The sequence below is a fragment of the Rattus rattus genome, chromosome 12 (assembly GCF_011064425.1).
Source record: "Rattus rattus isolate New Zealand chromosome 12, Rrattus_CSIRO_v1, whole genome shotgun sequence".
Lineage (NCBI taxonomy): Eukaryota > Metazoa > Chordata > Mammalia > Rodentia > Muridae > Rattus > Rattus rattus.
Window position 1 is genome coordinate 78,694,340 of NC_046165.1, and position 70,562 is coordinate 78,764,901.

At 49.0% G+C, this 70,562-nt stretch overlaps 2 protein-coding genes across 4 annotated transcripts in view; both read right to left on the reverse strand.

Annotated features, from left to right (window-relative positions):
• Positions 1-6,934: 6,934 nt before the first annotated feature.
• On the reverse strand, positions 6,935-27,977 carry Fam107a (family with sequence similarity 107 member A). Of its 3 annotated transcripts, none has more exons than XM_032917922.1 (4): positions 27,782-27,977; positions 9,555-9,729; positions 7,986-8,142; positions 6,935-7,300 (listed from the first exon to the last, which is right to left on the reverse strand). In XM_032917922.1, exons 1-4 carry the CDS (start codon positions 27,858-27,860, stop codon positions 7,193-7,195), a joined length of 519 nt encoding a protein of 172 aa, XP_032773813.1. In that variant the 5' UTR covers positions 27,861-27,977; the 3' UTR covers positions 6,935-7,192. The 3 variants fall into 3 exon arrangements, with proteins under 3 accessions (XP_032773813.1, XP_032773814.1, XP_032773815.1); XM_032917923.1 differs by lacking the exon at positions 27,782-27,977 and adding an exon at positions 19,870-20,103; XM_032917924.1 differs by lacking the exon at positions 27,782-27,977 and adding an exon at positions 19,746-19,842.
• A 36,236-nt stretch (positions 27,978-64,213) lies between these two features.
• The window catches only part of Fam3d (FAM3 metabolism regulating signaling molecule D), a 34,378-nt gene continuing 28,029 nt past the window's right edge, over positions 64,214-70,562 (reverse strand). Inside the window, exons 7-10 of the mRNA XM_032917567.1 lie at positions 70,455-70,505; positions 68,806-68,890; positions 67,013-67,139; positions 64,214-64,655 (exon numbers count right to left, since the gene is read on the reverse strand). Coding sequence (XP_032773458.1) covers positions 64,566-64,655; positions 67,013-67,139; positions 68,806-68,890; positions 70,455-70,505 — 353 coding nt within the window. The 3' untranslated portion in view covers positions 64,214-64,565. The remainder of the gene's footprint in view (positions 64,656-67,012; positions 67,140-68,805; positions 68,891-70,454; positions 70,506-70,562) is intronic.

Consider the following 70,562-nt stretch of genomic DNA (forward strand, 5'->3'; position numbering starts at 1 on the left):
CCTGGGGGAAAAGTAAAGGCAGAGAAAAAGCCATGAGGGAAGGGAGGGAGAGAGGGGGACGGGGAGGAGAGAGAGAGAGAGAGAGAGAGAGAGAGAGAGAGAGAGAGAGAGAGAGAGAGAGACTATGGGAGATGACAGTGGGCAGTCCTTTTATAAGCAGCCCACACCTGGTGCACCTCTTGCCCCTGGTGTTGGCAGCAGGTGATGTGATGGTGGCAGATGATGACATAAGCTGTTGCTAGGGCCCTGGGAGGAGCCTAATGGACTCACCTATAAGCTAACACTGCAGCCATGCTGTGTCACAGTAGAATGTGAGTCTTTAAGTCCCATCGTTGATCCATTTTCAGGAGACATCCATAGCTGGCCCAAGGCTGGGAGGAGAGGAGAGAAGAAAAATTTCCCACAGGCTAAAATGAAGACCGTCCTCTTCTCTTGAGAGATCCTGCTCAGTGACAGAGTGTTTACTTACAGGAAAGGGATGCCTTTACAGATCCTCTGGAGGAGGATTGACAGTATGATCCTGAGAAACTGTACCTGGCACTGGGGCTTTCCAGGTGTTCTTGATGGACCATCAGAGAGAAATGCTTCCAGAGGAGGGGAGAAAGTTGCAAAACTCACCTAGAGTTGAGTCAGTCAGTGGTGCTTGGTGGAGAGCAACACTAATGATGCTGTTTCTCAGAGTCACTCAAACCGGGGCAGACATACAAGAATTGGGAGGGAAATAGAGCAGAAGGAAACTCCCATTGGATAGCCCCCATCTCTGCTTCCTGTGTGGACCAGATGTCCGGTTGGTAAGAGGAGAACAGACACAGGGGTGAGTGGTCTGCCAACGTTACATCTGTATCAGGGAGGAAAACCCGCAGAAGGAGCCTGGTGTGAGATCGGAGCCCACGGTCTTGTCTGTTTACAGGATGGCTATCTGCAGGGCAGAGACCATGTGAAGTGTGCGTGGGCTGGGGGTTGCGGATTAAGGAACACGGGTAATGGATTGTGCCCTTTGCAGGCGCAGGATTTAACTAGGGTGGAGAGGGAAGGACCAAGAACCCAGGAAAATGTCTTAGTTTCAGAAATGCAAAATTATTGTGATTTTTAGTTCCCATCATCATGTAAATAAAATGAAGGAGCTTCACTAAGTGGCATGGATTGTTGTAAAATTATAAAAAATAAAAGGCTGCTAGGTCCAACACTGAAGCTCTCTCTGCGGCTTCTCTGCCTTCCGGTTCCTCCAGTCTCCTCCCATTCCAGTCTCCTCCTCCCTCAAACTTTTCTCCTGCTCATCCTTCCTTCTCGTCCAATGACAGGCCTTGTTCTATCTTGTACCTGCCTCACCCGTATGACGTCATCCTACAGCCTGGCACCAGCTAATGTAAAGGAATATTATCTCTGTATAGGCTACTTTCAGAGCAGATCCTGTTAATGGCGTTGGGATCCCTACTTCACAGCTGCCGAGAGGTTTCAGACAGGTTCTGGGCTGAGGGGCTTCCTCCTTTTCCCATGTCCTCACAGTTTTCCCTTTCAGTTCTACCTCAGAAAGCTGGGTCAACAGGAACTACCGGGGAGCGAGGATGCTGGGGACTGGGAAGATGATAACGTCACTACCTTTGTGATCACAGCTAGTGCCCGACAAGCCAGGCTAGGTCACTTATTTTTGAGCAAATTAAAAGAACCAGATCAATATTGAAAAGCACAAAAAGATCTTCTCAATGTGGCTTCACTGGGAAGACGGAGAAAGAGTTGCAGTTTTCCATTCCTGACCCAGAGTCCCAATGTGAGGTTTCAGTTGTAGTGGAAGGCCAGAGCTACGAGTATCTTAGCGGTTCTGGTCAAGTGTGGTCCTGCCCATCACTGGCTCATCACCATTTTGACTGTGCTCCTACAAGATGGTCTGAGAAGCCGAAAGTCCCCTTCTGGGAGAAAAGTTTCCAATCTGGTTAGTCAAGAGTTTAGGATTTCTGTCTCTTCAGGATGAGATTCTTGAGGGAAATTCAAATTCCTTGTGGTCCATGATTGAACAATCTGATGGCCCACGAGAGTCTCTTTGGGGTCTCTTCATTACTTCCAGGTCTGTTACATTTCTGTTTTAGCATCTAAATCTTGAGTTGGATGGGAAATGTTTATGTCTGGAACAAATATAAGCAGAATACACTGTGTCAACTATTGGTATGAGTTTCCAGTAACCACTTAACTTTCAGTGACCTTTGGAAGGCTGGCACAAGGGATTCCATTTTGGTGGTTTAAGGCATGGTCTAGCCATCAAGACTAGGTTGGCCTCAGAATTGAAACCCTCCATCTCCACCTTCCCAAGTGTGGGAATTACAGGCAACTTCTACCATGCTCACTGATTTCATTTCAATCCCGACTCTCTCCCATCCTGAACAATATTTTCTAAAGACGTTGCAGAGTAACCATCTAGTGGATCATTCTCGGTTGTATTTGCTAAGGAGAGCAGTCATATAAACACAAAGCCAGGAAAAGGTTAGTAAATATTGGAGGGCATCATTTCAGTCAAGTGGTTTCAAAAATCTTTATATCTCAGATATACATATATAAAAGAGCCAGGGACAACTAGTATTACTGCATAGAAAAATTATACACGTGTGTGTGTGTGTGTGTGTGTGTGTGTGTGTGTGTGAGAGAGAGAGAGAGAGAGAGAGAGAGAGAGAGAGAGAGAGAGAGAATAAACTCAGCTTTCCTAAGTTTAGGATCTTTGACTCAGTATGGTAAAAAGGCCATATTGTTGGCAAACCCCCAAATTTTAGATCTCTTACAAGTCTAGGAAACAGTGTTAGTTATTACAAACATGATGCATTAATGTATCTCACATACAATAGCAAAACACTTATTTTGTCACAGCAACAGAAACCCTGACTAAGATAGTAGGGGATGATAACAATGAAAGATCAAAGTGGGACAAAATATTTAGAGATGGGGGGTCTTGATTTGTATCCTTGGCCAAAAGCCAAAAATGCCCTTTGTCCTGTCTTGAAATGCCAAAAATATTTGGAGGCCCTTGTTCCAAACCTTTAGGTTTGTTTCTTAAATAATTTTAGGATCTTGACTTTTGAAGTTGGGAAACAGGGATTTGCAACCTTGGGAGTAAACTCAATAATAGCAGAAAGGCAAATATCAACTTTGCCACTCACTCCTTGTGATCTAAATTGCTGTATAATAAAGTGGAGATATCTGGGCTTTGATTAGGCCCATTAAGGCAAAGCTACTTCCTTCTGCTTAAAAGAATCTGTTTCAGGGGTTGGGGATTTAGCTCAGTGGTAGAGCACTTGCCTAGGAAGCGCAAGGCCCTGGGTTCGGTCCCCAGCTCCGGGGGCGAAGGGGGGGGGGGGAAAGAACCAAAAAAAAAAAAAAAAAGAATCTGTTTCTCTGGAGTACTCAGGTATGGGGGTAACCTGAATCTGTGCTCCTGGCCTTAGTCACTCATAGTTCAAAATCCCCAGATACCTGTAGCTACAACACATGGCCAACTGATTGGAATTTCAGAGAGAGCAGAGAGGTTGAAGTTAATACAAGAGCTGACTAAGAAGAGAACTTATCTTTACACGAACATGAGGATTTTCACGAGAAAGCAAAGTGTGGAGACACGACCAAAGCAAGATGTTTTTAGAGCTTTTACACAAAGCACAGTATCCTGTAAAGCCTGGTGCGACACAGATCTCTGGACTAGGGGTAGTAAATTCTAGAGATGCCAATGGAAGGTATCTAGAAACCCAAAAAAGCAAGTGGAAAAGAAGTTCTTTATTCAGGCTCGGGACAGCTTAGGTGCTGGTGTCTTGTGACAAGGCTGTTTGGTGTTGTGTGGAGAAAACACTCCTTCCTATGGGACCTCTATGGCTTGCTGCGTTGGCCCTTTCTGAAGCTGTCAGGGAAGCCCAACTTTTGGACCTTGTGCCATGATGCTACCACCCGCAGTTTACGGTGGAGAAACCATAGCTTAGTAGAAAATAAATGTCACATGAGAAAAATCTCATGTTTTAAGTAAGTTTATGGTTCTGTGCTGGGCTGCTTTCATAGTGGCCCTGAGACCGTGAGCGTGGGCACACGCCTGCGACTCATTCCTGCAGGGATTCCTAGTGACCAGTATGCGGTTTTTGTGCATTTTGAGATGGCCCATGCTCACCTCCTTTAGTAGGATATAGATGCCAACAACTTAGCTGGGGCATCTTTGAGAGAGAGAAAGAGAGAGGTGGGGAGGGAGAGAGGGAGAAAGGGGGGGGAGAGAGAGAGAGAGAGAGAGAGAGAGAGAGAGAGAGAGAGAGGAGACTTCGAAGAGAATGTGTGCTGGGTAGCGCCTGAGGAAAACCTATTTTTGGTCAGCAACAGCCGTGCAGCAAGCGGAGAAGTGAGGCTTGCTAGGTTGGCTGTCACAGTGGAAGGTCAAGGTAAAGAGGGAGCTGGGCACATAGAACCTTCCAGATTGCTTGAAGGACTCCCCTGTGAGCCAGCAGAAGGCCCTGTGAGGGATGGCAAGGTCTACTTAAAACTGTCACGGAACAGTCTGGGCAGCTTCACTAAGGAAGCACATGGGCAAAGGCAGCGATGAGGATGGAGCCTTTGCAGTGACCCAGGAAAAGGCAGCACCTTTCCAGGCAACACGTGACATGCTTCCTGGCACCAGGGAATGCATTCAGTGACACCAGTGACGAGTTCCAGTTCCCAGGCTGGAATCAGGAAGACAGTGCAGGCCCTGAAGTAAGGAACTTACCCCGACAGATTTTTGTTGGAAAACAGGGGTTGGAAAACAGCTCATTGGCCTCACTTACAGGGATTTCTGGCCAGGTAGGCAAGGCTGGCCTTTCTCGCCAGTTGGGAACTGTAAGAAACAGACTTACAATGGCTTTACCAAACAGGGATTTATTTTTATTTACATGGAGTTTGGAGCCGGGGAAGCTGTTGGCACTTGCTTGGTCAGACGATCAGATCACAGGGTTTGTGGATCTTTTGGCCTTCCCTCAGGTAAAACATGGTTGCTAATGGTCCAGGCATGACATCCTCAATCAAGAAGGGAGAGGCCAAGCGAGGCTTTCAGAAAAGGCATGGTTCTTCTAGTAGCTTCTGTAGACTTCCACTTCAATTTCATTGGCCATGCCTGGTCACATTCTCAGCCAAACCTGCAGAGTTGGCTAGGAGAATGAGAATCTAGATTTATAGTCACAAAGGCAGCGAGAGAGATGGAATTGGGACTAACAGATTCACAGAGTATCAAGGTCGCTACTATGGTTCCCCTGGAAGACCTGCCTTGAGGCCTCTTGTACTTTGGGGGTGTCTCTTTCATCCCTTGCCATTTCTCCTGGGACTGCCAAGTCCCTTGGGCGGTCCTACTCTATCCCAGAGGCCCCGCCTGTTCCTCTTTACATGTCAGAACAGCAATGGACCTGTAAGGAGAGAGCCCCCAACCCTCTATTTAGGAAATACACATCTTCAGCATAATACCTCACCAGCAGATACTTAAGACAGCTTCACTGCATTTAAACCATCGTTTCTCAACCTGTGGGGCATGACCCTTTCATGGGAGGGGGGTCACACATTAGATATCCTGCATATCAGATATTTACATTATGATTTTAATAGTAGTAAGATTACAGTTATGAAAAAGCAATGAAAATAATTTACTGTTGGGAGGGGGTTCACCGCAACATGAGAAACTGCATTAAAGGGTCCACAGCATTAGAAAGGTTGAGAACCACTCATTTAGACCTTCAGAGTGAGAAAAACACAGAGAGTCTATTTACACATCTCCATTCACTGTCAGACCCTGTGCTCATTCCACCATCATTTCCTGGAGGCAGATCCACTGGCGCCCCAGCAGGGAAATCCGAGGGTCTGTGGCATGAGAACTTGTGCTTGTCTGGCCATGTTGTTCCCACCAGCAAAGGGCTTAAAAGCTGAGTCATGGATTTCATTCTTCAGGGGAAAGGATTCAGGCCTGGCTTACTCTGTAGATCTTTTAAAAAATGGCATAGGAGCAAAAGATTCAAGTATCTGGGTGTTGTGGAGGAAGGGGACTTTAAGGAAGAAGAATGGGTGGGGAAGACCCAGATTGGGGGGAGGGGCAGGGTCTGAGGTGACAGTGCTGGCAATATTGACCTAAGAGTCTACTCCATCACCATGGCAGTGGGGTCTTCGAACTAATATATATATCTTTGCAGAGGAAATCATTGTGTAGTTGCTTTCCAAAACACTGTAGAAAGCTAAGGTTATTTTTGGCTAGAATTGTATGATAGTGTGGTTACACTAGTAAGAAATAAAAATTGGCAGTTACAGTCCCCTGACCAGGCTAGGGGTTCCTGTGTGTGTGTGTGTGTGTGTGTGTGTGTGTGTGTGTGTGTGTGTGTGTTGAGAATACTATGGATAGTGAGTAAAGAGTTTGGGTGGCTTTAGAGGAGGCTCTGGGAAACTCCTGGTCAGGGAGCCAAGAGAGTTGGATATTTCTAATAAACCACTCTTGGCTGCTTCAGCCTAGCTATGTGTTCAAACCCATGTCCTGGACCACCTCTGGGAGTATGTTATACATGTAGCTTCCAGGGACTGATCACAGGACTCTCTGATTTGTATTTACAGTAAACTTGGCAACATGCTGTTCTAGGCTAGAAATCGGAGCTCTGAGGCGAAGTGTAGTTAGTAATTTAGGGAGGGCAGTGGGGAGGAGAAATAAAAGCCAAACTATGAGGCAAGCGGGCAAGGCCTAAAAGGGCGTGGCTTGGGTCCCTTCCCACCTGGTCACAGCCTGCTGTGACCTCCCAGGCCCTTCCTTGCTACAGACATCTGGTGCTTTCTTTGCTCGTTCTGTGATTTCTCAAACAGGTGGCCTTAGGTTAAGCAGGAGTTGAGCTGTTTCCAACGCTAGGAGCTGAGCTGTTCCAAGAAGTAGGCCTTATTGGGCAACTGAAGCAAAATGGAGGGACACCTGGCTCTCTTCCTCTTCTGCGGGGAAGTCTCAGTGAGTCAGATCAGGAATGGCACCTCTGGAGGTCTTTCCTGGTAGTGGCTTCCTCTTGGTGCAGGAATGCTAGGTGCTCAGAAAAGTCCAGACACTTTTCCTGTGGGGTGCGGGGGGGGGGTTTCAGTTTCCCAGGGATAGCTTTCAGGCGTGCCTTGCTGGCATCATTGTGGGCTAGGGTCCTCAGGTTCAGGAGGGCTGGGCCAGAGTGAGTGCAGGAGCTGCTGAGTGGATGAAACTCTACAGTGCTCTCTCTTCGCTGGCCAGGGTGGTGATTCTGCGCAGGTTTTCCCGGACTTTGATGAACTCAGGGGCATGGTCCTCTTCTCTCTGTGGTGGGTTTTCCAGCTGGAGCAGAGAAACACAAGGAGTGAATTTGCAAAGTTGGTTGGGGGTTGGGGTTCCTAAACCCCATGCCATGGTGGGACCCAGGGTCCTGTCAATGGAGAAAGCCTGGGGTGGGTTTTACAAACCATTCCAAAGTTGGGATGTGTATCAGGAGAGTAGACACTTGAAAGAGAGTCAAAAAGATAAACCTAAAGAAACAAACAAACAAACAAACAAACAGATCTACCCTCACGTCAGGAAACATTATCAAAACAGTACGCATGAGGAAATCCCACCATCTCTGAATGTGGGGGTAGGGTGATGTGCAAAAGAATCCTCAAGGGCCAGCCTGGGGTTTTGAGCTTGAGCCTGTTCCTGCTCTGTAACCCGTATCATTCTGGAGAGTGCTCTCCTCTCCCTTAAGTCCCCAGCCAGCCCTCCCAGGACACAAGAACCCAGGACTCTCAGTTTACCCACATGGGGACAGTAAGAGCCTCCCACCTATAGAATAGAAATGCCACCTGCTCTCAGAGCAGGGGTGATCAGCAGAACTAACGTCCAGGATGTGGATCTTATAGGAGGCAGAGGGTCCGAGAAGTGATGCCACTGGAATAGAGTCACACGGCGGGCAGAGGTAGATTCTTGATCCTATGCTGGCCTTCCTCTTGGAGGAGGCTCAGACTGGAGCCGTGTGCCTCCTACCCACCTGGTTCAGTCTCTGCTGCCTTCTCAGCAGCTCCTGCTCGAAGGGGCACTGCATCCGCTTGGCCTCCAGCTCCTCCTCCTTCTTTTTGATCAGCTGATTCCTGCGACGGTGCTCCAGGACCCGCTGCAGTTCTGGCTTGCGGTCCATACCCAGGCCCCTGGGGGTGGGGGTGGGGGGAACAGTCAGAATTTTTTTCCCAGCCTGGCCCTGACTTTTCCTGTGATACCAATCCCGGGCCGGAAGGGGACGCTCTCACCGGCCCATGCTATAGAGAAAGTCAGAGATCCCCCCCCCTCCACACACACACACAGCAGGGCAGGCGCAGGTACAACCAACCGGTGAGTGAGAATTTCAGAGCAGGCTGCAGAAACTAGGTGGTTGCTGGATATTTTATTAGAGCTTCTGATGACGGAAATGCTAGTCTTCGTTCTCTTAAAATTTCATGGGAATTAATTTCCTTACAAAGATATCAATTTATTCCCATTTTACATGCCAACTTTTTTAAGTCCAGGAGACAAAAAGCAATGCCTGTTTCTCATTTTTCCTTGATTATCAGTCACACTAACGGCCTTTAAAGTGTTTCTAACGTTCACATTCTCCTATTTGCATATTAATCCCACTCGTTTTGTTTATCCTTTCCTTGTAGACTATAGTACAGGAATATATGAATATTTCATACTGTATCTCTTCGATATAATTTATTTATATTGCAAATATTTCAGTTTGCTTGAAGCTGTTTTTCATCGTGGTGGTATTTTTGATACTAAAATGAATGACTATTGCCGAAACAACTGAGAACGTGAAAATGTTACAGTATTAATTGGAAACAAACCCACCAAGAGCCTCATGTGCAACGGGTATCTGTGGCATGACTTAGAACAGAAATCACACCAGCTCCAATATAACAACCAGACGGCAGAGGGCGCCATGACGGCACCACCAGCTTCCGCCAAGCCAGGAGATCAGGATCCTCACAACGGAGGATCTTACGCTGGCCATCCCGTGATTACTGATCACAGACGAGCCATAACCCAGTTTCCCCCTTAGCCCTTCTGTTTTACAGCCATGGTGTTCCCCAATAAATGGCTAAGAAAGGGTCATCACTATCCGATACCTTCTTTGCAATATTTGTGTGGTCTCTAGTTTTCTCTGCCAATATAACCCATCTACCCCCGGGGTTGACTCTTGCCCCTGCTTTAGTCTTTCTAGATATCATCTCTTCCATGAAGTCATATAGATAGTCCCCCTATCCCAGAAGCCCCTCTGGGGTCCCACATTTATTTAAAGCATCCAGCAACTTTCAATCCCCCTGGGGAGAGCAGAAACTGGGTCCCTGTTTTTCTGTATCTGATGCCCTGCATGCAATAAGTATTTAGTAAATTTATGCTGCATCTAAGCACACAGAAAGTAGACAGAGCTTCCAGGTTCACACAGTTTCTTCTGGGGACCCTGTTGGGGCTCCAGGCAATGGGTTTGGGCCACCCCTCCCCCCCAAGAAGCATCTTTCTAAGACCAGACGGCCTGTGCAGGCAGGGTATTGCTGGGCCAGCCATCTGGGTGCCATCCTACCTTTTGTGGTTCATAAGCAGCTCACGGTGCAGCTCCTGATGGCTTCGAGAGGCCTTCACAGGGTTTAGCAGCTTCTTGGGTTTGATGAGCTCTGAATTCCACTCTCTGTACTCTGGCCTGGCCATGAGTCCCTCGATGTCAGCCCGCTCCCTCTGGATCTCTGAGTACATGGCGGCTGTAGCGATGGGAAGTAATGTTACTTCAAATATGTCCACATCCCCTTTGGAGCACAGAGTTCCCACACAGACAGTGGCTTCTGAGCAACTTGGGTAAGCTCCTGACCATCACTGTCTTGCTTTCTGCCTCTCTGTTGCGGGACACAGCCATTCCACCAAGGTAAAAAGCTTGTTGTGATTATTGGAGATGATGTTCGTCTGGGACGTGGGGTACTGAGGTGCAAGGAGACCTAGGCTCACCGTAGAGGCTGTCATGGGACTGGGGAAATGGTTCATTCAGGACAGAGCTTGCAACCTGAGTTGGATTCCCAGCAACCTGGGGAAATGCCTGGCACGATGCTGTGTGCTGGGAATTCTAGCACCGTGAGGTAGACGCATGGGGAGCTCACAACCAAAGTGCAGATATATGGTCTCTGGCGGTGCTTGGTAGTTTTGTGTCAACATGACATAGCAGCTAGAGTCATCTGGCAAGGGTGGAGGGAAGGGTGGGGTGGGGCAGACCTCGATTGAGAAAATGCCTCCCTAGGAACAGGCTGGTGGCAGGCCTGCAGGGCATTTTCTTAATTAGTGTTTAATGTGGAAGGTTTTAGCACATGTGGGCAGTACCATCCCTGGGCTGGTGTTCTTGGGTGCTATAAGAGTGCTAGCCTCAGGGTTGGGGATTTAGCTCAGTGGTAGAGCGCTGCCTAGCAAGTGCAAGGCCCTGTTCTGGTCCCCAGCTCCGAAAAAAAAAAAAAAAAAAAAAAAAAAAGAGTGCTAGCCTCCTGTGAGTAAGCCCACCGGTGTGCTGCACTTCTCCACAGCCTCTGTATCAGCTTCTGCCTCCAGGTTCCTGCTTGGTTGGAGTTCCTGTTCTGGTTTCTTTTATGATAACTAGTGATGTTCAAAGTGTCAGGCAAATAAACTTTATCCTCCTCAAGTTGCTTTTGATCATGGTGTTGCATCGAAGAAAGAGTAACCCTGACTAAGACACTGACAGAAGAAAAAAAAAATCTCAACAGCAAAAGGGACTATGAGTTTCTGCTTTCAACAAATTTGCATAAGAAAAGGAAAAGGTGTGAAGTGTGTGTGTGTGTGTATGCATGCACTGCATGCATGCGTGTGTGAACTCACACGCTTGTGTATAATCTGTAGCAGTTAAAGACAATTTGGATAAATGCTATGGTAAAAGGAAATATCATCCTTTACTGTTCAACTTTCTAGCCATAGTTCTGAAGTTGCGGCAGAGACACAGTTCTCTATTCTCCACACCAGGGAGTAGTCTGTGATATGCTGTGTCCCTTTAACAAACTGTTGTCTTGTCTGTCACACTCGTGGGTTCCACTTCTACCAAGTACCTGGATATTTGTCAATGGACTTTAGATTTAGGCAGAAAGCCTTCTCTGCCATAGACAGCTCCTGACACTTGAAATGCTTTAGAGAGAGGGAAGGGGACAGAAGAGGAGAGGAGAAGAAGGGGGGAGGGGAGCAGAGGGGAGGGGAGAGGAGAGTTCTATAAAAACAAGTCCTGGGAGGACAGCCGCTACCTGGCTGTTAGCGATGATTAGCGGTTCAGAATGATTACACTGAATATTAGGTGTCTCCCTTGTAGGTGGGGCTTTCAGAAGCACCCTGACCTCTTTTCTGAGAAAGGTCTTTCTGCAAAGCCTCGGCTGGTGCTGGCCCTGTAGCTTTCTGTCTACCTCCACAGTGCTAGCAGGACTAACCAGTGTATGTGTTGGCCGACCTGGCTGGTAGGGTCGAGTCTTTTCTGTGTGGTGAACATAGGCAGTGTCTGGTGTAATACGCAGTGAGCACTCAGTAACGTTTGTTGGTAATTTGTGTTAGGTGATTGATGAGAAAACTTTTGAGGTTTTGACCTTGGGGAACCAGAGCCCTAAGTTGGTTTCCATGTGACAATGGAGGTAGCAAGTCCCCACCCCACACCCTGAGATTCCACATTCTCTGTCTCTCTCTCAGCCTAGGTGGGCCTTGAACTTTATATAATTGAAGATGACATTGAATTTGTAGTCCTTGTGCCTCAGCCTCCAATCCCAGCAATGGAAAACTATTAATCATTCAAAGGTATTTTGGCGGTAGCCAGGTGAAGTGTAAGAGTATCTATCTGCCTTTTTTGTAAAAATCAAAAACATTTTTCCATACAATATATTCCGATCACAGTTTCCCTCTCTGCCACTCTTCCCCACCTTCCCATCCACCCACCTCCACGCCTTCTTCTCTCTAAAAACACAAATGGGCAAATTAAAAAAAAAAAAAACAAAAAAAAACAAGGAGCCCAACCGAATCAGAATAAAAACAAAGAAAACAAGCACAGCAGACACATACGCTCACAGACATGCATACACACACATAGAAACCCATAAAAACACGGAATTGGAAACCACAATACAGGAGCCAAAGACCAGTGACAGACAGACAGACAGGCAGACACACACACACACACACACACACACACACACACACACACACACACACAGAGCAATCAATAAGAGATAAAAACTCATTTTGTTTCCCTCAGCCTTCAGTTGGACGTCTACACCAGCTTCCCTTAAGTGTGCTTCGTATGCCCAGGAGATCCCGCTGCAGAATACTAATTTTTCTTTGGCAAGCAGCTGTCAATTGGAGCTGGCCTTCTGATTAGGGATGAGAGTTTGTATCCATTTCCCCTCTCACACTGGAACACCATCTAGCTTGGACCTGTGCATATATATATATATATATATATATATATATATATATATATATATATATGTATGTATGCTGGCATCTGCTTTATATTGAATTTAGCACTCTTAGACGCACTTTGGAAATGAGAATTTTAATCATTTCCTTTCTTCCTCATGAGGCGGTTTCTTTTCAGGTTTTATCGTAATTGTTTTGATTCTTAAGAAAACGATTGTGAGGCACCCTGGTTATTTATTTGCTTTTGAGATAGGATCTCTGTAACCTGAGCTAGCCTCAACATTGTGCTATAGCTAAGGATGACCTTGAACTTGTTATCCAAGGTTTAGGCCTATGCCACTGTGCTTGGAATCAAACCCAGGGCTTCATGCATCCCGGACAAGCACTCTATTAACTGAACTACACCCCCAGACCTCTAGTAAATGGGAACACTTGAAAATTACCATCTTCCTCCCTGCCCATCGAGAGAGCATAGTTTTTTAGTTGATGGGGGTCCTGTCTTCTGGGAGCCAATATATCAGAATGCCTTGATGCAAATTGTATTTTTGAGATCCCTATTTGGTATCTACTGTTATCGAGTTCTCTGATCTTTATTTGAACTCTCTGTAGTACTTCCCATGTCCTCAGCTCCTGTCCTGTCCAAGCTGTCAACACACCACACTCCATATCTCCTTGACTGGCCATTGGCTGTGTCCTCACCCTCTTTGGGCCCCAAGCCTCCCAGTTCGGACAGAGTACTTCTCATCAGCCACACCACCTTTAGAAGAACTCATCGTATGTTGCTAACATGCTAAGACTGCAAACAGAAACAAGCTACATAACTTTTGGAGAGTTATAAAAAATAATATTAAAATGTAGTATTATAGTTATCTAATAGTATTTTTAAGAAGACATACCTATATATCCAGTGAAACAATAGGAGGGAGATTCAGTTGTGTGGTCAGAATAAATGCACAGAATTAAGAGCTACTACGTATAGGAACGACCACTGAGAAAGTATAATTAATGTATGTCATGCATTCTGCAGATGCTTATATTCCTGTCATTCGCCAAGTATTGTGGTAACACTAGGTACCCAGAGCCCTGCTCTGAAGATTACGAATGGCTGAGAAAAAGGATCAAGTTCAGCCAGGTGCTGGGGAGGGTCTCTCTGAGGAGTGGGGCCCAGTATCTGGGCATTGGGAGGGAAGAGGAGGCTGCTCCAGGCCTGGGGAACAGCTGTCTGACTCCCGCACCTTGAACAAGCTGGGTCTGTTCTGGAACCACAAAGGCACATTGTGCCCAGAGTGGCAAGCTCTGGTGGTGGAGTGTTCCCTGTGAGGGTGGACAGTTGGCTTCAGGTCCGGGAAAGGGCGAGGCAGATTGGATTTCTAAAAGGTCATGCCGGCCGGCAGCCACGTAGGGGAAACGGTCCGCAGGCCTCAGGAATTTTTATTTCCTTCACTTCCAGTATGCTGCTTCTGTTTGCCTCTTAGTCTCCTGTTACATTCCAGAGAAACCTCAGGTTGACCTGGCTGACCTCCTTCGCCCGCAGGCCACCCCCTTGGGAAGTTGTGATTTCCAGGGTGACTCTGAGACTACTTGTCTGGTTTAAACCTTCTGTTGCCACTGTCTTGAAATATCTCATACACATTGGAGAGGAGCCCCTCATTTTGTCCTGGGCCCTGAATGAGGAAGAAAGGGCTCATGGGAACCCTTAGGGTTTAAGAACTGCAAAGTGAGCCTTCCAGCCTTTAATTATGATAGACAAAACTGTGTGAAAGGCTCTTGAGGAGGCCCTGCCATGAAGATACTGTTTAAGGGAAGATTTGGAGCTCTGTGGTCACAAGCTGCCTTACTGCAGGTGCAGCCCTGGTTGCCAATAGGAACCCTCTAATCTTGGGCATCGGACCAGGCACTGCATAACTTCAAAGCAGAAAAAAAAAATCTGGATTATCCTGGAGGTCAGGCGGGGCTTCCTGAGGTAGAAATCTGGAGTTACTCCCAAGGCTGCTGGGGTTCTGAGCAACCTAACACTACTCAGGGTGTGGTCGCGATGAGGCGACACCCTGGTCAGAAAGAACAGCACTGAAAGAAAACAGGCTGGCAGGGGCCAGGAAGGGCCAATAAAGGAAGAGTCACGTGGCTTATGGCTTTAAGGGGAGCTTAGAAGTATTTGACATTCACATCTGGATTTGGATTTTAGCTCCGTCCTCAAACCATTGAAGGTTTCTGTACAGACTCGCAGGAGTCTGATGCCTGCCCACACCATTGAAGGCTTCTATACTGGAATCTGATGATGCTTGCCCACACCACTGAAGGTTTCTGTACAGGAGTCTGATGCTTGCCCACATCATTGAAAGTTTCTGTACTGGAGTCTGATGCTTGCCCACACCATTGAAGGTTTCTGTACTGGAGTCTGATGCTTGCCCACACCATTGAAGGTTTCTGTACTGGAGTCTGATGCTTGCCCACACCATTGAAGGTTTCTGTACTGGAGTCTGATGCTTGCCCACATCATTGAAAGTTTCTGTACAGAGTCTGATGCTTGCCCACACCATTGAAGGTTTCTGTACTGGAGTCTGATGCTTGCCCACACCATTGAAGGTTTCTGTACTGGAGTCTGATGCTTGCCCACACCATTGAAGGTTTCTGTACTGGAGTCTGATGCTTGCCCACACCATTGAAGGTTGAAGGTTTCTATACTGAATCCCATTGAAGGTTTCTGATGTTTGCCCACACCATTGAAGGTTTCTGTACTGGAGTCTGATGCTTGCCCCACACCATTGAAGGTTTCTATACTGGAATCTGATGATGTTTGCCCACACCACTGAAGGTTTCTGTACTGGAGTCTGATGCTTGCCCACACCATTGAAGGTTTCTGTACTGGAGTCTGATGCTTGCCCACACCATTGAAGGTTTCTGTACTGGAGTCTGATGCTTGCCCACACCATTGAAGGTTTCTGTACTGGAGTCTGATGATGCTTGCCCACACCATTGAAGGTTTCTGTACTGGAGTCTGATGCTTGCCCACACCATTGAAGGTTTCTGTACTGGAGTCTGATGCTTGCCCACACCATTGAAGGTTTCTGTACTGGAGTCTGATGCTTGCCCACACCATTGAAGGTTTCTGTACTGGAGTCTGATGATGCTTGCCCACACCATTGAAAGTTTCTGTACTGGAGTCTGATGATGTTTGCAAGGCTCTTGGCAAATGTCTAGTGCTACGTTTTGTGCTGGTTCCCAAGGCTGCTACAGACGGCAATGCAGCTTGTGAGTTGCACTCTCAGGCCTCACCTCCCGTAGATTAAATTATGAATAATGGCCTAGAGTTGCAGTGTGGCCATCTCATTAGCTGCTGTTGCCCTTAAATATATCCTGATCCTACTCTCTTACTTTCCTTGAAAAAGGAAATTAGTTAAGTCATTAGACATTAACCTTGGCTCCATGTTGGGGTCCTCGGGGCATCGAATCCTACCTTAAGAATTCCAATTCAGTTGGCTTAGGAGTGCAGTCTTTGAGAGGGTTGCAAACTCCTGGGTGATTCACTCCTGGGTGTCTTCGTAAAGCAGGAAGAAGGAGGGAAGAAAGGAGGGGGCAGGAAGCATTCAAGCCTCTTTGCTCTGACTGAGTAACTCTAGCTGGCTGTGGCTGGCCAGTCACTACAAGCAGGTCTGGTTGAAGGCATTCTTCTTAGGTCTTTAACCCAGACATCCTCCTCTGGAGAACTGTGGGACAGTGAAAGACACCCTGGTTCTCAGTTGAGGAGGTTTGAACCCTGGAGACCCTGAAAGGGCTGATAGGCGCTTTGCCTGACTCCCAAGGAAACCGGGCTGGTCACTGGCCCACAGCCCTCCATAGATCTGTGACCATCTGTCACATAAGGGAAACACCCCAAGCTCCTTCACAGGTAGAGGACATGACCGTAGGTCAAGTAGGCTCAAGACAGATCTCCATTATAATGAGATACCTAAAGGTCTGGAGACTTAGCCAATGAACTTTCCTTCCAGAAACTCCTCCCTGCAAAAGATATTTAATCCCAGGCCCACTCTGAGAAGTGAAGTACAATTTTTCTCATTCCCTATCCACCATCACAGTAAATGCCTTGAAACCATGAACTACCTCTTCTTATGGGATCCACAGTGGCGAGCCATTGAGAATCCCTTTGCCTACAGAGCCAGTCACCTAATCTTCCATAGAAGACCTCCCTGCCCTCCCAGCTTCGGCCCTCCACCAAGCCCAAGACTGACAGCCAAAGACTTCCCAGCAGGACCAGTTGGAGCATCCCCCCTCCTTTTTCCCCTCTGCCCCTGGCTAGATCGGCCCCCACTCTGTTTCTGCAGCATCCCAGCAGTGCCTGGATGCCCAAGAGCCTAAGAACTGAAGGCCACAGCCTCCTTGCAGGCCTCGGGACCCCCGAGCCAGCTCGGGCTGTGTCCTGCCCTCAGACGGTGCTTCCCTACCCCAGAGCAGTGTCCCGCAGCTTCCCACAGTCAAACGGGTCAAACTTCCTGAATCCTGCCTCCCAGAGCAGCCTGAGCCCTGTGACAGAGCGGAAGGACAGAAGTGGGCCCCCTACTCAATCTTACAGAGAATCATGGCGACCGAGGAGGTTCTGTTGGGCACGGAGCTCTGGGGCCAGAAGGTATTGGCTAAATGAGTGGTCTGTATGTCTCTAAGAGGGTCGAAGGGTCACAGGGATAAGAATACAGAAGAGAGACTGGGGCCTCTCATTCTTCACAGGTTCTGCTGGTAACCCAAAAGGTCCCACAGTTCCTTCCTAAAGACTCAGTCTGGTTCTGGGTGTGCACAGACTGGTGGGAACAGTAGCTTCGATAGCAATCCCTGGTCTTTCCTGGGCAGTGAGGAGAGAGCTGGAGGAAAATGATACTCTTGCTACAGGGTGAAGTTTACACTGAGAACAGCTATAGGAACCTGGTTACTGCACAAGATCCTTTCATCCCCCTCCCCCCCTTTTTTTTCCTTTTTTTTGGAGCTGGGGACCGAACCCAGGGCCTTGCGCCTGCTAGGCAAGCGCTCTACCACTGAGCTAAATCCCCAACCCCCCCACCCCTTTTTAAGAGGGTTTCACATATCCCCAGTTGGCCTCAAACTTGTTACATAGCCAAGGGTGACCTTGAACTCTTGTTGCCCTGCTTCTACCTCCCAAGGGCTAACACTATAGGCATAGCCACCATGTCCCATTTATGGGGTATCATCGCTCCATCTCAGGGCTTTGTGCATGCTGGGTAAGTTCTTGACCAACTGGACTGAATCCTTATGGTCTTCTTGTCCCTTTCTGACTATGCATTCCCTCTATCTTCAATGTTCTTATTGTGTTTCTGGTCTATCAGTTACAACACATGACACTGGGTTCACAGAGTGTTCAGGGATTAAAGCAAAAGAAACAATATCACACATGATCTTAGCTTGTGTGACCTCAAGCAAACAGCTCCCGCTCTCTCAGCCTCTGACCAGTGGAGATCATGGCCACCTCCCGTCCCCTCAGGTCATTAGAATGTGAGACCTTGTGGTGTGCACACTGCAGTTTGTAGACTACCTGGCTGAGTAGGCAGACTGTGAACCTCTTTCTTGTCCTGCATGTTTTGGAGTGAGCATGGGACTTGGTCTGAATCTCTTGATTATCTTGGAGGCAACTCATTTTGTAGTTGAAGAAATCAGGGCTTATCAAGCTAAGGTACACCCCAAGTACTTAGCAAAGCCAGGATTGTTGGACTCCAAACCTAGTACTCTTTCTACCATAGAACTGTCTCCCAGGAACGACATGTTTTTGACTCAACAGAACCAATTTACAGCCCTTTGCGCTCTCTCTCTGTCTCTCTCTCTGTCTCTCTGTCTCTCTCTGTCTCTCTGTCTCTGTCTCTCTGTCTCTGTCTCTCTGTCTCTCTCTCTGTCTCTCTCTCTCTCTCTCTCTCTGTCTCTGTCTCTCTCTGTCTCTCTCTGTCTCTCTCTGTCTCTCTCTCTCTCTCTCTCTCTCTCTCTCTCTCTCTCTCTCTCTCTCTCTCTCTCTCTCTCTATACTCAATAAACCCCCGTGAAGAGGAAGGCTGAGAACATGACGGCATGACGGCCAGAGAACCAGCCAATGAGAAACGCAAACACTGCCCTGCTGCTTGAAGCAGCTTTTTCCTGTCAGGCCTGTGGCCAGGTTTCAACCCCCTGTTCCTCTAAACCTTTCTGGTTCAGCATCAGCAGGGAGGCTTTGAGAAGCACTGGCAAGAGAAGGAGAAACATTCAGAAAAATGACAAGCTGGCTGCCACATGTCCTGCTTGCTCTCTCCTCCCTGTGGGTGGTATGCATTTGTAACTCAATGGCTGGCCAGTAACCTAAGAACGCATTTGGCAACAGCTCTAGGTCTCCCTGCAGACTCAGGTCAATCTTCTTCGCCTTGGAGCCACCTATCCATTTAGGCAAGAGGGCTCCAGACTACTCCAGGTCTTGGTCCCCTGGATCCGTTTCACCAGAGAAAAGAAAGGTTGGATTTGAAGGGTGAGGCCTATAGGGTCCATAGCAAGGCTGGGGATTGTGCCCTGTTGTAGAGCAGGAACCAGTGTGAGCGGATGTCCCATGCTGCTATCCTTGTGATCTGATGACAGCGGTTCTACCTGGCAGCTGGCTCAGGGAAAAATCACAGCAGGGGTTGCCACGCTCCACAGTGAGGAAGCCATCAGGATCCAAGCGCCCAGAAACCCATGTGTGGGGGAGGACTGTTTCAAATTTAGAGCCCATCCCACTAATAGCAGCTTCCTAGTGACAGGCAATCCCCCGATCCCTGGATCCCTGATTTCTCTAGGCCCAGACTGGCCGTGTACCACGTGATGAAGCCAAGTCCATGGGCAAGGCAGGAATCACCCATAGCCTGCATTCTCAGTACAGGCTGAGTAATGAGCTATGCATCTAGTTCCCGACTCAAAACTCTCAATAAACTGAGAAGGTGGGCAACCCCTTCTTAGGAACAGACCTCAGAGACGTCGCCTGATTTCTCCCGATCACATAGCCAGTGTGTGAGGGAGCGAGAATCCGAGCTGGGCTTTGGTACCCAAATCCAAGTTCTGTGCTTTTCTCATTGCATACAGAACCTGGACTATCTGCTGATTGTGTCTATCTGTCCGCTATTAAGTGAACCCTCCTTGCTGACCCTACGTACCCCTACTGTGTGATGATGGATTTAAGAGAGGCTGTAGCAGATGTTAAATTCCTCTCAGTGTTTAGAAGTAAAAGGTCAACCAGACTGCCGGGTTGTAACTGAGAGCCTACTTAACCCTCTATCTCCCACCCCCACTTCACATCCCTGCTTCTTCTCATCTCAGTAAGGCAGCGTCCCAGTACCTACATTTTGAAGGGCTTAGTTGCTGGGACAGCTTGCTCCGATGCTCTTAGGTCATCTCCTTCCCACCACCTTCTCCTAGAACACAGTCAGCCTAACAGATGTGAAGCAGAATAGATTAGAGTCTTACTTCTCTACAGGTCCCGGGCTGTGAGCTCCTCGGCAGTGTCTGGGCTGCGAGGTCCTCTGCAGGTTTCAGACTTAGGGAGTGCTAAGCCAGTCCCAGATGGCTGAGGCAGCCACCCCCAAAGGGCGGGCCTTAAACCCCCAAGACGGGAGGCAGTTTTGCATTCCCATTTATTCTGATAGCAATGAAAAAGAACTGTTGCTATAGAAACCGTTATTTTACTTGGTGAGTGGCCGTGTCCGAGACTCAGAACACCGTGTCCAAGCCACCCTGATTGAGAGGCACCAATAAATACCTGTGTTGTCAGATTGACGAGGAATATGACTCACGCCAAGCTTTGTTCTGAACAAGGCAGCTCCTGGCTTCTGAGGAGGAATTTCCCTTGTTTGTATGGGAGGGAATTCCAGCACTTCCCCAAAGGAGGGGAGGGGAACCACGCTTCCTGCTGCAGTGAGGGGTTCTTTAGAACTTGGCTCTTGGATACTAGCAGGGAGAGAACTATACCCAGACAGTTCTTGGCAGCCCTGCAGGCTTAGGTGTAAGAAACATTGCGAAGTGAAGTGGTCATCTACAAATGTGTTGGGCACGTGGACAGTCAGAGCATTTGGGAGGCAGAAGGACGTGGATCTCCGTGTTCAAGGCCAGCGTGGTCTACAGAGAGAGAGAGTTCCAGGATAGCCAGGACTACACAGAGAAACCCTATCTCAAACAAACAAACAAACAAACAAACAAACAAACAAACTTCACACAATTAAGTTCCACAGAAGAACCAGCAGGATGTAGTCCAGGAAAAGGGCAGCGGGTAGATTTGTACCTAGCCCACTCTGATCCTAGTCCCTTGTGTACTTTGGCTTTCCTGTGTGTGTCGGCTGCCCATGACCTCAATGAGATGGTGTTCACTAATGCAGCCTTCAGAGAACTGTCATGTGCTAAAGGCAGAGCCCCAATGTGCATGCCTGTGTCTGGCCACAATGAGAGTGCACGCAAAGAGAAGCTGAGGGCTTGGGCAGAACCCCAAAGCCAATCTAGGTGCTTGTAGATCAAAGGCCTTCTCTGCACCTCTGAGCCTACTGCTCAAGCCTTGGGCCCATTCTGTCGTTTGGCATTATTCTCTGTCCCCCAACTGAGGAAACCAGCCCCTGCCAGTGAGACTAGGCCTGTACCCCAGTTTACTTTCTCATGGAACTATGGTCGGTCAAGAGCGATGAGGTTCAGGTCACATACATCACAGGTAGGCAGACATATTCCACACGCAGTTTGAGTTCATTTTGACCCTAGGATCTGTTCATGTAGTCAATATCTAATATGTATGTGTATATTTCCTGGCATGTTCTAAGTGGGCGTATGATGGGAAAGCGACAGAGAGAGACAGTACCCCTGTTCTCAGGGGACCCACATTCAGTGTGTGTGTGTGTGTGTGTGTGTGTGTGACAGTAGATAAAAAGACATACAAGAAAATGTCAACCAGTGATGTATGACTGTAGAAAGGCTGAGTAAGGAAGGGCAGTGACTGGAAGCTTGGGAAAGGTGGGCGCAGACAAGGAGTCATTGCTTATGTGGGACAAATGTTTAGGGTGAGCACAGATAGTGTCAAGGCTCTGGAGTGGGAATGAACTGGGGATGATAGAGGGAGGCCAGTAGAGCCAAAGTGGAGAAGGACAGAGATGGTGGAAGGGCCTGAGAAAGGGAGATGCAGGAGGGAACCACCCTGAAGCCACAGAAACTTAAGAGTCACACATTCTTGGGCATGAGAAACGCTCTAGGAATAACGTTTAGTACTCTATGTCTATTGCTCCCAAGTCTGCCTTTCTGGAAATTCCTGGAATAGTGGCCTCCCCCAGTTTCCCATCCTGGCTGCTCCATTTTACTCCTGGCCAAATAGGACGACAGAAGTCTCGTATGGGCCGGGGGTGTATCTTAACTGTAGAACGCTTGACTAGCATATAGAAAGCCTTGGGGTCTATTTCCGGCATTGCATAAAACTGGGTGTGGGGGTTCATACCTGTAATCAGACGATTGTCAAGACCATCAGCTCCATAGCCAGTTCAAGACCAGCCTGGGCCACATGGAATCTCATTTAAATTATTCGATTATTTATTATTTGATTATTAAATTTAATGATCAAAACCAAGGACTTGTCAAATCACCATTGCTATGCCTGCTTCCTTTATCTTATTGTACAAAGAAGAAATTGGGCATGTTTTGGGGGGGGTTGGTGGCCCATCAGAACTGACCTTGGTGCCTAGTGACAGCTGAGGATCTAAAAGCCCTAAATAGGGACCTGACAGCTTCTACTCCTCTCCAGAAAAGACAGAAGCCCACATCCCAGTCCATTCTAGAGGAAGTGGCTCTGAGAGTCCCCATACTGGCCACTCCCTGTTCTAGAAAGTCCTGGTAGCTGGTTCAGGACAACAGATGGCCAAGGACAGTTAGGCGAGAAACCTCGAGGCAAGGTGCCATTTTCTCTGTGCAGTCATAATTCTCTCTGTTGCTCCAACTAAGGCTTTTGTCAGAGCCCAGCTTGGATACAGACCCAGAGGCTCACCCACTAGGCTGGCAGGGGCCTTCCCTTATTCTTAGGGATCCTGACTTCTGTCCCAGTACTGAGATGTTTGCTATGGATTAGACATAAGGTGTTCCTCACAGAGGCTCAGTGTGAAGGCTTATTCTCCAGATGTGCTATTGACAACTAGTCATGATGGCCTTACCCTCAGCAATAGATCAATGGGGTCACAGTTGAATGGGCTGTCAAAAGGAAGGGAATAGGTCTCTGGGAGAGGGTGACTTTGGGTACATTTTATCCCTGTCCCGCACCCTTGGACTCTATGTGATAAGCACTTCTACCATGTTTCTGTCTTGTCATGGTCTTAGAAGCCATGGGAGCTGTGCTCAAAAACTACAGCTGACCTGAAGACATCCAAAGTATCCATGCCAGGAGCCTGCAGTGGCTCTTCCTGTCCTGTGTGAGCGCTCGTGACACTGCACAGGAGATGGGCAATCAGAGACACCACTGTTTAAACCACAACTGTCCACAGGACAAATAACGGCACCTTCCGTGGGGTGCAGCCAACCGGCATGTCAACCTAGAAAGGATGTGCCCTACATGGTAGGGAAAACATGTAGTGTCATCCCCCCCCCCTTTTAAATGCATACATAGAGAACCCATTTCTGTGTAAACAAATCTGTCAGCAGTGGTCAGTTCTAGGAGACTAAATCTCAAATGTCATAGCTAGGTATGACTGGAGTATGAAAAACAGAATGGGGGTATGCTCACAGGTGACCAGTCAGAACTTTCCATAGGAACCTAGACAGGGGAGTGAGTGCGTATGTGTGTGTGTGTGTCTGTCTATCTGTCTGTCTGCCTGTGTTTCTGAGGCTCAAAAGCAGGACCCCGGGCATGCTACATAAGTGATTTACCACTGAGGCCCTCCCAGGCCCAGGAATAGCGATTTTCTATACGCCTCTCAGGAACCCTTGGTATTTATATTTTCGAACTACCCTCTGATAAAATAAAGTTATAAGCCCTTGTTCTTTTGTTACTACTCTGTAATGTTTGTGGCTTAATAATGAACAAACCCATCTCTACATTGCTTTCTTCTTCTTCTTCTTCTTCTTCTTCTTCTTCTTCTTCTTCTTCTTCTTCTTCTTCTTCTTCTTCTCCTCTCCTTCTCCTTCTCCTTCTCCTTCTCCTTCTCCTTCTCCTTCTCCTCCTTCTCCTCTCCTCCTCCTCCTCCTCCTCCTCCTCCTCCTCCTCCTCCTCCTTCTTCTTCTATCATAGGAAAGCACCTGACTGAAATCAGCTTGAAATCCTGTGTGTGGGCACCTATGTTCATTTGTAATATGGAAGGACAGGACTTATGAACCTGTCAGGAGTGATCCAGAAATCTTCAGGGTTCAAGGTGGAGCCGCTGCCTCTCTGCCCCTTGCTTTTCTTCTCTTTAGAAGTTGACGGGCAGAATTCTCACTCAGCTCCATAGTGGGCTGGGGGGACAGAAGGAGACTGCCACGCCTCCCTGCCGCACTCAGCCCTGGTGCCTGCTAGTATGAGAGGAAAGTGTCCTGAAGATGGGGTGGGGGGCTGGGGGTGGGGTGGTAGGGTGGGAGCGTGGGGAAGTGGGGTGTGTGTGGGGGGTGCAGGGATAGGTTGAGTGTGGTCATTCCCTGCTGTGGTGCAGGGAAAACGTTCCAAACAGCTTTCTTTCTTTTCAGTCTAGTTTACTTCAGTCCAGTAGCATCAAAAGCAATTCAGCTGGGCCTGCAAACATCAGAGAAGTTTCCACAGCAACTCGAAACTTCTCCCTTGGCCCTGTGTTTTGGAGTCTCAATCTCCAAAGAAGCCCACAGAACAGTCCCTGGATCAAAGTGGCCGCCTCTCTGGCTACTCTGGACATTTTCTGCTGAAAGGACCTTGGGGGGCGGGGCGGGGGGGTGGGAAGGAGCTCGCTGGCCTTAGAGCTTGCCACGGAGCCCACAGAGAGATTGTAAATTGGTGGAGAATTGCCTTTCCAAGTTTGAACTGGGAAAATTTTACCCTGGAGGAAGGGATTTCAAGCGTGAACGCAGGAAGTGGAGCAGGGCAGCAAGAACCAAGAGTCCTTTTTTTTCTGAAAGCTGGCTCTGAACCTGCTGCCATTGGCTTAGTGAATTTGGTCTCTAAGAGTGATCTTACCCTTGTTTTAGTTTTCTTGTTGTGAGAAAAGCTAGGATATAGTCTCATGCGCTCTCTCTCTCTCTCTCTCTCTCTCTCTATATATATATATATATATATATATATATAGTCTCATGCGCTCTCTCTCTCTCTCTCTCTCTCTCTCTCTCTCTCTCCATAAACAAAGAGAGAGAATACTTACGAAATATATGTGGAAAAATATATGTGGAATTTGCATACAAATGTATGTTGAGAAGATCATAGTAAGCCATATAATTTCAGAATGCCCATGTTGGTAGAGAGCAACACTCCTAGAATCTGAATTTCAGAGAAGCAATGGAGTTGTTCAGTACAACCGCATCCACTTTACGTCTGGAGCTATTTACCTTAAAGTCTTCCTATGAGGTTCAAATCGCACCAGGGTCCAGACTTTTGTTCGTTTGTTTTGTTGTTTTATAGCGTAGTGCTCCTTGGTAGCGGTAGTGGATTGGAGGTTTTCCGCCCCCTGGTGGCTAACGAAGTATACACCACCTGGGGTAGTACCCTGTAATTTACACTGCAGGAGAGAAAGAAGCCTTCTTTCCTATGGTGGAAGTAAAACTTGCCAGGGAGACATTTTTCAGGGGACGATAAATAGCTTTTCAAGTATGAGTAAGCATACGTTATGTCACAGAGATAGTCCTTCCAGGCACAGAGAGAGAGAGAGAGAGGTTATGAGTATCTGGTGCCAACCTTGATACCAACCCTGGATCCGTGGCTGGCTGACTTTCAGCTAGCCCTCCTCATCTCTAAAACGGGGCATTGTTCTGATGAACAGAGGGCACAGGACATGGAAACCTTGGGGCCCAGTCGGGCCACCTGCCAAAGTGGCAGCTACTATCTCAATACCACACATGACAGCTATCAGAGCTCCCAATCAAGTGAAAAAGATTGGAAATTCATTAGGAAGCAAACGAACAGGTCAGCTCTCCTGGGGGGGGGGGAGGGAGGGACGGACCGAGAAAGCAGCTCTTCCAGTGTGCCTAGTAGATGGTTGTAGCAAGGAGGATTATGGGGCAAGCTTTTGATTCTTGCATTCTCTGATTAGCTGTGGATGCGCACATGGCTGTTATGGTTGCTTTTGTTGGAGACAGGGTCTTGCCACGTCACATGGGCTGGCCTGGAAGTCGCTAAGCAGCCCAGACTGGCCTTAGGCTTGCAATGATTCTCCTGAGTGGCACTATACGGCTCTGTGTTTTCCTAGTAGTGTACTCTTGGGTGAGGCTCAAGGCTGCTGTCCAAGGATACAGCTGCTCTCTCCCATTGCATACTGTACTCTCCCGGGGACATCCAAAGGGCACCTCACTCCCGTTCTCCTGTTTTTCCTTGTGTTGGACAGTAGGGGGAGCAATTCCTGAGTTCATGGCTGTAGATTTGAATCTCAGCGTCACCCCTAACTGTGTCTGTGTTGTCTTAGACAAATCGTGCTACCATCTGAGTTCCAGTTTCCTCATTTTCCAACAGGAGTGGGTATTGCTTACATCTCTAGGAGGAAGAAGTCATACCTGCTCGAACTAGCAACACATCCCGTGTCCCCAATAGGGCGGAGTGCTTAGTAGAGGCCAATAAACATCAGATGGATGAGTACAGGAGTGAACTGGGTTGGCCAGATGACAGGGACTGTGACAGTAGTGGATGGCCAGATGTGTTGCCATTATTTCTGTCCTAGGGAGACAGGCTGACTTTGGAAAAGGAACCCCGAGTCTCAAAGTGTTTTCTCCCTCACAGAAGGGCAGAAAGATGCTTTCGCAGACTGTGGGGGCTATCTGCTTACTAAGAGGATATTTAGCGGGTCCTGCTAGAATTGTGACGGTAGAACTGGACACTGTTTCTATTGAGTGCTTCATATGTAAACACCCAATCCTTAAGGAGGCCTCTGTCTCTCTGTGGGGGGTGGGGTGGGGGGTGGGAGAGGACCGACCGCCTGTGACCCCTGAGCTCTGACTTACCTGCTGTAAGCTGAGAAAGGCCAAATAGCAGTTCCAGCAAGAGACAGTGCGAGGAAGGCCTTCCTTTTAGAGATCGTGCAGCCAGCTTTTATGTGAAAGTTAACCTCAGCATTGAGATCTGAAATCTGATTCCTTGATTAGGGGTTGCTGGCTCGACGACGGCGGTTGAGTTAGACCCTACCCCCAAGAAGGCGCTGTTGGTTCTGAAACCTTAGCCAGGTATTGTCTGGGGGCTTAAGGCAACCCTTGTTCAAACTGCTAACTAATTTGGTGGGCGTTGTCTCTCGCGGCAGGGGAGGGGCACGGCAACCCTGAGCTCTAGGCACCCTGGGGACCTAGGCAGGCGTCGCCACCGCAAAACGCGTTGCCGACCCAGCCACCTTACTACTTCTGGCTTCATAGGACTGACCACTAGCTGAGACCCGCTTCTTGCCCAAGGCAAAAGGCAGCTGGGCAGGGGGCCAAGTCCCTTTATACTTTCGAATCACTTCCCCAGGAGGGCAATTTTCACCATCCCCCAAACCCTGACCAGTAGTTTAGTTTCTGAAGGAAAGAAACATCTTAAGCCCTCATCGAAGTCATTTTCTCCCTCTGTTCTTCTATATCCCGATATTTTTCCAAATTATTTTATGCGGACCATATATTCATTTATTTTATTATTTGAATAAAAGACTTCCAAAGTGTGCCTATTAGAAAATACAATGCTTATCTGCGCATAAGCAAGCAAAAAGTTAGAGACGAACACTTGTCATTAACAAAATTCAAAAGTCCGCTGTATGTCTCCTTCCCAGTTGTGTCCACAGTCAGCAAATGCTTTCTGAGCTGCCTGGAGCACGCCGTTCCCTCATCATAGGCAACCACCCACGGGACAACCAGGGTCCCTGGTCCGTGGTGGGCTGGGCTCATGAATTTTCTTCATCCACCCCCCACCGGACTTCCCCCTTCTTTCAGACCTATCAACCACCCTCGCTGCATGTTGAAAGCTCTTGGATTGGGGACCCTGCCTGGCATCAGCCCTGACAGGGACCTCGCGGGAGCTCTGCAGGCAGGACACGTAGTGTTACCAGAAGTTTGTACTTGTGCACGCGCATGCGTTTCCACACTTAGGAAGAGAGCATGGATGAAAGAGGAGAGAGAAGAAACGGAAGGACAAGAACAAGAAGTGATGAAGAAACGTCAAAGCCTTGGGAGATGTTGTGAAGGAAGAGACCTGGCGCCAAGGAAGGAAGGACCAGGGGCACTGCTGTCTGCAGAGGGTGGTGGTGAAGTTCCCTCTTACCTGACCTGAGCAGCACCGCTCGGTATAGCCCGGTGGCCTTGGCGGGCGGTTTGGCCCACTCGCCGAGCTTCTGCGCCATGCCCTGCGCTGTGAATCCCCACCGCCGAACCTGGACTGAGGGCTTGTGCAGCGTCTCACTCGGTGATAGTGACGCGCCCGGCTGCTCCACCCGCCGGGGATCTGGTTACTGTGGGCTGTGTGAGACCCAGCCTGCTTCCCAGATCTGCGTGGGGTGTGCGGCGGTGTGGGAGGGCCAAGGGGCACAGGCGGTCTCTGTGCCCAGGGACGCGGGAGGGTGTCCGGACACTCTGGCAGCATCACACAGAGTGCTGCCAGCATGGCCTCCTGCCCACCTCGCCCGGTTCTTGGCCACCGGACTCTGTGAGAGCTGCAAGCAGGTATGGGATTAGGAAGTGCCATTCCTGGGATCTGTTCCCAGCTGAGCTGGTGAAGAGAGGCCCAGGGTCCTCATCTGAGATGCGCAGAGATCCACGGTTCTTCACTCACAGGGTTACGCGGTGAGGCTTGGCAGGTGTAAGAGGAGGTGCTTAGAACCTGGCGGGTTCAGAGCAGACGCCATGCACCGTACTTTCAAAGATGACTTGTGATGTGAGGATGTTTCTCACTTGGTAGAGTGCTTATGTGAAGCCCTGGGTTCGAGACCCAGCATCGCATAAAATCCGGGATGGCGGTGCACACCTGTTACCCTAGAATTTAAGAAGTGGAGGTAAGGGGTTGGGGATTTAGCTCACTGGTAGGGCGCTTGCCTAGCAAGCACAAGGCCCGGGGTTCCGTCGTCCCCAGCTCCGAAAAAAAAACCAAAAAAAAAAAAAAAAAAAAAAGGTAAGGGCTGGAGAGATGGCTCAGCGGTTAAGAGCACCCGACTACTCTTCCAGAGGTCCTGAGTTCAATTCCCAGGTGGCTCACAACCATGTGTAAAGAGATCCGATGCCCTCTTCTGGTGTATCTGAAGACAGCTACAGTGTACTTATATATAATAAATAAATAAATATTAAAACCGAGGTAAGAGGATCAGGAGTTCAAGGCCAGACTGGGCTACAAAAAAGGTGTCTCAAAACACAATCAAGTAAACAAACACACCTCAAAGATTTGAGGGGTGCTGTGAAGCTGGGGCATTGCTGGGGTAGAGAAAAGTGACTAGGACTCCTCGAGTCCGAACTGATTTCTCTGGCTTTGTGGTGTCTCTTAAACAGCCAGAGAAGACCAATGGAAGAGCCTGAAGGTCGATGGGGCAAAATCCACCATGCGGTTGTGGAATATTTGGTGTCTTAGCATTCTGATTTTACAGAGGAGTGCTTCCCACCTAAGAAGTCCTGAATTTGGATTCCCAGAACCCATATAAAGCTGGGTACAGTGACAAACATTTGTAGTCCCAGTGCCAGGGAGGTAGAGACAGATTTGTGGGTCTGGCTGGCCAGTGAGTCTAATCGACGTAGTGAGCTCCAGACTCAGGGAGACATCCCCGAGGATATAGCTCAACTGGTAACGACCAGCAGGGACTCACTCAGTGGAAGGAGATAATCAACCCATGCAGGTTGTCCTTTGACATCTGCATGTGACCTCCACAAACATGACACTTCCCTCCCCTGAAAAAAATCGCTGGGTTTTTGGCCACAGAGAGGACTAACTGGTAAGGGTGAAAGTCTTCCCTGAGGAAATCACTATAATGTTTTGAACATGTGTGTATTTACAAGACAAATGCTCCTTTAAAGAGTTACTTATTGGGCTGGAGAGATGGCTCAGTGGTTAAGAGCACTGACTGCTCTTCCAGAGGTCCTGAGTTCAAATCCCAGCCACCACATGGTGGCTCACAACCATCTGTAATGGGATCTGATGCCCTCTTCTGGTGTGTCTGAAGACAGCTACAGTGTACTTATATAATAAATAAATCTTTTTAAAAGTTATTTACCTTTGTTTATGTGTAGTGGGTGCTTGTGGAGGTCAGTTCCCTTGGAGTTATAGACCAACGTGAATCATCCCATGTGAGTGGTAGGAACCGAACATAGGTCCTCTGCAAGAATAACGACTGTTCTTAATCTGAGTCATTTCCCAGCCCCTACTTATGTTTCCTAAACGACGATGATGATGATGGTAATGACAACGACAACAACAACAACACAGATGTGTTAGCTTTTTTTTTTTTTTTTTTTTTTGCTAACCCAAGGCAAACAATTGAAAGCAGGGAGAATTGATGTTGGCTCACAGTTTCAGGGACACAGTCTACAGTCCTCTGGCACCATCTTGTTTAGTAAGGCTGAGTATCCCGGGGGCGGGGGGGAGTATATGTTACAGCAAAGTTTGGTCTTGTGACTGTCGGGAAGCAGAAAGACCAGCCACCAATGGCTCTAGGACACAACCCCAATGAGTCACTTGATCCCACATTTTGCACCCTCCATTCCAGTAATGCCACCAAATTATGACTTCATCAATAGACCAATCCACCCATGAAGTGAGTCCTGGTGACCTAACCGCCTCCCAAAAGCTCCCATAACTGACTGCTTTGACCACTGGGAGCAAGCTTTGGACACAGATGCTTTTGCAGAGGTGTAGGGGGACCCTTCATATTTAGAAGAAAGTTAAGACAGTACAAAGAGTTTCTTGTATTCCACACCCAGTGCCCCTGTCCTTAACATCATAATGTATGTAGGGCAGGCAAGAAAGGAACTCGCAGCCAGGCTTGAGGACCTGAGTTCAATCCCCGGGACCCACATGACTCCGACCAGTTGCCATATGCTCTCTACCAACATGCTCTGGCATGCACACCCTCCCACAAATAAATAAGTAAATAGTAAGTGTAACCAAGTGTACACGGATGAGTGTATGTGCCGTAGAAGGTTACTTGAAACACATGAACCAAGTCGATATACTTTTGCTAACTGATTCATCCTTTATTCATAGTTCTGTTATTCTTACTGAATGCCCTCCTCTGTCCCGGGACCATCTCCAGGATTCCACATAGTCTGCTGTGTTGTTGTGCCCCTTAGGCTCTCTTGCCTGTGACCGTCACAGTTTTTAGTTATTGTGTAGTTCCACAGACAAATCAAGGGAGGCTGCCTGCTCCTTGTGTGGCACTGGGGGATAGATAGGAGGGGCTGGGGTCCCCAGGGGCTTCCCATTTTGAGCATTGCCACCAAAGACAGAGAAAAGGGACAGTGTCAGGGACTGGTCAGGCTTCCTTTTGTTTGCCTTCACAAAGGGATTGAGGGCACAAGTAACGTCATCCGTGGAAGGAAATTCTGGGACATAGAAAAAGGACCTACTCCAGAGAGTCGGAAGGCCTCATGGGCTCTTCTCCTGTGTCTCTCCACATAGAGCTGGGAAGCTGACTGGAACTCACACACAGCCCTGCATTACAAAGACAGTGAAGTCCCCAGACCCGAGTTAAAAAAAAATGCCCTTCGCACACACTGCCAAGCTTTAAAAATGGAGAGCCCATCAGGAATAAAGCTAACTAGTGCCCCATGGAGCAAGGTGGCTGGGGCTGACGTGGTGGGGTGCCCCTTTGCTGAGAGGGCTTGGTGGATGAGTGGGCTCTTCACTCTAAGGTACTGACAGAGCAAGGTAGCTCAGAAAAGCCACCCGGGTCTTCGCTGATGCAGTCCTGTAACTCACAGCCTTCTCCCGGGACTGTGCCAATTCACACAGCCATTAACCACTGGCAGACTGGCAGGTGCCAGTTCCACCCAGGATCCTCAGAGGTCCTTCTTTTGCCAGGTGGATTGACACTGTTGAGAATTTTGTAACTCTGGTTTCTTTAAAAAAAAAACTACGGAAATGTAAGAGTGTGGTTTCGTTTTAATCCCAGGTGCTGGGGTGCAGGGCTGCTCTGGACCGTCTGCAGCAGCTGACTGTGATTTGCCTCGTGCCCTAGTAGACGTGTGGTTCTGCAGCCTGCAGATATCTTCTGTGATTGTGTGACATTTGGAGTTCGAGGACCTTCCCACAGGGTACATAAATGCTAGGGACCCTGAGAGGCAGGGTGGTTGCTTGTTGGTCATTTAGGGAGGTTGGTTTGTTAGCAGTCGTTTGTCAAAGAAGAGACAAAAGGAAAGAAATTAGATTCAGGGATTCCCTACCTCTTCCTCTTTCCTATCCAGTGTTAGGAGGGTGAAACCTGGGGAGTAAAGGGTGGGGAAAAGAAGAACCCACAAAGTAGCAAAGACCAGCTACAGCCAGGCATGTAAAATACCCAGACACTGCTGACCACAGCTCTTCCTCAGCTGAGGCCATTTGTGTCCCTCCTGTACCTCCTGAGGCCACCCTCTGCCTCCTTTCCATCCCCTGGTCGCTGAGATTCCCTAGGGGCTGGTAGCTGGTGACCTCAATGGTCCTGTCCCCTAAAGTCCCCCTTTTCCATTGTGCCACATTGTGTCTCCTAGAGGCTAATGTCTCAGTACAACAGTGTCATAGTTATCAGACAGACATCCGAAATTCGTCCCCGTAGACTTGCCCCACAGCAAGTGACACTTGGGAAACTTTGGTTTATTTTGTCTTGTCTTTTTTTCTCTTTTGAAACATGGCTGGCCTAGGTAGCCCTGGCTGGCCTGAAACTCTCTACTTAGAACTCACAGAGATCCACCTGCTTCTGCTCCCGGGTACTGAGATTAAAGGTGGGCACCACCACACCCAACATTGGCTTTGGTTTTAAGTATCTAAAAATTGCGGTTCAGCACATGTCCACAGAGGAGTGAATTTTGAGTGCTACCTCGGTGAATTTCTGTGTGCGCTCACTCATCACCACTTCCGGATTGGGATGTAAAACAGCCCCTTCCCAGGCAACACCTACTGTCTGCTCCGGGAGGTGTAATTCTGCCCTCTGTGGCCTTGAGTCTCTGACTCTGGCAGTACGCATAAACACATTTGGGTTTGGGTCCGGGACCGGGGAATCAGTTGGTAGAGTGCTTGCTCAGCATGCATGGAGCTCTGAGTTTGGTCTCCAGCACCATGCGAACTTGGCTTAGTGACGCACACTTGTAATGCCTTACTCTGGAGATAGAGACTGGAGGATCAGCAGTTCAAAGTCGTCTTCAAGATCAGCCATGGCTACATGAGTCACTATTTAAAAGACAAAAAAATGAACAGTACAATTTGCTGTTTGGGTTAGCTTTTTTTCTTGATAGTTTGAGTGTGTGGTTGTTTCCGGTCCATTCCTCTTTGCTGCTGCGTGGCTTTCTAGTTTATATAGTAACTACTCTGTGGCTTTTGGACAGCGCTAAAAACATCCACTACGAACTTCCTTCTACGGTGGCCGGTTGAGGGCACTCATTGGTCATGTGACACCTGACTGAGGCGCTATTGGCCGGTAAGGGAGGGGAGACACTGCCAAGGGTGTTTGCGGCTGTTTATGTAGGCCGTGCTCTGACATCTTCATCAGGTAAATATTTTTACACTGGAGCAAGCGTCTCTGTGCAACGCTTTGGATTGCTGGGCAGAGGGAGGCTACCCTAGTTTCCCTTTCTGTGGTAAAATATTCTGACAAGAGCAACTCAGGGGAGGAAGGGTTTATTTCAGCTCCAAGTTCCAGGTTGTGGTACCCCACTGGCAGGGAAGCTGCAGAGGCAGGAGGCTGAGGGAGTCAGGCCTATCACACAGATCCATAAATCAGGGACAGGAGGTAACAAGTGAGTGCTCACAACTCAGCTTGCTGGCCGCCCAGGGAGTAGGGTGTTCCACATCAAGTAATGTAATCAAGACATACAGACATGCCCAGAGGCCAATCTGATCCAGACAATCTGTTGCTGGAATTATTCCTGGGTGATACTACACTCTTTCAAACGGAGTGCTGGAATTCATCCCTGAGATATGAACAGACTCGCGCCTAAGATAAACACAAGTGAGTGTCAGTCCTGAACTTGGAGAAGAGGGTATGGCTTTTTCCGGGTGCTGTTTTTCTTGAAACTTGGAGCAGGTATTGTGGATGCCTCCGGGCACACTTTCTTTTTCGAAACTGCCATTCTTCATTAGACTGTAATTGTCAAGAGAGCAGAGACTGAGCTTGTCAAGGGAGGGCTCTCCCAATGCTCTACATTGATAACACAGCAAACATCTGTGACCTCAGGCTGGCACTGGGCTCTTCCTAAGCCAGCATTAGTAAGGCCTCAGCTAAGCCTCCTGACAGTCCTTTGTGACTAAGAGGAGTGAGGTTCTTGTTTAATGCCCCGGGAAGGAAGCAAGTTGAACTTTGTGAGTAGATTCAAGACAATTGGACTCGGGATCCTTCCTTGCTTCTGTATATAAGACGTGTGCGTATCCAAGTGTGGAGTTCAGAGGATAACTTTCTGTTGTCGATTCTGGTTTCTCACCTTGCTGCGATGCAGTGTTTCTCCTGTTTCTGCCACGTTCGTGTACTTCAGGCTACCTGGCTTGCAGGCTTCTAGGCAATTCCTCTGTCTCTGTTACACCTCACCACATCAAAGATGGGATTACAGTTGTTCACCACACATTGGACCAACGTTACCAGGCTTGTGGGGCAAACACCTCTACTCCAAGCCATCTCACCAGCCCTACCTTGGCTCTCAGATTGGCTTGGAACTCACATCCTCCTGCCTCAGCTTCCTGACGTACAGGAGGGCCTCCCCATGCCTGGCTCTCGCTTCACTTGACAGAGGAGGAAGCACAGGAACCCTTTCTTACAGGGTCAGTTGAGCCACTCTTTCTACTAAGCTAATCTTAAAGATTGGACGCTTTTAATGCAAGAGTCCTGACTTCCACCCAACAGACCACCCACTCAGCGAGGCCACACCACCGTGGGTAACAAGGGCCACCTATGCCTTCTGTCCCCAGCATCTTGACCTCACAAAGCTGCCCTATAGTATGAGGTGACATCTGCTAGTTTCTTGTTCCTCTTTCCCAGGGATGAGGAAATCCCAAACTCAGCCACCCCATTTAAGGGCTGGCTCTGTTAGAGCCGCTGCTTAACTCTGGGGCAGCTGTCCATGCTGGGACTCAGCTGTCCATGCTGGGACTCAGCTGTCCATGCTGGGACTCAGCTGTCCATGCTGGGACTCAGCTCTCCATGCTGGGACTCAGCTCTCCATGCTGGGACTCAGTTCTCCATGCTGGGACTCAGCTCTCTGCTGTTGGGTTTGTAGCACAGCAGAGAAGAAAATTGTCACAGGTCCTGCTTCAATGGTCTCCTCACTGCTTTTTCAGATGGAATCTCACTATGTAGCTCAGGCCAGCTTGGATCTCCTCTCAGGCTCTCCCTGGAAGCCCAGATAACTGCCCTCTAGGATCCAGGCTCAGTCTACCTGCCTAAGCCAGAGGATGAGCCCCTCTATTCCTTTCCACACCTGGTCTCGATGCTGACGGTGTTTTAGCCCCTCAAAAGCTTGCAAAGCAGTTACCTCAGGGGGTGAGGCACCCCTTGCTGCCTCAGAGGCACACATTGGAATAGTCCAGGGCATGCCGAGCTGTGGAGTTCCATTTTTCCTCACCCTCTCAGCGGGCCCCGAGCTCACTGCAGTCCCAGCACCATTACTTTTCGATGCTCCATGAGGGTCTTTGGTAGGTTTTTTGCTCTGTTTTGTTTTCAATATACTTTTTTGAGGGGTTTAGGGAGGTTGGAATAGGATCTGATCGTATAGGCTAGGCTGCCCCAGAATCCAGAATCCTGACAGCGCACCAAGCACTCGGATTACAGTGGGCACGCGCCCAGCTCTGCAGGTTGCTTTTTATGTCATAGGGTTTTCCTTTTTTGTTATCTATCTTTGCTTCTGCCTGTCTTTATCTTTCTCTCTCTGTCTCTCTGTCTCTCTGTCTCCCCCCATCTCTGTCTCTCTGTCTGTGCTTATGCTTGTGTGAGGTTATAGGTCAATGTTCGGTGCTGCCCACTTTGCGTTTGGACACTGTGTCTCTCACTGGCCTGGCCACCATTGCTGATTAGGCCAAACTGACCGACTGGTGAGCCCCAAGGATCTGCCGGCTTCTGCCTTCCCGGCAACGGGAACCATGTATTTGCACCATCATACCTGGTTTTCTGAAATAGCTGCTGGGGATAGCATTCAGGCCCTCCTGCTTGCCCGGCAAGCCCTTTAAACTGAGCTGGGCTGTTTCTAGGTCAGCTCATGCGCCATTCACTTCCTCGACCGGAGGCTGTGCAGTGTGAGATTTTTTGAGGCTTTGTTTTGCGTTGTTAAAACAGTTTCCTTTAGTTGGGCGTGTAGTTTGTTTTGATTTGGGGCTATTACAAATGGTTTTGCTCCACCTGCCCCGTGCTTGTCTCCCTGACCACGTGCTGGCTTCTGTGGGTAGATACCATGAATCGAGATGGTCGGCCAAGAAAAAAAGTTAGCATCTAAAAAGTTAGCAGATGTCACCAAATTACCCTCCAGAATGGTTGTAGCACAAACCACGCCCACAATGACTATCGGTGCTTAGTTTATCTTCCATGGCATTGGGGCGTTAGAAGTTGCAATGAAGCTTGCTTTTGGGGACCACAGTAGTGCATGGTGCAGGACTACGGGAGCTTAGAGGATGCTGGTGATGTCCAGCTTCCTGATCTGACATGTTCTCAGAGCCTCAGAGCATAGGTTCATCAACTGCTCTGCTTGGGAGAGATGAGGTACCCCCTGATAAATGCACGAGCTTCCCTGCTGTCAGGATGCCATTGCTGGCCACAGGTGGCCATTCATCTCTCACAGGGTGGCCGGTGTTGTGGAGGGCCTGAAACCTTACTTTGAGCCCATTTTAATTAAAGTGGGTTACACTGGACTGTGCAACTCTGGGGAGTTGTGAGACCAGAGGAGAAAAGCTGCAGGCATGAATACAAATGGCAGAATAGCCACCACACGGGACAGAATCCAGCCCGCCATGGGGACCAACCTCTTTCCAGCCTGAGCCACACCCTGCGGAAAGACACAGGGTTTTATGATCAGACATAGCCTTAAGAAGCTTCCTAACCGCAGACTCAGTTTTCTCACATATAAAATGGGTAACCAGTTCAGGCTGTCTTTAAGATTACACACAGAAGACGGCTCTGAGAAGCCCCCATGGGGTCACTTAATAATCTCATCATTATCACCTCCATTACCATTGATCATCAGCTCGACTTTGCTTCCCAGGGAGTTATGTCCTGACACTGCTAATGACTTAACCGATGCCGATGTGTGTATGGCACAGCCAAGATTAACATCCCCGTACCCCTCAACCCCGCATTCCCAGATGACTCCGTTGTAAATAATTTCTTACACCTCGGCCCAGGAATTGTCTCGACTTCTATAAGAAAGTGGAAAGATTGTGATCCATTTGCTGCAAGTGTGCAAGCGTGTTTGCACTATGCATGCTGCTCCAAGCAGGCACCACGAGATGTGCCAAGGGTGTCAGCCCATACTGACAATTCACCTTCACTGTGCTGTTCATGGCTTGGGTGACATTTGGAGGGAAGAGTCATCCATGACTTGTTTTGTGAATCCTTTCTGATGGGAGTTTAGACTCCTCCCTTCTTCCCTCCCCCCTCCTTCCCTCTCCTTCTCTCCTCCCTTCCTCCTTTCTTCCCTCCCACTCTCCCTCCCTCCCTCCCTCCTTTCCTTCCATTCAACCGTGACTCCAGACAGAATACAGAGTAGTAATCTCTTCTTTGGGTGGTGTAGTGAGACTCACTTTACTCTGGTGCCTGGCAATGTCACCTTTTCCTTCAGAGATGTTGCCTTCCTTTCCTCTTCCATTTCCTCTTCTCAGCCTCCTCTTCTTCCTCCACCTCCTCATGCACCTCACTCCTTCCCCCTCAAACCTCCTTCTTTACTTCTTACCCTTCCACCTCCTCCACCTCCTCCTCTTCTACCATTCATTCCCTCCTCCTCATGGACTTCCTCCCTTCCCCCTCCTCCTTCCCCCTCCTCCTTCCCCCTCCTCCTTCCCCCTCCTCCTTCCCCCTCCTCCTTCCCCCTCCTCCTTCCCCCTCTGCCTTCCCCCTCTGCCTTCCTCCCCCTTCTACTGCTCCTTCTCCTCCCCCTCCTCCCCTTCCTCCTCCTCCTCTATTTTCTCCTCTTCTACATCCACTGTCTCCTCCTCCCCATTCCCTTCCTCATGAGCTGGAATGGAGCTGCCATGCTGGGCTTAGTCTCTTAAAGTCCACTGTTACCTTTGGAAAAGCTGGGAAAGTCACTTGCTTTCATTCTTCAAGGGTTTCTACTTTTTTTCTCCCTCCCTGGCAAGCATTTTGTGGATCTCAGCAATTCCTTTAATGAGTTTGAAAACTCACACTGGAAGGAGTTGTTTGGCTGGGCGATTCCAGTTTAAGGGAGCACTGGATTGCAGTACTAAATTTCTGCCCAGTGACCCACCGGTTGTCTTGCCATGGCCCTGGAGCTGGGTCAGTTCACGTCACTGGCAGGCAGGGTTATATATGTACTTAGAACAAAAGCTGCACTTACACGGTCAAGGTCCCAGAGTCCAAAGTCAACACTGGCAGGCTCCTGGTACCTCACATGAGCCCTGGCTCACCCATCCCCCACTCTGTGAGAGGAGGAGGCTGTCCTTTTACTTAATTTTCAGTCATGGACCTGACATGTGTCTTTCTGTATATGGGCAACTGTACTCACCCAGTGGAATTCTTAGCCAATGGCTGGAAAGTTTTCAACTGTGATAAACCTTGACCTGAGTATAGGCTTATTTTAAACCTCTTAGGAGCACTGGACTTAAAATCAATGTTCTGGTAAGTTCTGAAAAGATTCCTCAACTCTCGCTAATAATCACTCCTGGAATGTATTTGTTGGATGGATTTGGGAGAAACCGGATCTGGTTTCTGCTGTCCCTTTGGGGTAGGCATGTGGTTGGGGGTGGGGTACTTGGTGAGAGGTGCTTGGAGTCCAAGAAATTGGATCTCCACTAATCCTAGCCCAGGGGTTTCAGGGCAGAGGGTTAAAACTCTGCCTGCCCGGACACTTACCCAGTAGCAAGCCGAGCTTTGCAAGATTATGAAACAACACCCCAGGGAGTCACCGAGCCTGTGATTCTGGACAGGGAGAAGGGAAGGGAGGAGATACCTAGAGAGGCCTTGCCAGAGCAGGACAAGGGCAGTTCTCATCAGGCAAAACCTAAAACAGCCCACAAGTGTAAGAAGAGATGCTTGGCCTCCCCAGAAACCAAGGAAGAATACACACGGTAACAACAATAGCTCATTATGTTTCTCCTGTCAGACTGGCAAAAAAACGAAAACACAACGGCAAAACCTAAAACAGCCCACAAGTGTAAGAAGAGATGCTTGGCCTCCCCAGAAACCAAGGAAGAATACACACGGTAACAACAATAGCTCATTATGTTTCTCCTGTCAGACTGGCAAAAAAACGAAAACACAACGGCAGTGTTGTTGGAGAGTATGTGGGGACGTGAACACTCTGTTCCACTCCAGGTGAGAATGTTGGACTTATGCTGGAGGCATGGTGGGAACCCCACCAGCCAGCAACCCAATACCTGTGCCGTTCTAGTTCTAAGAATTTGGCTTAAAGGTTTGAGCCGTGCTCAGAGACATATATGGTCAAGGATGTTCACCAGCCAGCATTGTTCCTAAGAACACGGCTGGGGCTGAGAAACTCGCTCAGTCTTGGTAAAGTATTTTCTGTGCAAGTGTGAGAATTTGAGTTCAGTTCCCCGGCACATAAACAAAAAGGTAGGCGTGTCCCTGCAATCCCAGCCCCGGCAGGGATGGGCTACTCTCTGAAGCTCATCGGACAGTATAGTGGAAATTGGTGACTTCAGTGAATGACCCTGTTTCAAAAGATAAGATAGTGACTGGTGAAGACACTTGATGTTGACCTCTGGTCTTTGTACATGTGTGTGCACACGTACCCAAACACAAACATGGATGTTACAGACATGTACACATATATACCCACCACCAAAAAAGAAGAGATAGTCAATGAAGTAAATATTCTGCTCTAGGGATTGGTTAAATGGACTGTGCTGTCTCTATACAATGTACAGTTGAGGCTAAAATTTTGTATATTATGACTTTTGTAGTGTTATATAGAATTTGGTATTGCTTATATATTTATACATATGTATGCATGCAATTATATGTATCAGTTATACATGTTTATGTGTACATATGTGTGTCTACATATAGGCATTATGTAAGTATCTGTGGAAAACATTTGGAAGAATATAATTTAAAATTTCTTCAGAAATTATACTTAAGTGGTAGGGGGATTTTATTCTTCTATTCATTCATTTTTGAAAAGGTTTTTTTTTCTTTAGATTGAACTTTTGTTGCTTTTATTGGAAAAATAATTCACTACTATTAAGTAAGGAATAAAAGGAAGCTGGTAATCTTTCTTCACCGTGTTCGCCAGTCCAAATACAATGCTTCCTGCACACCAAGGCTGACCTAGCCTCAGGCCTGGCCTTAACTATGACAATAATGGGAGGAAGGATGGTAATGGTGTCAACTCACTGAGCGTCTACCATGAGTAGGCATTGGTATTCTTTTCCTGGGTCCTCCCTGTAGTTTGGAGGAGATGGGTACTATCATGTCTTTGGATATCCCAGAAGGAGTCTGGAATGGCAACTCTTGGGGCAGGTGATTTATTGCAGGACAGTTCTTATAGGAGGTCAGCAAAGCATCAGGGAACCAGCTATGGCAGGGGAAGCGGTTGGGCAATGATGTGGGGGTCCTGTGAGTACAACCTCAGTCATGGTGGCTCTAGAGAGGCTTGGTACCACAGCACTGATGCCCCTTGAAGCAGTGGGGATGCGTTTCTATAATTCCCACCATTGATCATGAGCTATTGTACACTGGAAAGAGGGTTCCCTGGATGTGTGCCCAGCCCAAACACCACTGGTTGCAGCACCTCCCCACCAGCCATGACTAGTTTCTCTGTGAAGTGAGCCGGCAGCGGGATGGATGGGTGTTCTGGCTTTGCCAAGAAGATCTGAGTGGAACACACATCTACAATGAGCACCCCCATTCTAGCACAACCAAGGTTAGATTGCTTATTGAGAAGGAAAGAAATGGCGGGTGTGGGTGGAGGTCCTCCCAGTGTTACAAGCTCTCTCAGGCACCTGCACCTCAGATGCCGAGTGGCTGCTGGAAAGGCTTTTGAGGAAGGGAGCCACCGTAAGCCTTTGTGCTTCAGTAAGGGCTTGTGCAGCCAGTTGCTAGGAGACATTTCTTCAGAAAGTTTCCTTCAGAAGATGAGCTCTGGCTCTGCCCACAGCCCAGCATTGTTCTACCCGGAGAAGAGCATCCTAGGACGGGTTCTCCATGAGGAGCAGATCCGATTCCTCCTCTAACTTCTTTCTGATTCTAGCTCAGAGCTTATCCTGGGCTGGGCTAGACACACTCAGACTCCTTAAGAGAAACGGCCCTTGGAGGTGATCTGCCTGCACCCCGAGAAACGCAAGGCAGGAAGGGAGCTGAAGGACCCATACTGCGGGTCATTGGCAGAGAATGGTTTTCTCTCTTCATTGCCCGTGGTGGCTTCCCGTTCTGAACAGTCAGTAGGAACTCAGTACATGAGGGAGTTCAAAATCGTTAGAGGGACAGACAATTATTTTACTCACGAGCAAATGAACAGCTGACATTTTTTGGAATTTATGATGTGTCAAATACCAGGCTATGTCTTGTGAGCCCAGCCTTTAATGGCCGAGCCAGTCTCTGGAACATATTTTTAAGTTCTGCATATGCTAACTCTGGCCCAGCCTCATTTTGACATCAGTGTTTAATTTTTTTTTTTTTAATGAAAGTTCACATAATCCTACTTCTTTGTGTGTCTACAAAAGGCTGATCTTATCCTGGACATTGTTTAGATGCTGGATTCTGTTCTCTTCCTGAGAAAAGTGTTACACATTGTCTTAGCAGGTAGTAAAATCCCTAAGCAATTCTTTGTGGTTCTCTGGGTCTGTTTTTCCAGCTTGTCTAATGGGGAAACACAGGAGATGGTTTTGCTTTTTCTTAGGGGAGGTATTGTGTGCAAAGCACTGGCTAGTTCCCAAGGCCTTCAGATGTGGCTGGCAATTGGCAAACTTTCTCCTCTGAAAATCCTGAGGGATTTGATATCAGCAGGGCAGGAGGGGGCCTTGCTCCTAAGGAGAGGCCTACTGGTGACTCAGCCCGTGTGTCTGAAGGAACGTCCTTGTGCCTTCACTGCCTGACCTTGAGTAATCCAGGTCACCTTCACCCTTCTAACAGCTTATCTTTGGTGAATCTCAGCTGGTCTCACCGTGCCTTTGTGGGTCTCTGAGCACCCTATAGATTCTTGGGCTACCTCCTTTCCTTTATTTTTAACTAATGGCCATGTGTGTGAGGGTACATGTATGTGAATGTGCATGTGGAGACCAGAGGACAACTTCAGGTGACATTTCACAGGCACGTTATTATTATTACTATCATCATCATCATCATCATCATCATCATCATCATCATCATCATCATCTTATATTTTTGGTCTCTCATTGGTCTGGAACTCACTGAGGAGGCTAGGCTGTCTGGCCAGTGAACCCCTGGGATCCGTTTTGTCTCTTGGAATTGCAAATGTATACCTCTATGACAAGATTTAAAAAAGAAAAAAAAATGGATTCTGGAGATTGAGCTGGCTGTAGAGTTGGTCCTTAGCAACTGAACTCTCATCCCAGCCCCAGATCTCTGTTTACCCATTTACCAGCTACAGGGTCTTACCTGGGTCATACGGTCTCTCTGACCCCACAGTATTCCAGAATGATCCCTTTCTTAGCCTTGAAATGTGCAGGAGCAATAATAACAGGTCACTCATCCGAAACACCAAGTACCTCTTTGGATCTGAACCTGCCACGGGGAGTGATTGTTTTCATCATCCAGAGGGAGAGCCTGGGGCTCAGAGGTTGTGTCACGTGCCCGAAGGCTGACAGTCTGCAAATGGACAACCCTCACTTGCTTCCTGCACCTAGAAGAAGCCGAATCTTCTCCAGCATCCAAACTTGGATTGGGTTTTCCTTCAAGGCTCCTTTGGGAGAGGTACGGGGGTGGGTGGGGGCACTGGGATCTCTAGAACGGGACAAAGGCAGGGAAATCATCTGTAAGCTCCGCTCAGATCGCGTTACCTTAGGCGAGATCGCGTTTCCTCCATTCTGGCGCCATGAGCAGGGCAGAGGAGCGGGCAGGCAGCCACGTCCCTGGTTATTCAAGTAGAAAATTACAGGTGCCCCAAATAGCCTGGGCATTCTTTTATTAATGAATAAGCAGGGAGCTGGTGGAGCTGGCATGGGGGTGCTGTTGCCTGTGCCTCTTTCCACTGGCTGCTTTCCCGAGGTCTGTAGAGACCCATGCCTCTGAGTTCTCCGAAGAGCTGGGGTCGCTGGCAAGGCTAGAGTGGGAGCACCTTCAGGGCCGGGTCCTGGAGAAAGGAGACGCATGGCCTCACCCTACAAGAGAACGAGGGCCTCTGGTTCCAACAGGGTCGGTGCTAGAGTCAATGCCATTCTTCCAGCTATGTAGCCTTGGGCAAATGATTTAACTCCTGTGGGGATGTCTTCTGTAAAAGAAAAAGAATCCTAAACTCACAGAAAACCCTTTCTCTTGATTATAATATTAACACTCACCCTTTGTGGACAATGAAGAGAAGGAATGGGAGAAAGAATACTACAAGAGCATTCTGTCCTGGCCCTCTGCTCCTTCTCAGTTAAAGAGGCAAGGGATTAAGGTCAAGGGGCACAATCCAAGTTCCCTCTAGACCATTGCCTCTCAACCTTCCACATGCTGCGTCCCTTTAATATAGTTCCTAACGTGGTGTACCCCCAACCGTAAACTTATCTCATTGCTACTTCATAACTGCAATTTTGGTACTGTTCTAAATCATAATGCTAACATCTGATATGCAGGATACCTGATATGCAACCCTAAAGGGCTTCTGACCCACAGATTAGGAACTGCAGCTCTGCGCACAACACGGGGACATGGCCAGGTCAGACACAGCCAGCTGCTGGGCTATGTAGTGGGCCAGTGCTTGCAGCCTACAGACGCTGCAGCCCTCAGTTAACCCGCCCTCGGCTTCAGAATAGCCTGGAGACAGGTGTGCCCCAGCACCTCTTTTTCTAGTCCAGTCCCTGTAGCATCCTCCATCCTCTGGATCCACTCAGAGCCATAGAGAGGACAGGGTGAAATAAGCTATTTAATGAGCTCCTGGCACGGGCCAATCCGGGAACTGGGACCCGATGACAGGGTATCCGTGCCCCTCCTCCTCACTGCAAACGGGCTGGGCAGCTGTAGCCCCATCCCTGCTCCCTGGAACCTCTCTCAGGTTACCTTGGAACTAGATAATGCGTAAAAGGCTCCCATGCTGACTGGCAGCACGTGGATTATACACGGGTCCCAGACATTTCGGTTATCACCAACTGGGGTTCGTAGCCCGAGGCCACTCTGGTTTGGTGCCCAACTTGCAACGAGCCAGAAGAGGCGAATGCTGAGTCCCCAGCAGGCAAGACGTACCCACAGCGCTGCTCGATGTCTCTGCTGCCCACAGGCATAGCAATGGATCGCCTGTCCTCAGCTCCTTCCATACGGAATAAAATTGAGGCGCAGAGACCTTACATAACCTTCCCAAGGCCACCCAGCTGCAGCTGGATATGGAAACTTGACCTTAGGCTGGTCCTCATGGGTTGTCTGATGCTGCTCATGAGGTTTGGCCTGCTAGGATGGTAAAGGGGCAGCCCTGTCCCCAGAGCCCTGTCCTGTGGGACAGTACAGTTTGCGACTTTCTGAAATTCTCTGGGTTCCAAAGGCTAGGGAGGAGTCTGTGACTCTGAGCTCAGCTCACATTAGTGCAGATTATGACAGGACCATTCTTAGCTCTGCCATCATCTTCATTTCTCCAGGCAGACCTCAGTAGCAATCTGTAAAATGGGCTAATGCAGTGGTGCCAACCAGACTCTCCTCTCTTTTCTTAATTTACTTTTTATTGTTATTTTCTTTTATTGGATATTTTTTATTTACAGTTCAAATGTTATTATTCCCTTTCCCGGTTTCCTGGAATAAGTCCCCTATCCTCTCCCTTCCCCATCTTCTATAAGAGTGTTCCCCTCCCTATCCACCCCCTGTTCCTGCCCCCCAACATTCCCCTACACTGGGGGGTCCAGCCTTGGCAGGACCAAGGGCTTTTCCTTCCATTGGTGCCCAACAAGGCCATCCTCTGCTGCATATGCAGTTGGATCCATGGGCCTGTCCATGTATAGTCTTTGGGTAGTGGTTTAGTCTCTGGGAGCTCTGGTTAGTTGGTATTGTTGTTTTTATGGGGTTGCAAGCCCCTTCAGCTCCTTCAATTCTTTCTCTAATTCCTCCAACTCTCAGTTCAATGGTTTGCTGCTAGCATTCACCTCTGTCTTTGACATGCTCTGGCTGTGCCTCTGAGAAGACAGCTATATCCAGCTCCTGTCAGCATGCACTTGGTTTTGTTCTCTGCTTTTAAGAAGGAGTGAAGCATCTGCACTTTGGTCATCCTTCTTGAGCTTCATGTGGTCTGTGGATTGTAACTTGGGTAATTCAAGCTTTTGGGCTAATATCCACTTCTTGAGTGAATACCAGATGTGTTTTTCTGTGATTGGGTTACCTCACTCAGGATGATATTTTCTAGTTCAATCCATTTGCCTATGAATTTCATGAAGTAATTGTTTTTGATAGCTGAATACTCCATTGTGTAGATGTACCACATTTTCTGTATTCATTCTTCTGTTGGAGGTCATCTGGGTTCTTTCCACCTTATTATAAATAAGGCTGCTATGAACATAGTGGAGCATGTGTCTTTGTTGGGGCATCTTTTGGGTATATGCCCAGGAGAGACATAGCTGGGTCCTCAGGTAGTGCAATGTCCAATTTTCTGAGAAATCTCCAGACTGATTTCCAGAGTGGTTTTACCAGCTTGTAATCCCACCAACAATGGAGGAGTGTTCCTCTTTCTCCACATCCTCACCAGCCTCTGCTGTCACCTGAGTTTTTGATCTTAGCCATTTTGACTGGTGTGAGGTGGAATCTCAGGGTTCAGACTCTCCTCTCAAAGTTTTGGTATGCAGGAAGTTTACAGGAAACAAGCTTTTGAAAGCTATCTCCACGGAAAGAGGTCTGGTGTGTTTCCTAGTCTAGTCAGGGGTGAGGCTGGTAGTATCTAGGAAGTTTTGACTTTCTCTGGTACTTAGAGCATTCTTCTAGACCAGGAATGCTGCCCAGACCCAGGCTATGACTCAGGCCTTGTGTGAGGTAGTGGGAGAGGGCTCAGAAGAACTTTCATATCAGGTTGTCATTGTATGCAGAGACAGTATGTCACTGAACAGGTGGGGGTGCTGCCAGTATGGTTTTGGGCAGGACTAGGCCAGTCAGGAAGAAATGTACCCACCCTAGACCTGCCCTTGTATGATTATTCCTACATCCTTTGAGGGAGGGTCTCTCCCTGGCCTGGAGCTTGCTGATCACTGAATCCTCCTATCCTCACCTTCTCAGTGCTGAGATTCCAAGTGTGCACTGTGCACAGCCTTGTGCTCAAGATTTAATACAGGTCCTGGGGCTTGAACTTAGTCCTTATGCTTGTGGGGAGAGCACGCTACTGGCTAAGCCATCTGCTCAGTCTCGATGGTCCTCTCTAGAAGATGAGCATCTGGCTATGGGTTGACAGGGCTTCATTGCCTGGTGTAAGAAATGAAAGCTGATGGTTCCATTTTCAAAATAAAATACCTTGAGCTGGTTTAGGTCCAACTGTGGGTGAGGAAGAAAAGTGGGGGGCCCTGGTGGTAGCCTGCTGAACTAGCCACCCTCACCCAGTCAAGCTAGCTACCCACTTGCCCAAACCAGAAATGACTACAGGCGGGAGGACTTGCCTAATGACCTGCAGAAGTGACAAGGTCATGTGCTTGGTAAACTTTAAAATAAACAGGCTGTAAAGAGATGAACCCATAGATCGCCTTCGTTGGGAATTTACACATGAGAGAAACACAAGACCTAGATGATGAGGAAGATGGTGCCCTCCTGATTACTTAGCCAATGAGTGAAGGGAGAAAGGAACCCACATTCAGGACTGGAAAAACCCTCCTCTGTGCTCAATCAGTGCGCCCACCGCTCTGGTCAGACGCCTGACTTTGCAATAGCAAAACAGTCTCACTTTCCACACACACGCTCTCTCCACTGCTCTTAGTACTGACCTGTGGTGGCCATTCTTCTTTACACAGCCAGGATCCTCCTGGAACGCTAGCTAGTGACTTGCTTGGCCAGACAAAAATAACAAAACAGCAGGCGTGGTGCGGTGCGTGGGTCTGTGCTTACTGGGTTGGTGCGTTGGTCTGTGCTTGCTGGGTTCTAGCAAGCCACGTGTACAGAGGAGGAAGGTGAGTGGGACTGAGAAGCCAGAGGGGTAGCCAAGGTTACAAGGCTTCCAAAGGGGAAGTGTACTGATGTGACGACCAGGTTCCTGATGCTATGCTGGAACCAAGTCTAGCCTCTGGCCGTGGGGCTCAATGTCAGCTTCTGGCCTGCGCCCCAAGGTTCTGTCCACTTGTGACCCCTGTGTCCCCTCCTAGAGCATGCCTCAGCCTCTACCACCTGCCTGGTTGAGCTCCTCCGGGTACCCAGAATGCTATCCGGGCTTCTTTCCTCCCCTTTGCTACGGAAAGCTCCCCCAACCTGGACTGATGTCACTTTCTTTGTCTGGCCCAATCCTTCAGAACTCATCAGGAACCTTTCCTTGATGTCCTCTCCCTAAGACTGGGTAAGAACTATATAGGTCCTTGTCTCCATGGGAGGGTTGGTCTGAGGGCCTCTCAGAGAGGCCAACCTCACCCAGTGCCTTGGAATAGTACAGAGACCTGACCAATCATAAGAAAGATGGGCTCTTGCAGGCTGTTTTATGTGCACAGTCACGGATACCCTCAGCCTCTGCTTGAGGTGCTGTGACTCCCTGCAGTTTATGTCTCTGGGGAGGCTCAGGTAAAGGAGTGCCCACTGGCTGCAGTGCAGTGGTAGGCCCAAACCTGAGATGGTACCCAGGCTTTCCCTGCTCCTAAGGGCTGACCCCGATGAGGGACATCCCTGGGTGAAGTACCACTGGCTTCCAGGGACAAATAGATCCCTGCACGTCAAAGCTGAGCTTGCTGCCTGGTGCAGACAAGCAGAGAATCTGTACAGGAGACAGGTACCTGGGTTAGAAGTGATTTCAGTCCTACCAGTTCTTACTGCTGGAGTTCAGGGGTACTACAGTGTGTGTGTGTGTGTGTGTGTGTGTGTGTGTGTGTGTGTTTAGGTCCAAGACCAATCTCAGGTATCATTCTCAGGAGCTATTCACCCTGCATTCTCACTCATATTCTCTCTCTCTCTCTCTCTCTCTCTCTCTCTCTCTCTCTCTCTCCCTCCCTCCCCCCCTCTCTTAAATTATGTTTTATTTTCAGTGTTTTGACTGCATGTATGTGTGAATGAGGGTGGAATGAGGGTGTCAGATCCCCCTGGGGCAGGAGTTTTCAGACAGTTGTGAGCTGCCATGTTGGGGCTGGGAATTGAACTCATATCCTCTGGAAGAGCAGCCAGTACTCTTAACCACTGAGCCATCTCTCCGGCCCCACATTCTCTTTTAGAGACAGAGTCTCTCACTGGACCTGAAGCTTGCAGACAGGCTGGCCACTGAATCCTGCTGTCTCCATGTGGACAGCACCCGGATGTCAGTCAACCGTAGTATGGACAGGTTACACAGTGGAATGCTTAAAGATCTGTCCCAGACACATGGGACAACACTGATGAATCTCAGGAATATGGTGTTAAGTGAGAAAAGCCAATTATGGTAGACAGGACCCACTGGTTGGCTTCATGTTAAATCAGAATGGAAAGAGGTTAGGACTCTGGGATTGAGCAACAATGACCAGGAGCCAGGTGATACCTGGGGAAGAAAGGTCATTAGGGTGCCCATATCTTTCCAGGTCATAGACAGCTATCTGCTGGTTGAGTCTTTGAGGAAAAAGGAAGCAGATTTGCAAGAAGCAGTGTGCTGTGTATCTTTTGGTTACAAAATCTTGCATCTAGTTACCAAGAAGGACCCAAGTAGGGATCTTAGCAGAAAGAAAACAATTGACCTTCTACAGGGAGGGCTGAGGTTGGGGGCTCTAGGGAATCTTGCGTTGGGCTCAGGATGACCAGTGAGCAATTCTGAATGAGGTTTCTAAGGGCAGAATAGCTGTGGCATTTAAAGCATACTCGCTGGGGACATGCTGACTCTCGGACCCAAGGGGAACAGGGCCTTGGACCAGACTTGTTCTTGGTGACACTACTTCCTGGAAGTATGAACTCCTGGGACATAACTCCCTGAGAGTCTGAAGTTTCTTCTTGATCTCCTGTCTTAGAGTTTCCAATGCTGTGAAGAGACACTATGACCTACTCTTATGAAGGAAAATATTTAATGTGGCTGACTTACAGGTTCAAAGGTTTAGTCCATTATCATCAAGGTGGGATGCATGGCAGTGTCCAGGCAGGCATGGTGGTGGAGAAGGAACTGAGAGTTCTACATCTTGTTCCAAAGGCAACCAGGAGAAGACTGGCATCCTCAGGCAGCTGGAGAAAGCTCTTTCACAATGGGTGAAACTTGAGCATAGGAGGAGACCCACCCCCACAGTGACACACTTCCTTCAACAAGGCCACATCTCTTAAGAGTACCACCCCCTATGGGCCAAGCATATTCAAATCTCCTATCTCATAGACCCTAAATCTCAACTCAAGTCCCCAAAGAGTGGCAGAAACTCTGTCCCTATCACCGTAAGATTTTTCTCTGTCTCCCTCGCCCCGGGATTACTGGAGCATGGAGGTCCTGGAGAGTGAGTTCAGATACCCAGAAGGGGCAGCTGGTCCTTTGAGGCATGTCCGTCCATACTGGAACTCAACCATCGCCATGGTAACTAGAGTTAGAATATTCTGCAAAGTCAGGAAGGCTAAGGAAAAAGAGTGCTCTTTCCCAGTGCTGGGTACTTATACTATGCATCTCGCTGAGCAAAAGATGACCACCAAGGTGGCCCTGAGGCTGGGCTGGGGTCTTTTCTATGCCTCAGAACCATTTTCAGAATAAATGAATGAGCTCTTTTTATGGTAGCTACAGGCTTATTCACTCGTTCATGTCTACTGTCTGATCTTTATAGAGTGGGTCCTCGTCTGACATAGTATGTGAGTATATGTACATATGTATCATATATGTATGTATATATGTTCATATATATATGTTCATATATGTATACATGCACATGGTGTTTGTAGAGAATAGTGCCTAGAGACCAAGTGTCCACATCAAGTGTCTTCTGCTATCCCTTTCTAGCTTATTTTTTGAGACAAGGTCTCTCACTGAACTATGGTTGGCTCACTGATTGGCTAGGCTGGCAGGTCGATGAGCTCCAGGCCTGGGGTTTCAGGTACATGCCTTTGACCCTGGCTTTTATGGAGGTGTTTGGGATCCAAACTTAGGTCTCGTGTGCACAGCAGGCATTTTGCCGGTTGGGCATCTCTAAACCCCTGATGCCATCTTTAGAAGAAGAGACACAGTCTGAGGAAGGGGAAGCTGGCATGAGAGACTGGATCGATCTGGGCATGTGTCAGCCGAGGACCTCTATTATTAGCCATGGCAGAGGTAGGGATCCCTCTGCTAGAGGCATCCCTAGCGCCTTGCTGGGAAGTCCCCATCAACATTCGACTTCCACTCTAGAACTGGGAAAGAAAAATCTTTCCGTTGTTTCCATTCAGTCAGTTGCCCATTGTTTTTGACAGCAGCCTCAGGGAACTAACAGTCACTATCTGTACTTAGCTGGGGTCCCAGCACCACCACCAGGCCCTTGTAAAAGCTGGTTGCTTCCCAGCTCGGGGGACCCTCCACAAACATTTGTCACATCATGCACCCCCAAATGACCCAAGACATTTCTAAGAGGCTAAGCAGAGAGAGAAAACCTTTTCTTGTCCCTCAGAATGATGGACACCATTCTGCCCCCGATTCCGGTCCAGTCCTTGCAGAGTTCCCATTCCCCGGGGACACCTCAGGCCCTTTTCCAAGGTTCCTTAGGGGAAAGCTATCACTGTGACAGTGGGGCTTATCCGGCTTCCCAGACTGCCTCTGTCTTCAGTCTGCTTAGATAGTAGATGGCAAAAGAAATATCCAGGCCTTGTTCTTCCCCAGGCCCCAGGCTCTGTGATCTGATTTCTCCCTGAACAAAGCCACTTATTCAGGCACCATGGTAGACTCCCTGTTATCTGAGAGCTGGTCCTGGCCCAGCCAGGGAGCTCTGATTTGGGTCGCAGCCTGCAGGAAAGCTTTGATTCGGCCTCTCCTGTTCCACCTCCCAGAAAGAAATACGATGCTTCTGAACTTTCGGACCCTGTTTGCTGAGGCTCCCGGGGGAGGGGGTGCTGTTACCTTCCTGGCAGTGAAGATTTAGTTTGACCATAGCACAGCTTTAATCCTGATGCTTGGGAAACTGAAAACGTGGGCTTTGGGCTTCCCCGTAGCCAGGGTTCAGTCTTGAACTGCTAGTGTGACCCTGCACAGCAAATTTTATCCCTCAGAGCCCACGGTTCAGCTTCATCGAAGCCGAAGATGTGGGCTTGGGCTCCTTTGTCATGGAGCGATTTTGTGGCACTCAATAGTTAGGAGGGTTTGTGCATATCTCCCTAAACCCTGTGTGTGTGTGTGTGTGTGTGTGTGAGTGTGTGTGTGAGTGTGTGTGCGTGCATGTACAGCAGGTACATGTGTGTGCTGTGAGTGTGTAACAGGTACATGCATGTGTGTGTCTGCAGAAAGTACCCGTGGGTGGTGTGCATGTGTGTGTGTATGCATGTGTGCAAGAGGTACATATTGTGGTGTGTGTGGAGGGCAGAGATCTACCCCAGGTGTCTTTGGGTGCTATTCACTTCACTTTTCTTTCTTCTCTCTCTCTCTCTCTCTCTCTCTCTCTCTCTCTCTCTCTCTCTCTCTCTCTGTCTGTCTGTCTGTCTGTCTATTTCTTTCTGTTTTTGAGATAAGGTTTCTTGCCGGCTAGGCGGCTGTCCAACAAGCCCCAGAGACTAATCTGTCCCCTACAATGGGATGTCTAGCTTTTTTATGTGGATTCTGGGACAAAAGCTCAGGCCTTCACTTCACCAGCTAACCGTTCTCTAGCTCCGAGAAGGCATTCTTAATTTGTCTTTGTGCACTGTGGATGAGAAGAGTGAACCCCAGAGCCAGAGTGTAGGTACAGGCCAGCTGGGCTGTGCTTGTTTCTGGGAGACCTTGACTTTGGTGTCTGTGGGAGGAATGTAAGTTCCAGGCCCGGGGTCAAGGCTGTTAACTGTGCTTCACGGGACCTGGCTGTGTACCATGGGCAGGGTTAACTCTTAAAGAATGGTTTGTTTCTATCCTTTTATCTTCTTATCTTCTCCCCGGCCTCTCTTTACTCCCGTGTTAATCAATGTTCTGCTGCTGTGAAGAGATAGCATGACATCAACTCCTATAATGGAAAACATTTAATTGGGGCTGGCTTACAGTGCAGAGGCTTAGTCTGTTATCCTCATGGTGGGAAGCATTGTGGCACGCAGGCAGCCATGGTGCTGGAGAGGGAGCTGAGAGTTCTACATCAGGATCAGCAGACAACAGGAAGAGAGACTCAGGGCCTGGCTTGAGCATTTGAAACCTCAAAGCCCATCCCCCAGTGGCACACTTCCTCCAACAAGGCCACGCCCACTCCAACAACGACATTTATCCCTATCCTTGCTCTTTTGGCTCCTAGTACAGGGTGTAGAATCTCACACTACAGGCCTGGCTAGATTCTCCTCAAATCTGATTCCTTCCTCTACCTGGTCAGTCTTTCATCCAGGTGAACCAGTATACCAGGGCCTCCTCCTGGGGCCCTGAAGTGTTTAACCCTCCATGTTGCTCTCTCCGGGTCCCCAGCACTTGCCAGCGCCTCTGTGGGGTTTATTCTTCTTTTAGTGGGCTCTGTGTTCAGTTCTTCCAGTGGCTTTTCGCCTCATACTCTCTGTACCCAGTAGGTGTCCAAGCCAATTTGTTAACTTGACAGGATTTAGGATCATCTAAGAGACAAACCTCTGTCTGTGATGGAGAGTTTAGGTTGGGTTAACTCAGTTTAAAAGCCTGACCTTAAGCGAAGGTGGCACCATGCCACGGGATGGGGCCCTGGAATTAAGACAAAAGGAGGAAGGGAGTTGAGTAGAGGTGTTTATCTCTCTCTCTCTGCTTCCTGACCCTAGTGCAATGTGACCAGCAGCCTCATGCACCTGCTGCTGTGACTTCCTCCTCACAAGGTACCTGACTGATCAGTTACACACAAAGACAAACCCTTTCTTCCTAAGGTTGCTTCCGAAAGTTTCCTCCCAAGAGAGGGTGCAGTAGGGAACCTGCAAATTTCAGCCTGGCTCCCCTGAGAACCTGACCCTTCAATCTACCCTTGAGTTCCTTTATGGGAAATGAGCTCTCTCCTCTCCCCCTCTTATCTCGCTCAATGTATCGAGCTTCTCCTATGTGCTGGGAGCGGGGGACACAGTGGTAAACTATGACTCAAACACGGTCTTTCTTTCTTCTATGATAAATTACATAGACGGAGTCACAATTGCTGTCAGCCCTGGGCATCCCAGAGTGCTTTGGGAATGTGCTGTGATTGGCCTTGGCCTAGGGGAGTGGTCAGGAGAGTTCAAGGCTGCCCTCACACGATGACTGGTTCTACATGTTCTCTAAGACAAATGTCTGCTTTTGTCCCTGTGCAGACATTCTAGAGTCTCCTGGGGGGAAGCATCAGCTAAGGGAGCAACCCCTGCCCCTCCACAACCCGTGAACCCCGTGTGTGTGTGTGTGTGTGTGTGTGTGTGTGTGTGATTTTTACTGGGGTTGGGGGCATCCATAAGGATATCTAGGAGAATTTTGGTCCCAAGAGGTCATCACAAAGTTGTGCGTGATAGCACTGAGCAGTGTTTCTCCTTCCTTCCTTCAGCCCCCAAAGCCAGCATCGGGGCATAGGCCTCTGACAACAGGGATGAGTTGGATTTCCAAAACCAGTAAGCGAGCCATCGGCTAGATGCCTTGTGCAGTCTGAAGCAGGCTTGGGAATTCAACCTCTGACCCCAGGTTGAAGGAGGCCAGGGACAGAGATAAGAAAAGCCCCACTGAGAAACTTTGAGAGCAAACTGTCCAGTTTTCCTATCTCCTATCTGCTTTCAAACGAGCCTTTCAGTGACTGCCAAGAGCCACTGGCCTCTGACCCCAGGCTTCCCCAAGGAACATTGCTGTTTTCTAAGAGTTGCGGTTTGGGGCCCTTCTGAAGGTGGGAGTTAGCGTGGGAAGATTGGTCACAGTGAAGAGACAATGACATATTGGGCAGTGTGCTCAAGCCAAGGAGACAAACATCCAGGGGCTGCGAGATCCAGAGACTGAGCAGCTGTAATGGCAAAGGATCCTGGGATAGATGGCAAAGTCCAGAGTCTGAAGGGTCCTGCTCGCTCCCTAGCCTGGGGTATGGTTCTTACACCTGGATGTCTTCTCGGCTGGCACTAAACTTTCTTTCTAGGTATGTGACCTGCACAACTGCACGGGTTCTTCTGCATTCATGGAAAGGGTTGGTGGCCAGTTCACGGATCCTTCCCTGAGATTCTTGGTAAAATTTGGACAAGAGGCTTCATGTGCACTCTGACTGGAGTCCTGCTAAGCACAGTGACAAGGCCAGTGGCCTGACCACTCTCAATGACCTCCAAGGGGAAGCCCCAGAAAGGTAGCCACCCACTGCTGGAGGGTGCTTGTTTTTTGTTTGTTTGGTTTTTTTTTTTTTAACCAAGGCCTGGGGGTGGGGGTGGGGTATGGGAGTGAATTCATTTGCCCTTTTCAGTTCCCAGATGGAGAACTGAGACGCAAAGGGGAGAGGTACATCCAAGATACTGATTCTCATGAGTGACAACACCAAATGTGATTCTGTTTTTCTGAGATAGGGGTTCTCTGTGTAGCCCTGGCTATCCCAGAATTTGCTCTGTAGACCAGGTTGGCCTCGAACTCAGAGATCCACCTGCCTCTGCCTGCTGAATGCTAGGATTAACTCAAATGTGTATTTTTATCTCTACTTTACATGCAAGGAAACTGAGGCCTGGAGCCTCCGTTTGGACCCACCACACCCCCTGATTTCTAAGGAATGTCAGCTCCTGATGCTAAGTCTATTTCCTCCTCCACACTCCGGGCAGGTGCTGGGGAGGACGTAGGGTGAGGATACAGCGTGTGTGGCCCACACAGGGCTTCCTGCTTAGGAAGAGTTCAGTGCAGCCCGACCTTGGCCTTTCTCATTGATTGGCCCTGAGCCTCAGTGTCCTGACTTGTGAAAAGGGGATGAGGGTAGACCTCCCTTGTAGATGCTGGTGAAAATTGAGGAGAAGTAGGTGGATCATGTGGCTCTACCTGTGCCAGTCAGGCAGAGTCTGAAAAGCCTCAGAACCAAAGACCAGACCAGTGAGTCTCAGTAGGCATGAAGGTGGTAGCTTTATCTTCCAAAAGAATATGGATGCTCTGCGGAGGAGAGCATAAAACTGAAGCCGGCAGTCTCTGCTCTGTAGCTCTCCTCCTCTTCCTCCTCTTCCTCCTCCTCTTCCTCCTCCTCCTCTTCCTCTTCTTCCTCCTCCTCCTCTTCCTCTTCCACTTCCACTTCTTCCTCTTCCTCCTCCTCCTCTTCCTCTTCCTCTTCTTCCTCCTCCTCTTCTTCCTCCTCTTCCTCTTCCTTCCCCTCCTCTTCTCCCTCCTCCCCCTCCTTCTTCTTCTTCTTCTTCTTCTTCTTCTTCTTCTTCTTCTTCTTCTTCTTCTTCTTCTTCTTCTTCTTCTTCTTCCTCCTCCTCTTCCTCCTCCCCCTCCTCCCCCCTCCTTCTCTTCCTCCTCCTCTTCCTCTTCCTCATCTTCCTCTTCTTCTTCTTCCTCCTCCTTCTCCCTTCCTCCTCCTCCCCTCCCCATTCCCCTCCTTCTTCTCTTCCTCTTCTTCCTCCCCCTCTTTCCTCCTCCTTCCCTTCCTCCCCCTCTTCTTCCTCTTCTTCCTCCTCCTCCCTTCCTCCTTCTCCTCCTCCTTCTCCCTTTCTCCTCCTCCTCTTCCTCCTCCTCCTTCTCCTCCTCCTCCTTCTCCCTGCCTCTTCCTCCTCCTCTTCTTCCTCCTTCTCCTTTCCTCTTCCTCCTCCTCTTCCTCCTCCTTCTCCTCCTCCCCCTCCTCTTCCTCCTCTTCCTCCTCCTCTTCCTCCTCCTCTTCCTCCTCCTTCTCCTCTTCCTCCTCCTACTCTCTTCCTACTCTTCCTCTTCTTCTTCCTCCTTCCTGAGTTTCTCTCATTTTGTGATGTGGCGTCTGTCAGTGTTACGCACAAGAGCCCAGTCTAAACTAAGTGGGCATGCTGCCTCCTCACATCTTATGGGCTCTAACCCATGCTTGGCCTACATGCCACCTCCCATGGTCCTGGGGAGCTGAGGGGAGGCTTGGCTTCCCTCAGAGTTGCTATCTGAGGTGGTAGGCAGAGTGAGATGAGGTATTGGTGTGGAGGAATCCTACTAAGGACCCCGCAAACTACTGATCTGGGTGCTGGAGAGTAGGAGTCCTCCAGGGGGCTGTGTGGCCCCAAGTGCCAGGTAGACCCTCTCATCGTGGATAGAGGTTACTGTGGGAATCAGCATGGCCCAGCTGCGCCTCTTGGGGTCCATGAGGAAGAAACACTTCATTTCAGTGAGTCCATCAAGTCCAGAGATCTGTCCCATCTTTTTGTTAACTGTTGGTTTAAGTTGAGGAAAGATTCAGGTAATGCTTAAAATATGACTCCTATTCAGGAAAGTAGGCTTATAGTCATCTCTGTAATGTCAAGCAAGGTATGCCTACCTGATCAATTAGGAAAGCTTCTGGAATGTTCCAAACAGTGGTGTGAAAATTTTGCTTCCACAAATTAGAAGTACCTTAATTTGCTCCCTGTAGTAACCCTGGTTATGACCAGGGAGTTGCCTTTGCAGATTAAAGCTTCTACAGTTCTGGGGAAGCTCATAATGTGCCTGAGACAAGCAGCACTGTCTGACTTCCTCTCCAGGTTCCAAGTGTTTGCATTTTGTCTTTGCTTTTCTGTTCTGTCTGGCTATGCTGGTGGCAGAGGCCATCATCTTCTCCAGGTGAACATCAGGAGGAAATGGTCAATGTGCCCCCACCCCGTGGAGTAGGCTACACCCAGGAGCCTCAGCCATTCACACCCTCTAAGCTGTCTCCAAGTCAAAGCCAGGATTTGCTCAGGAAAGCTTGTCAGGGCTCAGGGCAAAGCCCGAGATGGCTAATGAATTGAAAACAGTTCTAATGACACAGAAAAGCTGGTGCACAGCCTACACACATAGGACTGTTCAAAACACGCCCCAGCCTATGAAATTCCCACAGTGAGTCTCTTAGATGGTAACTCTTGCACACAAGGAAATGAGTAGAAAACTTAAGTGATGTGCCCACATCCCTGTATCTGGTGACAGCAGGTTGGTCAGTCTGAAATTGTCCTCATGCTGGGTCTTCTTTTAATACCCATCTGCCTGTGCTGGACACTCCCTTAAGAGCCAGAGAACCTAGGTTATCTGCCACTGCAGAAATGAAGAAACCAGACACAGGCTTTGCCTTGAACCACAAGCAGCTCAGAGCAAATCCTGGCTGTGAGTTGGAGACAGCTTTGAGGGCGTGAGTGGCTGAGGCTCCTGGGTGTGGCTAGGGTCGCCCCTGAAGGATCCAGTCCCCCTAGCCACATGCAGAACTCTAGGATGACACACAGGGGCCCCCACTTTCTTCCCTGGATTTTCCTGTGGCACGAAGTGTGTACCAGGCTTGGGTGGGCTTCAGGGTTAGGTCCAGACCCCCCCTGTTCAAGCCGACCTGTTTTACAGCTCATTTTTGCATGCACAAAGGTGACTTTCAGAGTTGCTCCAAAGCCAGGAGCACTTCAGTCAGGCAGTGGAACAGCACATTCCTGGGCAGCTTAAGGCCCCCCGGGGGGTTCCCAAGGATCCTAATCTCCCAGCTTCCTGCCTCTCTCCGGAAGGAAAACCGAGGCAACCTGGAAGACTAACAGGGCAGCGATGGAGTGGTAACACTGCTGGGGTGCGGAAGGTGAACTCCGGCTGGCTTGGCTACTGTTTTCCCCTCTGGCCATACACTGCTTAGCAGAGAGCCAGCTCGGAGGTGGGGCATGATACAGGGTGGGCCTGTGTGGGGATGTCAGTGTCAGGCTGGACAGCCTTATTAATAGGTCATCTCTGAAGACAGTCGGGTTGGGGCTCTTCTGGAGCGGAAACTCTTGACAGCAGACTCTAACATTCACTAGGATGGCTGGAGGGCAGCCGGCTGGGCTCAGGCCAGGAAAATGTCTGGAGGCTGGATTCCAGGCCAGAGGCCAAGTTCTCAAAGTGCCCCCAGCAGTCACTTTCCTTTTCTTACCACTAGGCTCCTCTCTGACACCAGCCGGGGGTAGAGACTAAGGCAGGAGTCAGTGGGATTCAATGCTAGCTTTGCCCTTCCCAGCTCTGTAGCCTTGGAGAATGATTTAAATTTTCATGACACGGTGCCCACTCATCCGCCCATATAGGTGGGTGACTCCCCGTAAGCTGAAGCCCCTGCTTTACTAAAATATTGGTTAAATCATGCCACTTACTTATAAGCTTATCCTTCGGGCTGCAGGTGAAGCTAATTTGGAGTGCACAGAGACCTGGGTTCAGTCCCCAGCCCTGACTGAAAGTGATGTGCTGGCCACCTGAGCACCAGGAAGTAGAGGCAGGAAAATCAGGTCACGCTGAGTGAGCTACGTAGTGAGTTCAAGGCCAGCCTGGGCTACACGCAGCTCTTTTTCTAAATCAAAGGGAAATAAGATAACAGCAGTGTATGATGGGCCGGAGGGGCTACAATGGCCCCGTCCTGTCAGGCTGAGTATGGAAGGAGGTGTCACTCTGGAATGAAGCTTCTGTGTATCGAGGTGCTGCTGTCACTATTCTGATAACGGTGATGAGTTCTGTACCAACTGGTGAGTCCCAGGCAGCTAACGCCTCAACTGCAACAGCTCTCCCAAGATGTGGAACAGGGGAAATCCTGCTGCTGCCCACTTCCTAGAGAACAGAGCCTGGCGTGGAATGGGTTTCACGAAGTACATGCAGGTGATTTTACAGTATGTTTGGTGGTAGAGGGTCAGCTGTAGAGAACAACCCCACTCCAGGTTTATGGGGAAGACTGATCAAGCCATGTTTGCTTCTAGAACCTTGTTTCCTACCCTCGTTCCTCTCCCAACTCCTCAAGAGTCTGTTCCACAGAACCCGCCCTATACCACAGGGCATTTGCTGTTCTCACTCTGCCTGTGTATTCCCCCCTCCTCCCTCCCTCATCTGCAGGGCACCACCTCCTGGGAGGAGCCTTCTTTGGCTTCCCATGTGAAGTCATCTCCTGGGTTCCCTGGTCAGTGTTTTTCCATAGCACTTAGCAACTGAAATAGTTCTGTGGGCTTTACTCACCTCTCTCGTCTGGAATCGACTTGTCCCGTCTTACTTATTGGCTTCTCCCTAGCTTTAGGACAGTGTTGGTTCCATTGTAGTAGCTTAAGTGCCACCCAGTGATGGTAGAGTTACTGAAACAGTCTGTATGGAGTGGGTTCCACGAAGCCTCATGCTCTGAAAGAGGTCACGACGGGGGCTGGGGTGGATTCAATGGGTAAAGTGCTTTCTATACAAGTATGAAGACCTAAGTTGGAGACCCAGCACCCATGTAAACTTACCTGTACACTCAGTGCTGGGATGCAGAGGTGGGGAGATCCTGGGGGCTGGAGTAGCTCCTGGTTCGGTGTGACTTGACTTTCCCCTGGATTACTTCTGGAATCCACTAACACTTAAGCAGTTAGACACATCCTTGAGGGTTTTTTCTTGGTTGGATTATTTGAGATGGGAAAACATCCATAATCTGGATCATCTGAGGCTAAAAGAGCCACCTTAAATGTGCCCTCCCCCACCCCCATCCCCATTTGAGATGGCAGCCTGCCAAAAAGGACAGGAAAGAAAGAAGCCCTTTGCTTTTTGCCTGCTTGCCCCCACTCTTGATGACAAGTTCATCTGTCTTGCTGCTGAGGCATCCATTCTCTGGGTTTGAACCTTCTTTTTCAAGTCCTGAAGACCAGCTGAGAAATCCAGCGTCATGGACTGAACAGCTACTAGGTTCTTGGTTGTTCCACTGGGAGACAGCCATTGTTGGATGAGCCAGAACTCAGCTGTATTAGGGTTCTTTAGAATAACAGAACTCACAGAATGAATATTTCTCTGTACACAGAAAGGGGATTTATTAGAATGACTTGCAGGCTGTGGTCCAGCTAATCCATTCAGGCCATGAGGCTGGACATCTCAGTTGGCCTTCAGGAGACACCAGATTCCTGAAGTAGGTGCTAATGCCAGTGGAGGAACGGACTTGCTAGTGAGGGCAAGAACAAGCAGACAATGAGCAAACGCTTCCTTCCTCCTGTCCTTATGTAGTTTCTAGCAGTAGGCATGGCCCAGATCAGAAGTGGGTTTTCTCAGATCAAAAGGTCTGGATTAAAGGTCTGTCTTCCCACCTCAAGATCTAGATTAGATCTAGATCTTTTCACTTCAAATTAAGCAAAAACTCTATCACAGGCGTGCCCTCCACTTTGGGGTTTTGGGTAGTTCTAGATATGATCAAGTTGACAAACAAGAATTGCCACCACGACAGCCTGTAAGCCACTATAATGAATCCCGCTTTGTTATATATCATTCTACCAGAGATTCATTTGATCACTTTTGTTCCTCTACCCTAATACAGTGAGAGACCCTGTCTCAAGAACAAAGTGAACGGTGACATTGGAAATCATCTTATTAACATCTGCCCCACATATGCATACATCTAGGGGTACATACACATACTCACTAACATACATCACAAACACACATCACACACTGACACACATTCACACATTCACTCATACACATCCATGCAACCCCCATACACATGCTCACACACTCAACATACACTGTCACACACACACACACATACACTCACACACATTCATTCACACATGCACTCATACATACCCATGCAATCACACACTAACACACAATGCACTCACTCACTTACACACACACACACACACACGTGTCAATGCATGACAAATCTTAATTCCACAGTTCTTGTGCTGTATTCTCTCCAGCCCACATTCTGGCCACACGAATACATTTGCTCTGCACTTCTTTTTCTCTCCAGCACAGTCTGGCATAGGCTCAGCTTCCTTCCTGCTGGGAGAGAGTTGCAAAGGGCCCAGATGGCCATCTGCTAGAGCAGTCGACCCAAAGTCACACTCTTTGGTCAACCGTCTTGTAATTATCCACTGGCTTGGCTCTTGGAGAAGCGGGAGGGGAGAGGCTCCACGGGCTCATTACGTTTCCCTCATCTCTCTGGACTCCCCTGAAGTAGGGTTTACAAGCTGCATGGGTGTCTAGTGACTGAGCTCTCTCTTGGTCTTTGAAGCCCAGCTCTGGGCAGAAAAACCCAGTGCAATTTCCAGACCACTCCACAGGAGCAGAGGGTACGGGATTGGCCCCAGGGAAACAGAGGGCCAAGGGTCAGATATTTCGGGTCTCTCTTTGTACTTTCTCATTGGGTGACTCCACACCCCCTTGACTCTTGCTCTTCATCTACAGGATAGATGTAAATATCTACTCCTCTCCAGTAACCAGTGGGAGGTTGCCAGGATCACAGACGGGGTGAGCTTGGGAAAGACGCACCACAAACCATGCAACCGACTGGTTTCTATTCTTCCCAAAGCTACAATGGCATAGGGCTGGGATGTTGACCCTAGGGTTCTGTGCAATTTTCAAATGACATCAGAGTCATTCAGGAGCATACTGGGGAGAGGAGAGCCAGTGAAGAGAGGAGGCAGAGAGAACCATTTACCTCAGAGTGAAGTTAGGGTGATGATATCTGAAGGGTGGGTTCAGGTGGTGACGGAGACAGTGGGATTCCAGGTCTTATTCGGAGACACTTCACCTGTGTGGGTCTAGGCAGGACACTTGACCTTTCTGAACTTTCTTATGTGTAAGGGAATAATGTGGTTCCTATCCCAAGATAGCCTGAGGGTGAAGTGAGGTTAACACTGATGTGTGGCTCTGGGCAGAGCTTGTAGGAGTCTGAAGGTCTCCAGATGCAAGGTGCTGCTGTTATCATTATGCCAATAAGGGTGATGAGTCCTTTGCGTTCTGGTGAGATCCACACAGCCAGTTCAACTGCTTTCCAAGAGATGGAGAGCCAGAGCACCTTGTCCTTCCTATGCTGCCATCTGCTGGTGTGAATTGCAATTGCAGCTTCAGGAGAGCTCATGCCACATTTGGCCTAAGCATCACTCTTCGGGTCAATACAGCCTGCCAATCACTGGCAGGGAGCCAGGAAGCCCATACAAGCCTCAAATTCCGAGGCCCACCAGCAGCATGCAGAGATTCTTAGAGGCTTGTCCATAGCAACGAGCAAGTCAATACCAAGTCTCTTCTGTTTTACTTTTTCAATTAGACCGACCGCAGGGCCCCTCCTGACTTAGCCCATCGTCTTCTGCCGCTTCTCAGCCTCCTTGCCGCTATGTAACAGAGTTTTGTAAAAACTGCAGACCTAACAGTTCCACGTCTAGTTTAAACATCCATATCACCACTGTCCCTGGTCCAAGCTCTCTGCCTGGCACAGAAAACTGGGGCTCAGTCCCCTGTAGCCCCCCAAACCCCCAGGCCTTGTTCACAGGTCTGCCCACCCAAACATCTCTCTGCCCACCGCTGCCAGCAGACTCCTAGGCGCTCTACAGAGGGGTTCAGGTGGATGCTACCTTTCGAAGCCATCACAGGTGAGGGCACCTCTGTGCGGTATGGCTGTTCCCCTTCCCCTGCTGCCTCGCCAAGTCCCTTCAGCCCTGGGAGCCTCTTTTCTCAGCTCTGAGCTGGTTACATGGTCTTAACCTCATCTGGTGCACTGTGTGGTGTGTATAGTGTCCTTACGTACAGCCAGATGGCCTCCCAGGTCCTTTGAAAATAGACTCTGGTCATGAACTCACCTTTTGAAGAATTTATTGGCTCCTTTAAAATCTTGTAGGGAGTCTTTGCCCATTGTAAATAAACATTTTCAGGAATGTGTTTAGGAAGGTGTTCACGAGAACTGGCCGCCATTACTCCCATGGTGGGATCTGACACATTATACTGGTGGGGGTACAGGCGTTTTTATGAGTTCTGGAGACATTACAAGGCGGTCTGGAACATAGAGGCTTATTGGAGTGGCTGAGTGGGCATTTTCTCGCTTCCTTAGCTCAGCTTGCTCAAGGCTCTCACACCGGGGCTTATGTCTTATACTACCATAGCCCCTGGTCCGGGGTCCCCAAACTCTTTTCTTCACCAGGCCTTTGTCATATGTAAACTCTCCCCTGTGCCCAGGACTTAAGAAACTTACCACTGGAGACTGGGGCTTTCCCTCTAATAAAGCTCGAACTCTTCCAGCACACAATTCTGTGAGCCCCTCTAGGATCTGATCCTGAGTAGAAGTTCTCAACCTTCCTGAGGCTGTGACCCAACCCTTTAACACAGTTCCTTATGCTGTGATGTCCCCCTAACCATAAAATTATTTCGATGAGACTTCATAGCTATAACCTTGCTACTGTTATGAATCAAAATGCAAACATATGATATGCAGGATGTTTATGACCCCCAGAGGGGTTGGGACCCATAGGTTGAGAACCACTGGTCTGGCACCTGGGAACTGGACCCTCTCAGAGATCCTGACCCATGGTCTTATCTTATTCTTCCTCTCAGTGCATCTACTTGTCTACTGGCAGCCGACCCTGGCGTCTTTTGGCCACTGACTACTCCCTGTGAAGACGCACATGGCCTCTAGTCCCTACAGAAGGTGGACAAGAAGCACCCAGGGATGCACACCACCACCAGCACCCACCCTCACCAAATGGTTGGGTAATGTTGGTATTTGAGCGCCCCCATCTCTCAAGATCTGAAGGATACCATCTCTACAGTGTGCGCGCTACAGAGTCCCAGAGTTCCTGGTGGGAGTCCACTCTAGTAGGGTTGATAAAGCCCTTTATTGGCTGCCCCCTACCCCAAACACAATGCTTGTCCTTGGGTGCTTGTTTCAGATTCTGCCTCTGGGGACCCCAAAGCCAGGCAGATGTTTAGATTCCTGTTCAGTACTGGAGACACTTCCCTTCCTTCTTTTGCTCTAGTGCTGGCTTGCCTTAAAAGGGCACATCAAGATGATGGTCTGTGTGCCCTGCCTTCTAGGTTTCCCTGCTCCTGTCCGTCTTGGGAACCAAGTTCTTCCCTGCCCCACTGAAATCCCAGGAAACTAGGCTCCATCCCAGCTGTCGAATGAGTAGTCCCCTACCTGTCCACACCAGGACCCACGTTAACTGAGGCTAGACCATTACATTCCCAGGGAGAACCGCAGCAGTGGGAGAGACTGGAAGCGTCCAAAATCAGCAAAAATAGAATTTAATCTTGCTCAAGTAAGGGTAGGCAGCCAGTCCTCCCGGAGACAACCATGGGCAGTCTTGAAGGGGCTTGTTCTCTCCACTACAGCTGGTTCCACAGGCCCCGTGGCTGCCCGTCCTAAAGCTGCTCACCATGGAGCAGTGGGGGACTGTTGCTTCCTTAGAGGGGAAGTGAGTCGCACTGTGCAGGGGATGATTGGAGCATCCCATACGGCTTCTCCTTTCTTCCTCCCAGTCGGCTCCTGTCAGCATGGACCCAGCACTCCTGGGTTCTGCTCTCAAGTCAGTTGGGTGTTTCTTTGGTCAACTCCCTGGGCGAGAAGGGCCGTGGCCATCCTACATTACTTTCCTTGGAACACAACCCTCCAGTTCTAGTAACTCCGGCCATCCTTCATATTTGTTTGTCTCTGGATTGTTCTTTAAGAACTAGGGAGAAAAGAGAGAGATGTTTCAGGCAGTGAGCGGTCATGGCTGTCTAGGACTCATGGAGAAAGCATTTGCGTTGTCCCTTAGCTCTTGGAGGACTACCTCTGCCACAGTCTCATTTTACAGATGAGGCCAGAAGCGCAGGGGATGGACCACAGCTTGCTCAAGATCTCAGCAGTGGGATCAGAGCCTATTATACCCCATGGGAACGGCAAGGATTGGGAGAGCTTGGGGAGCTGTAGCTCTTCTCTAAGGCCCCCACTACCCTCCCATAAAGCTCCAAATCATGATAGTGACAACGTGGGAAAGCATTTGCTGCACGCTTGGCACTGCCCCAAGCTGCTTTCTGTTCCTAATCTGCACAACAGCCCTGGGAAGTACATACTGTCATGGCATCATTCTGTGGGGGAAACTGAGGCGTGAAGAGGTTCTGTCACTATGTGGGGGAAATCATGTGGCTTCTCTAATGTGCTACCAGTATGGGAACATAGGGTGTCGGTGGGGACTTGCTTCATGGTCATCTGCTTTTCTTGAGCATGGACACTTCCTTACAAGGAGGAAAAAGGACCCATTTAGCTAGTGCAGCCTTAGCTCTACCCACTGTGCTGCGTGCTGGAGCCCAGTCCAGGCCCTGCGTTCTTGCCTGGAGGCCCTGGACACACTTCCCCTTCTTCTCCTAGCTTAGGCCATCTTGAACTATGTCTGATTTCTAAATTGGGGTGATGGTTAATTTTGATGGCCCATTAGCCGGACAGAAAAGTGTCCAGGAGTGTAAAATACTCCTCTGGATATACTCCTCTGTGGAGTGTTTCGAGAGAGGATTAATGAAGGAGGAAGTTATTAATTCAAGCCGCCCCACTCATAGGTCAGGAGCCTGGATACAGAGGGGAGAAAGAGAGCCGCTAGCCCAGGGATTAGCTCTCTGCTTCCTGGCCTCTACAAGGTGAGCTGTTTTGTCCTGCCATGTTGGGTTTAAGCCTCTGAGAGCAGGAGCCAAAGTAAATCTGTCCTTTAGATTCTGTCGCTCAGATCTTCATCACAGCAAAGATGTAAGAACATATCACAATTTCTAATGTGAATACGTCCTGTGGAATCACAGGTACATGAGCCATCACTGTCCAGGCTAGGAGACAGCCCCAGCGGCCCTCCTCCTAGAGTTCAACCCTGCTTCCGCACTGTCCTCTCAGCCCTGCCTGCACCTCACAGTCTCTCCACACCTGGGTTGCTGTGCCCTGTCTCAGTGTCACACAGGGATCCCCTCTGCCTCCCAGCTCTCTTCCCTGGTGCTCCTTGTGCTTGGCCAGCAAGGCTTCCTGAGAGACAAGGACATCTTTGTGACGCTGGGCGAACCTCTGTGAGAAGAGTGCTGCGGCCTCTCAGAGTTGTCCTGAGACCTGAGCTCTCCGAGCCCGTGTTATCTCACACTTATGTAAGATAACACGCATGGTTCACTGTGCATATTAGAGGGGTCCCAGCCAGGAGCTTGCTTGGCATATGCCTGAGCATAGGGAGTGTTTACTATGGGTTGGATCCTGTCATTCTCTTGCACATGGCCCTTATGGGACCCTGGCATTTCCTTTTGAGTCTACAGAGTCTTTTGAGTGGAATCGTTAACCCTGGGATCTGGGTGGTGCTGGGAAGGACAGGCCAGCTCTTTTAGGTTTCTCAGATCACTCCAGACTGCGGTGTATGGAACAGGGGAGAAGGTCTAACATTTCTCCGGAGCCTTTAAGCTCTTGTTATTCCCATCCTGTGAGTATTCTTCAAACTCCACATTGGAGTTCCTAGACCATGCTCAGGGCCACCCCCAGGCCCTGGCCACAGACTTCAGTATTTTCTTTCCACATGCTGGGGTGCCGTTGTTTCCTGCCTAGTACACGGTGGTCACAGTCTCCATAGGGAGCTCCCAAGGGCACTCAAAGCCTCACAGCCCCAAAACTCTTCCCTTTACTGCTGAGATGAAAGGACTGGGGAATACAGGTTTGTCAAGGTCATAGCTGGGACCAGAAGCTACCCATTCAGCTTCTGATCCTTCCCTACCCCAACATGGCTTTATCTCTGCGTTTCCTTCTTCCACTTCAATTTAGTGCCTCCCTCCCCCCCACTTGTCCTCTCTTTTTGGGTACTTGTAAATTCATACATGACCTGCCTCTTGCGAGGTAGCTTCCTGCTGGAATTTGGGTAGTCGGGCTGCCCAACACTGAGGTGAATTTTGAGAAGCCAGGCAGTGTTGCATGCTGGTTCTGTAGAGAGTCCCTGACTAACAGTATAGCCTACGTGAGTTACTGTCCTTCCGTCCCCTGCAGCTCCTTGTCCTCCTGTGCCTCGCTCAGACAGGGAGGCAGTCAAGAACCCACCTGCTCATACGGGCTTTTACTCCTGAGGTCTTTAGCACCCACAAAGACCCAGCTGTCCCGGAAGCCCAGCTGCTTGGCGTAGGAACTCCCCAGGTTGGTGAAGAGCGTCTTGATTTCGTCATTCATTCTGCCAGAGAGAACAGTGCAGGTGAGGCTGAAGACACTGTTGGGAGGTGGGACCAGGGCGAGGTTCCCAGTGACTGGTCCCACTCTCCACTGCACCTGCAGCACCTGCCTTCCGAGGCTCTCAGGATTCACTGGACTGGGCTAGGGGTCTGAGACTTCCCAAGAGAGCTTTTGGTGGCCGAGAGATGTGTTTGAACAGTACTGCTCTGTTTATAGGTACTACATGTTTATCTAGGAAACATGGGACTTTGTTAAGAACTAAAAAAGGAGGTGGGACATACCCTTCTTGCCTTGCAGGAACCATCGTAAACATTTTAACATGGTCACGAGTTGTTTAGTGATGGGATCCAGTCTAAGAAATGTGTTGTTAGGTGAGTTAGGTATGAACGTCAAGAGTGTTTACCCAAGTCAAGCTGGCTACAACATTCATTAAATGATCTGATTTTAATGGGGCAATACAGTATGCATTAGTCATAACAAGTTATGCAGCACAGGTGGATTTTTTTCTTCTTCTCAAATATGTGTGTCCATATATGTACATGCATGATTGCATGCGTGTGTACATGCATATGTATACACACACACAAACACACACACACACACAAACACACACACACACACACCTTTGCATGTGTATGTGTTGTGGCCCAAGGCTGATGTCGAGAATATTTCTCAATCATTTTTCCAATTTATTTTTCTGAGTCAGGGTTTCTCAGTCAAATACAGAACTCACCGATATGGCTAGTTTGGCTAGCCTGCTTGCTTTGATAATCCTTTGTCTTGGCCTTCAGAGACTAGAATTGCAGGCTGGCTACAATGTCTACCTATCACTGATACAGGTTTTGAGGATTTGAACTCACTCTCCATCCTTTTTCGGCAACCTCATTATCTACCGAGTCATCTCGCAGCCTAACACACACACACACACACACACACACACACACACACACACACACACACACACACACACACACGTATATCTTACTCAGCCTTGGAGGGTGAGTGTGGTGGTTTGAATAAGAATGGCTCCCTTAGGCTCATATACTTGAATGCTTACTCACCAGGGAGTGGAACTGTTTGAAAGGATTGCAAGGATTAGGAGGCGTGGCCCCGTTGGAGGATAAAGCCCACACTAGGCTCAGTCTTGTTCTCTCTCTTTTTCAACCTGTGGATTAGGATGTAGCTCTTAGCTACATCTCCAATACCATGCCTGCCTGTCTGCCGCCATGCTTTCTGCCCCAATGATGATAGACTAAACTGGAATGGGCAAGCAGAACCCCAATTAAGTGCTTTTTATTTTACAAGTAGCTTTGGTCATGGTGTCTCTTCAGAGCAGTAGGACACCGAGACCGTGAGCATTCTTGTAAGTCTTTAATGTTTTTCACCCCATCATTTGCAATGCGTCTTCTTGTGTGCACATATAATGACACATGTCATTGTGCTCTAATTTCTGTAACCATCTAGTTGCTATTGGAGGGGGAGAGTCTGTCACCATTGTAATGGAGGGCAAGTCATACCACCAGAACATTTCCTATACTTCCCTGACCTTTTTCTCAGGAAAGTTTGCTGGGACATGGGGCTTTCGGGAAAGCAGGGAAGTGTGTGCAGGTGTGGAAGTATTAGGTTTGTATCCTCAGGTGGCTTAGCAGGTGGGGTGTCCCACTTACTTGGTCCCTGGGTCGTCATAGGAGGCTACCAGCACCAGGGTGCTATCTGGAATTTCTGTAAGGAAGTCCAGCAGGGGTTTGGGTTCTGGAGGAGGAAGAAAAGAGGCACTGGTCTTTAGGAGAAATGACTGCTGGTCATCCTAATTCTCCACTACTACTTAATGACCCACGGAGGACGTGAGCCTGGCTGATGGGAGCCCAGCAGCCAGATGGAGGCAGTAGGATGGTGGTGCGGGTTCCTGCTGCATTTGTCCTGGGGCAGGAAAACGAGAGAACATAATAAGGGGACTTGACTCAAAGTGGTGACCAGACACTGGCATTTTAAAGTTCCCTGGCGTGGGGCTGGGTATCTAGATCAGTTGCTAGGTTACTTGCTTAGCATGCACAAAGACCTGAGTTGGATCCCTGGTACCATACAGACCTCATGTGGTGGTACACGCCTGCCGTCCCAGCACTTGGGAGGTAGAGGCAGGAGGGTCAGAATTTGTAGATCTCTACGGTCCAAGACCACTTGGCATCTTCTGAATTACCACAGACTGTCTAGATTGCTGGTAATCCTTGGTTACACAGGAAGTTTGAAGCCTGGGCTTCATGAATCTCTGTCCCAAAACAGAACAACCCAGCCCTCTTCCGGCCTTGTGACATATATACGAGGATGAGCAACGGCTCTGGGCATGGTGTCTTTGTGAAGTTCACACGTGATAATTTGGGGCAAGCGATGCATGCCTCTAAATGGGATTACAGATTGTTAGCAGAGCTGCCCACATAATTTGTGAAGTTCAGTGCAACATATAAAAAATGTAGGACCGCTGATCAGAAAGGAAAGGATTAAGAACGTCAAGACTACAGGTGCTCCATAGAGCATCAAATTGGCAGTCAGACCTGTTCACAGGACTCAGATGCCCAGGTTCCAGACCAAGGAGGCCTGCTCTGTCTGTTGTGCTAAAGAAGGAAGAGGGAGGTAATGTCCTAAGAATCAGCCACATGCACAGGGGTTAAAAAAAAAAAAGAACAAAACACGTTTATGTGGAGAAGCAGCATCTGCAGAGAGATGGGGAGGGAGGCGCCTCTCAAGGTCCTGTCCAGACCTTTGGAGGTTATGTCCTATGTTTGGGTCCACCAGAGATCACTACAGCCTTGACTTTTATAGAGCACTCTCCATAGCAGGGCTTGAGCAGGTGCCAGGGCTTGATCCTCATCCTTAGCACAAGAGCTGGGTGCATGTATGTTTGGAACCAATGCTAACCATGACGTTTCTTGGGCTAGAGTTTTGCCTGGCCTCTAAGAGCCCTCCTGCCCCTGAGGGTAAGGGAGAATTGCTAGGAAGTGATGGGGAATCGGAGCCTCAAGCATACTCTGGGCTGTGCCCGACATGGTGTGTGACGGTTCTTTAATTCCAAAGGTTGGCTTTATTTTTCTTCTCCTGTCCCACTCCTTTGACCTGCCACGGACATTTCTTGAGATCAGCTTCTGATAAACTACCGTACTCAAACTGTCATCTAAGGATCTGTGCTGACATCTAGCTCAGACCCTAGGAAGGTGCTCAAAGCAGCAGGCTGACCCCCAATCTTCCCATCCTCGTGCCCGCAATGTCGCTGCCCGGTGAAGGGCTCAGCCCCCATGGCGTCCGTACCAACAGCAGTGCCTACCTCCAGAGTACATGTCAAAGCTGCCCTTTCTCATCACATGTCCAGTAGTTCCTAGTGAAAAGAGAGTTAGTGTTTCCCATAATGTGAGTCATCTCACTTGATGTTTTG

Excerpts from the sequence above, each read along its gene's own strand:
- Fam107a (XM_032917922.1), bottom strand. The coding sequence starts at position 27,860 with ATGGCGCAGAAGCTCGGCGAGTGGGCCAAACCGCCCGCCAAGGCCACC. Across the intron at positions 9,730-27,781 it reads AGCGGTGCTGCTCAGGTCAG|CCGCCATGTACTCAGAGATC; the intron begins GTAAGAGGGAAC and ends CCATCGCTACAG. Across the intron at positions 8,143-9,554 it reads CTGCTTATGAACCACAAAAG|GGGCCTGGGTATGGACCGCA; the intron begins GTAGGATGGCAC and ends CCCCACCCCCAG.